General features: G+C 46.4%; 2 gene segments (V, D, J or C); both read left to right on the top strand.

The window, feature by feature from the left end:
- Positions 1-45,918: 45,918 nt before the first annotated feature.
- LOC132243484 (immunoglobulin lambda variable 3-25-like) lies at positions 45,919-48,530 on the top strand. The segment is given in 3 exon segments: positions 45,919-45,982; positions 46,088-46,414; positions 48,367-48,530. Coding segments are annotated over 3 exon segments (537 nt in total).
- Positions 48,531-60,933: 12,403 nt separating this feature from the next.
- On the top strand, positions 60,934-68,913 carry LOC132243483 (immunoglobulin lambda variable 3-1-like). The segment is given in 3 exon segments: positions 60,934-60,997; positions 61,103-61,429; positions 68,594-68,913. Coding segments are annotated over 3 exon segments (693 nt in total).
- The last annotated feature ends 3,176 nt before the right edge of the window (positions 68,914-72,089 follow it).

The raw sequence follows: 72,089 nt of genomic DNA, 5'->3' as shown, positions 1-72,089 counted from the left end.
CCAGACACCTAGCACATGTGTGCCACAGCTGGGAAATCTGGCCCCTTTCTGCTTGTGCCCCACAGACCAGGCTTCCTCTAAAACAGTGTTCACTGCAACTCCAGCTCCCTCCTCCCCTTCTCATTTATGATCTGCCTGTTCTCTTCCTTCCCTTGTTCCTGTTTGAGGAGGGAGAGATCTGTATATGAAGAAAGGAAGTGCAGCCAGGCGTAGATTAGCTGAAAGATGCAAACTCCAAAAGACTCTTCAAAGATTAATTCAATTAATTCATTTCCCTGGCTTTCATGGCACTGTCCTGAACCAGACAGAGGCCAAACAGAAGGGAGGGGAACTTGTATTTTGAAGGAAAACCGGTACAGTAGTCCAGCGGAGCTTCCCCTGAACTAGTCTTTCCCATCCACCTCCAGCCTGTGATCCCAGGAAGTGAGTCAGCGTATGTCATACAAACAGGCCTTTGCTTCTCTGTCTTCCAGTGCTGACCGTGTTTTCTATTCCTCTACCTAACCAGTGAGGTCAAAGGTACAGTGGTTCCTAGCAGCCTGTGTGGTCAGTGAGTTTAAGGCTATGGCATGCTCTTCTATAGCTGGAGGCACAGAAGGAAGCAATGTCGGTTGCATCATATCCAGCTGCCTTTGACTACCTGGAATGAATAACCAAGCAACAATTAGCAGCTCGGTCTACTGGGGGCAAATCCAGGCTAAGGCTCAAAATGATGACGGAGCTGTTGTGAGATGTCTGTGTCACCATCACTGCACTGCTGAATGATAACCAGTTAAAGAAACCTGAAATCAGATTGTTCACCATGGATTACAGGGCAGGGTTGCTCCATCACTCCCCACCTCTGCTAAATGCACAACCACTCTGACACCACCTCATGCATAAATGTAACCAAGTGTTATTCATCTGTGAGGCTTTAGAAAACCCATCATTGCAAGAACACCCTCCTAGGCTCATGTATTCAATTAGTACCAAAACCTAGACCCACAGGTCAGGTTGGCCAAGGGGAGACTACAACTCCTCCCAATTTCCCCTGTGCTCCATTGCATCCACTCTGGCTTGGCTCTGAAATGCCTGAATCATACCCAATATGTATTAACTGAGTCTGCGGGGTTCTGCTTGTCCCAGCAGAAAAGGGTCAAAGTCAGGTTGGGCAAAGCTGGAAAGCATCAGGTTGAGAAGACAGGGAGCTGAACTGAATGGAAAACACAGGAAAACACTTGCAACCATCACACAGCCTAAAGGCTTAGAAGTACCAGTGCTCTGGGGATCTTGCTCACTTCTCTGCCTCCAAAGAGCACCTTTGCTGGTGCAAGAAGGTGGAGAAATGAGATGCAAAGCTCTCTGGCCTAGCAAGTGATGATTCACTCTCTGAGGTCTGAGTTCTCAAAGCAAATGTTGCAGCTTATCTGTTCTGGGGACTGCTATGAGCTACAGTGGTCCCACCAGAGCCCCTCTCTGTCTGGGGCTGCTCAGCCATCACAGTCATACCCATCCTGGGTCCTCACTCCTGTTACTGATGAAAGGACCTCACAGAACTGTCCAAGGGCAGCACATACTTGCCAACTAGTGAAGCTGGAGGGATAAAGGGTTTTTTTGTCTCTTTATGGGAGGCAAAACCCTAGCTGGTCCCTGCGGGTGCTACATTGGCCATTTCAGGTGTCACAACCCAAGTTGTGAGTTTTTGTTTTGTGTGCTTCGGCACAGCTAAATTGCTCCCCGCTAAATTGTTCCCGCCAAATTGCAGCTTCTTTGCACGGTGGAGTTTTCTGCTGCAACAGAGAACCCCGGGTGCAAAAGAAGTTCCCGCCAATTTGTAGCTTTCTTTGCAGTGTGCATTTCTAAGTTGCAGCACAGTGATGCACGTTGCAAAGAGTTCCCGCCACTTGTATTCTAATTCGAGCCCCGTTATTGGTTTACGTTAAATTATTCACACGTGGCAGCTAGCGATTGGCCTGCTACCCGTATAAAAGGCTTGTGTGGTTTCTGCCCTAGTTGGAGGACTCCACGAACACCAGGAGAAGGAGACTTTGCGCTGTGTGAAGATCTCTAAGCGCTGCGGATCCTCATGGACCCAGCGCATTTTAAGCAGGCAACAGAGGTCTGATCAGCCTCTAGCCTCTCCCCGTCGCCGTACGATCCTAGACGTGTCCTTCCCTGCGCGCCAAAGAGACGGATCCACGGAGCCTAGCAAACTTCGTGTAAGTGAGTGTATTCAGAGCTCTTTACCGGACGGATTTTCTCCCATTAGTCCGACAGGCTCACGGTTTAGAGCCTCCAACCGGATGGGCTAGAAGAGTGTTCCCGGAGGAACTCTAGTCCGCCTCTCTTCTTTTCTATCTGCAACTGTAACTCAAGCAAGTTTTCTGCCTGCACTGCGACCATCTCGGTGTAAGTAAACAATCTTAAAATCTACCGCTACGTGTACCGTGCCTAATTCTAGCTCGTACGCCTGTTTTCTCGGACCCCACGTGCCCGGGCTGACGGCCACAGCCCGTGTGCACCGAAGATGGGTCTGGTTCGACCCCAGTTCACCCCCGGCTTGCCCATGGCGACGCTCCAGGGATCGCAATCGCCGCCGCACATGGCGAGGAGGGCGGGATTGGGGCCCGGCCCACACATCAGGTACCATATGTGCAGGATAAATAGTTGCATTTACTCCTGAGTGATCCTTAGTCAAATTCCTCAGGCTCCAGTAGGTTTTATTTGGGAGTCACAAGCCTTCAGAAGAGCGATATATATTCAGACATAACATTGGCGATATAATCTAGTTTGGGCCAAGCTTTTGGGCAACAAACTAAGCCCAGCATCCTCCCCAAGTACCGCTCTGATCCCTTTCCCCTGCATGATCTGCTGCTATACTTTCTGCTTCCTGCTATCCACTAGGCGTGTGTGAAATGGGCCCTATTCGATTCCGATTCGGCCCGAATCAGGGACAGCGATTCAACTCGTTGATTTGGCTCACTGTTCCCGATTCGATTTGGCCAGATCTGAATCTTAAGATTCGATACTGATTCAGAGAATCAGCAATTCAGACACAGCTTTACAAGTTTTTTTCTAGATACCTCCAGGCACCAAGCGCAGCTTGTGATCGCTGTGATGCTGGGAGTGATCATGGAGCATCCCACAGGAGTGGGGGGGGCCCTCTATGTGCAGGACCACAAGTGGACTGGAAATGTTTCTGGTCCACATCTGGGTCTGCTGTCGAGCACATTGTAGAGTCCCCTGCACTTCTGTGGGATACTCCATGTGTCCCAGCATCACAGCATTCACGAGCCGCCTGCTACCTAGAGGTATGTAGAAAAAACTTTTAAAGCAAGGTGTGTCTATGTCCGAATCACCAAATCTTTCCTCATCTCTCTGAATCGTTTCAGAGGCTTCCGATTTGGTTCAGAGAGATTACAGAGTCCTCCGATTTGATTTGGATTCTGAGATTCAGCCACCGAATCAGACCAAATCTCCACCGAATCGAATCAGGGACCTCAGCTTTGCACAGCCCTACTATCCACCACTGTTCTTCCTGCTCCCTCCCTGATCTGCTGCATGCCCCACACACAGGCTGCTGTGCCATGGGTTAGTAATCTATGATAATAAGTAGTAGAAAGATGTGTTGCCATTTTAAACAAGCCACTAGGTGGATGTCTTTACCTAATAAAAGATGAGAGACTGGTGGTAACTCAGTGACCCCTCCTGGTCACCCCACAAAATGCAGGGATCCATAAGCATGTATCATAGAGGCTTTTTCCATGTGCTAAGAAATCTCCTGTCTGTAATTTTAAGCAGAAAAGGTGGAAATGCCATAAACACTTCTTGGGACTCTGGTATTCTATCAGTTTAGTGGGAAAGGCACTCAGAAATAGGGCTGATAGCTTCCCGTACTTCCAGCATAGTTTCCAGTACTGCCCAAGCCTCCATAACGAGCACCCTTTCTAGTGTTTTGTCCTATAAAGTCCTATGCAGACAGAGCAGGAGGCTTTTGCTGGAAGCACTGAAGCTGTTTTGGGTCAGTACAGTGCCTGCTTCCCAGGAAGACCACGGGCTCCCGGTACAGAGTCAGTGCTATTATGGTATGTTTAATCATAGGGTGTCAATGACGGTTTTATGAATGCAAGGCTCTGAATGGTTTGGTGACTCAGCTAGATATCCTTTGCTCTTGGGTAATTATACCATATTGAATAGTAGAGCACACACAGCCAGGGTCAGATTGTGCTCTCACTGACACCACCCCCTTCTCCCCAGGTAAAATATGTAAAGGGAGAATGTAGAACAAAACATATTGCCAGAATCATGGCCAACTGTGTGACAGAGTGATCCCTCCTGGAAAGCCAGAGTGTCCGAGACCTCTGGCATCCCGGAAGAAAGTCTGGATGAGGCAGCAGGAACTTCTTGGTACGGCAGAACACGAACAAGGCTAGACCCCAGAACCTTGTAAGGACAGTAGTGAGACCACTTCCTTACTGCAAATACTTCTTTATATAAGATCCTGTAAATAATAGTGTTGGTTCCATACCACACACTTCATCAAGATACTACAGACTGTCTGCAGCAGCTCACTTACTTGAACCCAGCTCGAAGTGCTCAGCTTGTGAAAGGGTTAACATTGGACTCTACTCCAGCTGTTGGCAGCCACGCATCACAGTGTCTGCTTCCTTTATTCCTCCCTGCTTCTTTCATAGATTCATAGATTCATAGATGTTAGGGTCGGAAGGGACCTCAATACATCATCGAGTACGACCCCCTGCATAAGCAGGAAAGAGTGCTGGGTCTAGATGACCCCAGCTAGATACTCATCTAACTTCCTCTTGAAGACCCCCAGGGTAGGGGAGAGCACCACCTCCCTTGGGAGCCCGTTCCAGACCTTGGCTACTCTAACTGTGAAGAAGTTCTTCCTAATGTCCAATCTTAATCTGCTCTCTGCTAGCTTGTGGCCATTATTTCTTGTAACCCCTGGGGGCGCCTTGGTGAATAAATACTCACCAATTCCCTTCTGTGCCCCCGTGATGAACTTACAGGCAGCCACAAGGTCGCCTCTCAACCTTCTCTTGCGGAGGCTGAAAAGGTCCAGGTTCTCTAGTCTCTCGTCGTAGGGCTTGGTCTGCAGGCCCTTAACCATACGAGTGGCCCTTCTCTGGACCCTCTCCAGGTTATCCGCATCCCTCTTGAAGTGCGGTGCCCAGAATTGCACGCAGTACTCAAACTGCGGTCTGACCAGCGCCCGATAGAGGGGAAGTATCACCTCCTTGGACCTATTCATCATGCATCTGCTGATGCACGATAAAGTACCGTTGGCTTTTCTGATGGCTTCGTCACACTGCTGACTCATGTTCATCTTGGAGTCCACGAGGACTCCAAGATCCCTTTCCACTTCCGTGCCACCCAGCAGGTCATTTCCTAGGCAGTAGGTATGCTGGACATTTTTCCTCCCTAGGTACAGCACTTTGCATTTCTCCTATTCTAGAAAATATTCTTGCATTTCTTCTATTCTAGCAAAGAAAAATCAGTTTCCCTGCTTAACACATGCACCCCTATTTTGAAGTGCTGATTTTGGGGAAAGTGAGGTATGTGAGTTGTAAGTAAAAACCTGCTGTCCCATTGCTTCCCCTGGTCTCTCCTACCTGGTCTGCCTTGGAAATCATATATATTATATTTATTCTCTTCTTGTTCCAGGCTGCTTTTCCCAGTATGTGTTAACCATTCATTAATAACTTGTATAATAGAAAAGGATGTAGACCCCATTACTGATTTAGATGGAACGAGTAGTGGGAGCTCTGAGTCTTTACCCACAGTGCGGCAAAGATGACAGGCTGTCCCTGCTCTGTTTCACTGAAACTTCCTGTCACAAGCTGCAGAGACCCAGGAGCACGTCTGCATCAGGCACGTATCACATACTTCATTGGATCTCCCATCTGTAACTTCGACCCCCAAGGGAAAACCTCCTGACAGTAGTAATGATCTGCATTGGATGACACTTTCCTTCAAAGAACACCGAGCTCTTTACAAGCTTGAACTCTTTAAGCCCCGCTCCATCCAGGAGAAACATTTCCAAAGGACTTGCCATGAGCAGTCAAGCACACAGAACAACCATAGCACTTTGTATTGCACATACACAAGATGCAATGCAAGCGCATAACCAACCAGGCAGGCAAATATGAAATCACCACTGAAACAAGTGAATCTATATTGAAAACATAACATAACCAACAGACAAATAAACTATAATCAAACCTCATATTTAACCAAGTGAAATTCTAACCGCAAAAAAAGGAAAAAGGCAAAAAATACCAACATTGTATCAGTTTGATACACAAGGGGCTCAAATATGACATTGATGAACGGCAGTAGAAAACCACAAGATGAAAAGAGGGCTCATGTTAGAGTGGATATCTTTTATTAGACTGACAGGATTTTTGCACCCCAAAAATATTTTTGCGAACTTTCTGGCACATTGGAGAAAAAATTGTAAAAATTCTCTTGGGTGCCCAAAAGGTTGTAATTAAAGACTTTTTTTTGCAAAAATGTTGTTGGTCTAATAAAAGATGTCACCTCTACCATGAACCCTGGTTGCTTTTTCCTCTAGACCAATATGGCTACAACCTGGATACCTGACACATGGAAGATACCAAATTTTAGCCAATTTTTAAAATAAAATTGTCATATTTTCCCAAGGAGGAGCAACTTTCATCACCTAACACCTGATACTGCTCCTGTTCCAATTTTCCTCTAGACCAATACGGCTACAACATGACACCAGATCAAATTTCATTTTCTACATGAAGATATTGGGGCTCAACTCCACCGAACGTCTGTGCCACAATGAGGAAATCCAACTTTGGCTCCTCATCTCCTTGTTTAACACACAGATCAAGCAGTCTCTTAGGACAGCCGGTGTGCCAGCTCACAACTCTTCTTCCTCAATTATGATCTGAACTTATCCCTGGCCTGTCCCACTCCTGTTTCTGTGCCAGCACATGAAAATGAGAAAAGAGGGTTGTAAATAGGGGAAAAGTAAGCACTGTGAGACATGGATCAGCTCAAGACCCCTGTGAAAAATGTATACTCCAACAGACTCTTCACAGACTGGTTCAATTCATGGGTCACTCAGGACGGTACTTCCTTGCTGGTGCCCTGAATTATTTTCCTATCTGATGATAAATGCTGCATGGCAGGGACCTAAATTTGAGCTCTTAGTGAAACCCTGCCCAGTACAAAGTCCTAACAAATTTACTTCTCATCTACTCCAATTTAGGAGTCCACAGAGCAAGTCACAATCCAGCACCCAGGTCTGCCACTACCAGAGCAAGCCTTTAGTATTTTAGCTTCTAGTACTGCTCAAGTGTATATAGCCAGCACCCATAATGATCCATCTTTTCAAGTCCCATATTGTCAGAGCAGGAAACTCCTGAAGGAAATACTGAAGATGTCTTTGGCAAGTGGCTTGGTTCCCACAAAGACAAAGTTCCCCAATGCAATGCCAGGGTTCATGGGATATTTCTAATCCTATAGCATTAAGAAACCTTGCAGGAACGCAGTGGGTTTGGGTAATTCATTCACCCAGCTGTGACCAGCAGGATTTGCCAATGGGCAATTACACTGTATAAAATAGTCAAATGTACACAACTACGGGCTGGTTGTGCTCTCACTTACACCATCTGTACCTGACCTGGACCTCATTCATGTCAATGAAGGGGCTGCTTCCCCAAGCAGCACCGTTGCAGATTGGATATTTCTAATCAAACCTTGTTAATGAGTCTTTGATGCCTGCAGGGGCTCTGCATGTTCCGGTGACTCGCAGAGCAGTTGTTGCTCTTTGATAATGACACCTGATTAAATAGCAGACCAGGCACAGTCAGGGCGTAATTGTGCTCTCATTTATAATATTCTGGCTGCGTACCGTCAGTCAGGCCCCTGCTCAGTGTCTGTGCCCTTTCCTGGTGAATGAGGGAAGTGTCTTTAGCAGCAGGAAGACGATTTGCATGAAGGGGCAGCTCTCTGCTCTGCAGCAGTTTAAGGGTGCCAGCCTGAGCCCAGTTTGCCTCAGGGAACACAACTGGTCTGGAGTCAACACCATGGCGTGGGCCCCGCTCCTCCTCACTCTGTTCACATGCTGCACAGGTGCTACAGGGCTTTGGTTTCTCACCTGGCTGTCTGCAGACAAAGTTATCTAGGGTACATTTTTAATACTGTCATTTCATCCCTACATATTCCTTCCTGTTTCAGGTTCTCTTGCCCAGGATGTGCCGAGACAACCGCCTTCAGTGTCTGTGTCTCCAGGACAAACTGCTAAACTCACCTGCACGGGAGACAACTTTGATAGCAATGCAGTGAGCTGGTACCAACAGAAACCTGGCAGTGCCCCTCTGCTCCTCATATATGCTGATGATAGGAGAGCTGATGAAATCCCAGAGCGATTCTCTGGTGCCAAGTCTGGGAACACGGCCACACTGACCATCACTGGAGTCCAAGCCCAGGACGAGGCTGACTATTACTGTGCAGCTTATGATATGGGCAGTGATGCACCTCACAGTGACACATTGCAATGGGGAAGTGAGACACAAACCTCTCATTGTGAGAGGGAATGAAGTGGGCACCTGGTCTGAAATGAGATTGCTTTAAACCAAAGGAGCCAGCTGGGGGGTTATTGGTCTCCTCATCCACTCTCAAAGACCAGCCCGCACAGGAGAATTGGAGGTGAGGAGTGGAACTGCAACAGGGCGAATTTAGAAACAGGCTCAGGCTTTCCAAACAGTGATAGGAATAGTTGTGCCTGCCCCGCTGCTTGGTTCACCCTGCATCACACCTCACCAGCTGGCAGTAGTCTTAAGCAGTGTGCTGGAGACTGGCCTCAGTGGGCAGGCAGCACCTCAACACTCCCAGTCACCTCCCCACTAAACTATTGGTGTTGTGTCATGGACTCCAGTCCTATCCTTTATCCAGATGTCTGTCTCACAGTACGCTGGTAACTCAGCCACGCTGTAGGCAGGTGCCCCACAGGGGCATTAGGGCCCAGGTGGCATCCAGTGAATTGTTTAGCAAGCCCTGAGGATTGCACCGTCTTCATGAAGAAACTTCTGTGAGGGGAGCCAACCTCAATGCTTGGATCTGGAGAAGCACATTTATTATTAGATATGATGGTACTAGCATGGGTGACTGGTGCCTCCCGAATTGGGGGCTCAGCCGCAGAAGCTGCTGGTGTCATTGGCATTGGGGGCACAGTTGGTGAGCTCCCAAAATTCACAGTCCTCCGACTAGAAATGACTGCAAACAAGAACAACCAGCACAGCCAAGATTGCCAACACAAGAATTATTTTCTGTTTTACTGACAATCTGCAATTTTATGGACAAGAAACATTTTAACTTGAATATGTCTTAGACAACATAAGTGTAACCCTTCCGCTAGGTCCTGGAAAACTGTGACATGGCTGGGTTCAAATGTAGGGGTTTAACACCAGCTTTCTAAACGTGATGCAAGTCCCCGTGCAAAAAGTGTGTGTTGTCAAGTGAACAAGCTTCCCCACTCACAACCAATGTTCAGCTACAACTGAGTTTTATTACGGGGAAAAGGGGATAAAAGGACAACCTTAGAGGAAGCCATAACCATTAAACTTTAAGTAAAACCCAAACTGTTCATTGCCACAGTCACTAGCAATTCAACCCAAGGGGGCTACTACCTAGCCCAGTCCTTTGAGAAGGAAGACTCACCCAGGGCTGCATCTTGGGGGCTCTGCTACATATGCCGGGCAGAAGTAACCTGTAAACATTAAGACCCCAGCCCATAAACAGTAAAACAGTCATGAGAAGTTCCCAAACTCCCAAACTTTGAATACTAATGCGGGTATGCAAAGAAAGCATTCACACTTGTGAAAGTAGAACATAATAATAGCTGAGCCTGCATAATACGCAGGGTTACAACAAGAAAGTACAAAGTACAAAAAACACACAACTAAGAATTGTAAATACGAATTATTTTAACCATCCTCAGAATCCTGTTTTTTGTCACTGTACATTAAATGGCAGCACTGTCAACCACTGCAGTAGTTATTTGCCCACATCCACTTCTGACAGTCAGCAAACTCTCCAGGATACAGGTAGATAATTTGTTTCTGATATATATTTTCATCCGATTAACTCTCTCTGAAAAAACTCTCCTCACTTCTGCCTTTCTATGTGTAGTGCGAACAGTATATGTGCAAACTTCACAAGCCATAGAAATGTATACTCCCTGTCAAGTCTTGTGGGATTTTGTACAATGCAATGCCAATAGTCATTATAGTGACTGTCAGCAACCATGCTGCTTAAATTGGCAACTAGGTAATCCATGAACTCAGTCTCATAACATTCAAGATATGCTGGCAATGCTAGCTGTGGAAAAGCCTTAGCTAACTGAACAGCGCTGGTTGATTCTGATGATATTTGGGCAATGATGATACATCGCGTTCTCGGCCATCCATGTGCTACAGTAAACACCGTACACCAGCTGCATTTAGCCTTGTTGTGCTTTTTTTCCTTATCTTCACAAATCCATTGTCTGAATTCGCTATCTGTAGAGCAAGCATGCTGAAATGTAGGCATCCTGCCTAGCATTGCTTTCTTAGCAATAGACTCGGCTGCACTTTTAAGATAATCACGTACTCTTTTGTCAGCTGCCATTTTTGTACATGATGCTAGCATGAGTGATGATAAGCTGGTGAATAAAGTCTTATGTGAGTGTAGCTATGGTTTTACATCATGCTGCCCACACCCCAGCCCACCCTTCAACCTCACTCCCACCAGCCTGTCTTCCCCTGTCCTGGTATGGACCCTGCCACTCACTGCCACTCCCCCATCCTGGCCTAGCAGCTCTATCCCAGCTGAACCTCTCACTCCCTGCCTCAGACTGCCTGGTGCTATGCAACATTGCCTATTTTTGAGGTGAGCACCTGCTACATATAGGCAATGGCTGATGGGATGCAGCAGCAGCACATGGCTGAGTGGGATAGGGGGCTACAGAGGCTCTTGTGGCCCACAAAGCCCTGATGGAGAGTTCCCTGAAGGGCACTGAGCTGCTATCCCACTGAGATAAAAGGTGGCACTGCTCTGCTCTGTCCACCAACACTTGCATCCATCCTCATTCCAACAAAGGATTTTCAATCAAGCTCACGGTCCTCAGTTTTTATACACTTCCATTTTTAAGGACTTTTAAGAACAAGAATTTTTAGCTAACTGGGGACCATGATCACACAGTACAACTTAGCTCTTTGTTTTTTGTTCTTCTTTGTGTTCCTGCATCAGTGAGAGGCCAGGAAGAGGCAGAAAAGAAGAGCAGCTGTGCCTCAATATTGCCTGGTCCCCCACATTCCTCAAGTCTATATTGGCAGGTGTTTACCTAATCTTATCGACACCAATGAGAGTGGGAGCAGTTTAGACCAAAGTCTTCCATTCTTTATTGTTTCTTGGGTTCTCAAACATGAAGGAGCAAAGTGGCAGGAGAAGCCAGTAAAGAGGGAGCAGACTACCATAATGGAGTCAATTTAGCTCTGGGATTTAAAAGGATCAGGAAGCTGATCTGACCTGGATTCTCATCCTGGCTTGGTTCCCTCCCACCACGTGGTGCTCACATATTGCTTAGGTGCCATGAAAGTTTTAATCTCTGTGTTGGCTAATTAAAGGACACTTCACATATAGGACATATTATCCCATTAGTTTTTGCGCATGTTCCATCCTGTGCTCAATTGGACATTAAATATGTTTTTTTCTTGTTCCAGTCTCTTATGTTAGGATGTGTTGACTATATGGGAATAGCATGCAAAATAAAGACCGTTGTAGAATTGGTTATGTACCTGTCTTTGGAGGCCTTTCAGTGGGAACTTTAAAACTTAACCCCAAGGACGGTTCTCTTGCCAATACCAGTGGTATACACTGGATAACACAGGTTGTTCACATACACGTGAAGTTTTCAGTTTCACAACACCCGTGAAAACTAGTTCCAAAGGCATATCCATGTGATGGGTGACGTGCAGAACAATCATCCCACATGGTACTTCATAAGTACCAACCAACTACATGTGGAATAGGGACATCCATCCTTGTTCCTGCAAAAAGTGAACTTTAAAAAAGTGACAAAAAGAGTAGATAAATAAAATCCAGGCAAAATCATATTTACAACAGCATGATTTTAAGCTCAAAAAGAGGGAAAACTCATGACATGTCTCAGGACTCTGGTATTAAATCAATTTGATGGAGAAAAGGCTCATCAGAAACAGTGCTGATGGAAGGTTGTAGGAAAGAATAAGATCAGATTTCTATTTTATACCTGAGGAAAATGAGGCTTAGAGACCTGGCCATGGTGTGACGTGGCAAATATGTACTATAGTGCACAGATCAGCCCTTTGCTTCATGGCTCTTCATTTACTATATGGACCAGGTTTCCTCTAAAACTCTTGGTTTTCCCGATCCCATCTCTTCCTTCTCTTCTACAATCTGCCCATATTCCTGCCACCCTCCCATTCCCATATTTCTGTGTGGGTGCACAGTGTTGAGAGAGAGCGTTGTGAACATGGGGAAAGTAAGCACTGTCATACATAGATCAGCTCAAGGCTTCTGATTCATACAGAGTACAATGAATTCTTGCAACTCACAGGTTTCTTTGGTTGCTGACTTCTTGGTGATGTGTTACATCGTTTTACTTCATGCTAACAGGCTACATAACAGGGGCATGAATATGAGTGCTGAGTGAAAACCTGCCATGTATGACGTGCAACAGAACTTCCCCTGAACTCATCCTTCCCATCCCTCTCCATCAAAGTTCTTTGAATAAGTGCAGGGCCTGCTTTCCAGGAAGACAAAGAGTCGCCAATATGGTGCGGTGCGTTTCATTATAAAGAATGAACAATGTGTTTATGCCTGCAGGGGCACTGAATGGTTTGCTGACTCAACAGGACATCCTTTGCTCTTGGATAATTAAATCCTAATGAAGAGTAGAGCACACACGGCCAGGGTCTGACTGCTTTCACTGACACCATTCAGTGACACCACTGCATTTATCCAACCCCCTTCAGTGTCTGTGTCTCTGAGACAAACTACTGAACTCATCTGCACAGGAGAAAATCTCGAGAGCACATTTGTGAGCTGGTACCAACAGAAACCTGGTGGTGCCCCACTGCTGCTTATATACTTCAGTATTATGAAAGCTGATGGGATCCCAGAACGATTCTCTGATGCCAGCTCTGGGAGCATGGCCACGTTGACCATCACTGGAGTCCAAGCCCAGGATGAGTTGTAGATATTTCATTGATTCCCCATTATACCCTGTGGCCAGATCTCTAAAGCAGCTCCAAAGCTTTTCTGAAGCACTTCGGAAGCTCTGAACCTCTTCAGAAAGCCTAATGAAGCCAGCACTTCAATCTGGACATGCTGCTTCGGACGCTGAAGTGTCCAAAGCTTCTCCGGATCTGAAGCATGGTCCGAAGCCTCGCACAGCCCTAATGGAAACCTCAATGGTGGCAGCCATCATCTGAACATTTCATTTTCACACCCCTTCTGACCTATTGGTGCACCATCATGGTCCCCATTTCCCTTGCCCTAAGACTACATCTGTCACATGGTATTCTGGTTGTTTAGCAACCCTGTAGACAGAAGATGCAGATGGGCAGATGGGCCTTAATACCCAGGTAGGATCCGCTCAGTAGTGTGTTGCAACCCGTGAGGGTTTTAATAACATCTGTGAAGGGAGCTGGGTGCAAAATAAGGATGTGGAGAACTACAATGATTATTAGACATGATGCTGCTAATTAAGGTAAAAGATGGTTGCACATGAAGCTCTTAACCCAGCATGTACCCATGCCCATTACCTTGGTGCCTTTTGTGTTTAAAATCAAGGTGTTTGGTGTCTGTTTATACATTAAGAAATCTCACAAACATCTGACTACAGGCAACCCAAATAATGACCATCATCACCACCTCCGGCCCCCACGTCTTTAGTATCACTCTGTTCCTTGTTCTCTCCTCATTTCTCTGGGCCCGTGAGAAAAGATCAGGAAATGGAAGAAAAGATGTTCAGTCATGTGCACATACCAGCTGGCCCCTACCTACCAACAGCTACTCTTCACCAGTGCTTCCCTGATTTGCTCTGTGCCCGTGAGACTGCAAAAAGGTTTGGACCAAATGTCTCTGTGCCCATGTTGGGCTTTTCTAATTTGAGGCAGTGATGCCAGAGAGGAGGGAGTGGATTTTCATGAAGGGGCTGTTCTCAGCTTTGTGGGCTTAACTGAAAATCAGAGGGTCCCAGCCAGACCTATTTTCCTCAGGAAGATGCGTTGGTCTGAATCCCCAATGGAGCTTGGGCCTCTGCCCTACTTATAGGGCTCACATACTGCTGAGGTGTCATGGTGGGATATGATTTCTCTATTCTTTAACTGAGTCTTCGGGGCAAGCTGTTCAGCTCATCTGGTCTGGGGACAATGCTGTTTGCTGTCATCTACAGCTGTACCAGCAGTGCCCCAGGGCCATTCGGGGCCTACTCATGGTTAGCAAACTATGATAATAAGTAGTAGAAAGATGTTTTGCCATTTTAAACAAGCCACTAGGTGGATGTCTTTACCTAATAAAAGATGAGAGACTGGTGCTAAATCAGTGACCCCTCCTGGTCACCCCACAAAATGCAGGGATCCAAATGCATGTATCATAGAGGCTTTTTCCATGTGCTATGAAATCTCCTGTCTGTAATCTTAAGCAGAAAAGGTGGAAATGCCATAAACACTTCTTGGGACTCGGATATTCTATCAATTTAGTGGGAAAGGCACTCAGATATAGGGCTGATAGCTTCCCGTACTTCCAGCATAGTTTCCAGTACTGCCCAAGCCTCCATAACGAGCACCCTTTCTAGTGTTTTGTCCTATAAAGTCCTATGCAGACAGAGCAGGAGGCTTTTGCTGGAAGCACTGAAGCTGTTTTGGGTCAGTACAGTGCCTGCTTCTCAGGAAGACCACGGGCTCCCGGTACAGAGTCAGTGCTATTATGGTATGTTTAATCATAGGGTGTCAATGACGGTTTTATGAATGCAAGGCTCTGAATGGTTTGGTGACTCAGCTAGATATCCTTTGCTCTTGGGTAATTATACCATATTGAATAGTAGAGCACACACAGCCAGGGTCAGATTGTGCTCTCGCCGACACCACCCCCCTCTCCCCAGTTAAAATATGTAAAGGGAGAATGTAGAACAAAACATATTGCCAGAATCATGGCCAACTGTGTGACATAGAGTGATCCCACCAGGAAACCCAGAGTGTCCAAGACCTCTGGCATCCCAGGAGACAGTCTGGATGAGGCAGCAGGAACTTCTTGGTACGGCAGAACACGAACAAGGCTAGACCCCAGAACCTTGTAAGGGCAGAAGTAAGACCACTTCCTTACTGCAAATACTTCTTTATATAAGATCCTGTAAATAATAGTGTTGGTTCCATACCACACACTTCATCAAGATACTACAGACTGTCTGCAGCAGCTCACTTACTTGAACCCAGCTCAAAGTGCTCTGCTTGTGAAAGGGTTAACACTGGACTCTACTCCTGCTGTTGGTAGCCATGCATCACAGTGTCTGCTTCCTTTATTCCTCCCTGCTTCTATTCTAGCAAAGAAAAATCAGCTTCCCTGCTTAACACATGCACCCCTATTTTGAAGTGCTGATTTTGGGGAAAGTGAGGTATGTGAGTTGTAAGTAAAAACCTGCTGTCCCATTGCTTCCCCTGGCCTCTCCTACCTGGTCTGCCTTGGAAATTATATATATTATATTTATTCTCCTCTTGTTCCAGGCTGCTTTTCCCAGTATGTGCTGACCATTCATTAATCACTTGCATAATAGAAAACAATGTAGACCCCATTACTGATTTAGATGGAACAAGTAGTGGGAGCTCTGAGTCTTTACCCACAGTGCGGCAAAAATGACAGCCTGTCCCTGCTCTGTTTCACTGAAACTTCCTGTCACAAGCTGCAGAGACCCAGGAGCACGTCTACATCAGGCACGTTTCACATACTTCATTGGATCTCCCATCTGTAACTTCGACCCCCAAGGGAAAACCTCCTGACAGTAGTAATGATCTGCATTGGATGACACTTTCCTTCAAAGAACACCGAGCTCTTTACAAGCTTGAACTCTTTAAGCCCCGCTCCATCCAAGAGAAACACTTCCAAAGGACTTGCCGTGAGCAGTCAAGCACACAGAACAACCATAGCATTTTGTATTGCACATACACAAGATGCAATGCAAGCGCATAACCAACCAGGCAGGCAAATATGAAATCACCACTGAAACAAGTGAATCTATATTGAAAACATAACATAACCAACAGACAAATAAACTATAATCAAACCTCATATTTAACCAAGTGAAATTTTAACCTCAAAAAAGGAAAAAGGCAAAAAATACCAACATTGTATCAGTTTGATAAAGAAGGGGCTCAAATATGACATTGATGAATGGCAGTAGAAAACCACAAGATGAAATCAGGGCTCGTGGTAGAGGGGATATCTTTTATTAGACCGACAGGATTTTTGCCCCCAAAAAATCTTTTTGCGAACCCTTCATCAGGCATTGGAGGAAAAATTGTAAAAGTTTTCCCGAAAGGTTGCAATTAAAGACTTTCTTTGCAAAAATGTTGTTGGTCTAATAAAAGATATAACCTCGGCCACAAACCCTGGTTGCTTTTTCCTCTAGACCAATATGGCTACAGCCTGGATACCTGACACATGGAAGATACCAAATTTTAGCCAATTTTTAAAATAAAATTGTCATATTTTCCCAAGGAGGGTGCAACTTTCATCACCTAACACCTGATACTGCTCCTGTTCCAATTTTCCTCTAGACCAATATGGCTACAACCTGACACCAGATCAAATTTCATTTTCTACATGATGGTATTGGGGCTCAACTCCACCGAACGTCTGTGCCACAATGAGGAAATCCAACTTTGGCTCCTCATCTCCTTGTTTAACACACAGATCAAGCAGTCTCTTAGGACAGCCGGTGTGCCAGCTCACAACTCTTCTTCCTCAATTATGATCTGAACTTATCCCTGGCCTGTCCCACTCCTGTTTCTGTGCCAGCACATGAAAATGAGAAAAGAGGGTTGTAAATAGGGGAAAAGTAAGCACTATGAGACATGGATCAACTCAAGGCCCCTGTGAAAAATGTATACTCCAACAGACTCTTCACAGACTGGTTCAATTCATGGGTCACTCAGGACGGTACTTCCTTGCTGGTGCCCTGAATTATTTTCCTATCTGATGATAAATGCTGCATGGCAGGGACCTAAATTTGAGCTCTTAGTGAAACCCTGCCCAGTACAAAGTCCTAACAAATTTACTTCTCATCTACTCCAATTTAGGAGTCCACAGAGCAAGTCACAATCCAGCACCCAGGTCTGCCACTACCAGAGCAAGCCTTTAGTATTTTAGCTTCTAGTACTGCTCAAGTGTATATAGCCAGCACCCATAATGATCCATCTTTTCAAGTCCCATATTGTCAGAGCAGGAAACTCCTGAAGGAAATACTGAAGATGTCTTTGGCAAGTGGCTTGGTTCCCACAAAGACAAAGTTCCCCAATGCAATGCCAGGGTTCATGGGATATTTCTAATCCTATAGCATTAAGAAACCTTGCAGGAACGCAGTGGGTTTGGGTAATTCATTCACCCAGCTGTGACCAGCAGGATTTGCCAATGGGCAATTACACTGTATAAAATAGTCAAATGTACACAACTACGGGCTGGTTGTGCTCTCACTTACACCATCTGTACCTGACCTGGACCTCATTCATGTCAATGAAGGAGCTGCTTCCCCAAGCAGCACCGTTGCAGATTGGATATTTCTAATCAAACCTTGTTAATGAGTCTTTGATGCCTGCAGGGGCTCTGCATGTTCCGGTGACTCGCAGAGCAGTTGTTGCTCTTTGATAATGACACCTGATTAAATAGCAGACCAGGCACAGTCAGGGCGTAATTGTGCTCTCATTTATAATATTCTGGCTGCGTACCGTCAGTCAGGCCCCTGCTCAGTGTCTGTGCCCTTTCCTGGTGAATGAGGGAAGTGTCTTTAGCAGCAGGAAGACGATTTGCATGAAGGGGCAGCTCTCTGCTCTGCAGCAGTTTAAGGGTGCCAGCCTGAGCCCAGTTTGCCTCAGGGAACACAACTGGTCTGGAGTCAACACCATGGCGTGGGCCCCGCTCCTCCTCACTCTGTTCACATGCTGCACAGGTGCTACAGGGCTTTGGTTTCTCACCTGGCTGTCTGCAGACAAAGTTATCTAGGGTACATTTTTAATACTGTCATTTCATCCCTACATATTCCTTCCTGTTTCAGGTTCTCTTGCCCAGGATGTGCCGAGACAACCGCCTTCAGTGTCTGTGTCTCCAGGACAAACTGCTAAACTCACCTGCACGGGAGAGAACTTTGATAGCAATGCAGTGAGCTGGTACCAACAGAAACCTGGCAGTGCCCCTCTGCTCCTCATATATGCTGATGATAGCAGAGCTGATGAAATCCCAGAGCGATTCTCTGGTGCCAAGTCTGGGAACACGGCCACACTGACCATCACTGGAGTCCAAGCCCAGGATGAGTCTGACTATTACTGTGCAGCTTTTGATATGGACAGTGATGCACCTCACAGTGACACATTGCAATGGGGAAGTGAGACACAAACCTCTCATTGTTAGAGGGAATGAAGTGGGCACCTGGTCTGAAATGAGATTGCTTTTAACCAAAGGAGCCAGCTGGGGGGTTATTGGTCTCCTCATCCACCCTCAAAGACCAGCCCGCACAGGAGAATTGGAGGTGAGGAGTGGACCTGCAATAGGGCGAATTTAGAAACAGGCTCAGGCTTTCCAAACAGTGATAGGAATAGTTGTGCCTACCCTGCTGCTTGGTTCACCCTGCATCACACCTCACCAGCTGGCAGTAGTCTTAAGCAGTGTGCTGGAGACTGGCCTCAGTGGGCAGGCAGCACCTCAACACTCCCAGTCACCTCCCCACTAAACTATTGGTGTCGTGTCATGGACTCCAGTCCTATCCTTTATCCAGATGTCTGTCTCACAGTACGCTGGTAACTCAGCCACGCTGTAGGCAGGTACCCCACAGGGGCATTAGGGCCCAGGTGGCATCCAGTGAATTGTGTAGCAAGCCCTGAGAATTGCACCGTCTTCATGAAGAAACTTCTGTGAGGGGAGCCAACCTCAATGCTTGGATCTGGAGAAGCACATTGATTATTAGATATGATGGTACTAGCATGGGTGACTGGTGCCTCCCGAATCAGGGGCATATCCGCAGAAGCTGCCGGTGTCATTGGCAGTGGGGGCAGAACTGGCGAGCTCCCAAAATTCACAGTCCTCCGACTAGAAATGACTGCAAACAAGAACGACCAGCACAGCCAAGGTTGCCAACAAAAGAATTATTTTCTTTTTTACTGACAATCTACAATTTTATGGACAAGAAACATTTTTACTGGAATATGTCTTATATAACGTAAATGTAACCCTTCTGCTAGGTCCTGGAAAACTGTGACAAGGGCTGGGTTCAAATGTAAGGGTTTAACACCAGCTTTCTAAATGTGATGCAAGTCCCTGTGCATAAAGTGTGTGTTGTCAAGTGAACAAGCTTCCCCACTCAAATATGTACTATAGTGCACAGATCAGCCCTTTGCTTCATGGCTCTTCATTTACTATATGGACCATGTTTCCTCTAAAACTCTTGGTTTTCCCGATCCCATCTCTTCCTTCTCTTCTACAATCTGCCCATATTCCTGCCACCTTCCCATTCCCATGTTTCTGTGTGGGTGCACAGTGTTGAGAGATAGGGTTGTGAACATGGGGAAAGTAAGCACTGTCATACATACATCAGCTCAAGGCTTCTGATTCATACAGAGTACAATGAATTCTTGCAACTCATGGGTTTCTTTGGGTGCTGTCTTCTTGGTGATGGGTTACATCGTTTTACTTCATGCTAACAGGCTACATAACAGGGGCATGAATATGAGTGCTGAGTGAAAACCTGCCATGTATGACGTGCAACAGAACTTCCCCTGAACTCATCCTTCCCATCCCTCTCCATCAAAGATCTTTGAATAAGTGCAGGGCCTGCTTTCCAGGAAGACAAAGAGTCGCCAATATGGTGCGGTGCGTTTCATTATAAAGAACGAACAATGTGTTTATGCCTGCAGGGGCACTGAATGGTTTGCTGACTCATCAGGACATCCTTTGCTCTTGGATAATTAAACCCTAATGAAGAGTAGAGCACACACGGCCAGGGTCTGACTGCTTTCACTGACACCATTCAGTGACACCACTGCACTTATCCAACCCCCTTCAGTGTCTGTGTCTCTGAGACAAACTACTGAACTCATCTGCACAGGAGAAAATCTGGAGAGCACATTTGTGAGCTGGTACCAACAGAAACCTGGTGGTGCCCCACTGCTGCTTATATACTTCAGTAGTATGAAAGCTGATGGGATCCCAGATCAATTCTCTGATGCCAGCTCTAGAAACATGGCCACGTTGACCATCACTGGAGTCTAAGCCCAGGATGAGTTGTAGATATTTCATTGATTCCCTATTATACCCTATGGCTGGATCTCCAAAGCAGCCCCAAAGCTTTTCCGAAGTACTTCGGAAGCTCTGAACCGCTTCAGAAAGCCTAATGAAGCCAGCACTTCAATCTGGACATGCTTCTTTGGACGCTGAAGTGTCCAAAGCTTCTCTGGATCTGAAGCATGGTCCGAAGCCTCACACAGCCCTAATGGAAATCTTAATGGTGGCAGCCATCATCTGAACATTTCTTCGTCACACCCCTTCTGAGCTGTTGGTGCACCATCATGGTCCCCATTTCCCTTGCCCTAAGACTACATCTGTCACGTGGTATTCTGGTCGTTTAGCAACCCTGTAGACAGAAGATGCAGATGGGCAGACGGGCCTTAAGACCCAGGTAGGATCCACTCAGTAGTGTGTTGCAACCCCTGAGGGGTTTAATAACATCTGTGAAGGGAGCTGGGTGCAAAATAAGGATGTGGAGAACTACAACGATCATTAGACACGATGGTGTTAATTAGGGTAAAAGATGGTTGCACATGAAGCTCTTATCCCAGCATGTACCCATGCCCATTACCTTGGTGCCTTTTGTATTTAAAATCAAGGTGTTTGGTGTCTGTTTATACATTAAGAAATCTCACAAACATCTGACTACAGTCAACCCAAATAATGACCATCATCACCACCTCCGGCCCCCACGTCTTTAGTATCACTCTGTTCCTTGTTCTCTCCTCATTTCTCTGGGCCCATGAGAAAAGATGAGGAAATGGGAGAAAAGATGTTCAGTCATGTGCACATACCAGCTGGCCCTTACCTACCAACAGCTACTCTTCACCAGTGCTTCCCTGATTTGCTCTGTGCCCGTGAGACTGCAAAAAGGTTTGGACCAAATGTCTCTGTGCCCATGTTGGGCTTTTCTAATTTGAGGCAGTGACGCCAGAGAGGAGGGGGTGGATTTTCATGAAGGGGCTGTTCTCAGCTTTGTGGGCTTAACTCAAAATCAGAGGGTCCCAGCCAGACCTATTTTCCTCAGGAAGATGCATTGGTCTGAATCCCCGCTGAAGCTTGGGCCTCTGCCCTCCTTATAGGGCTCACATACTGCTGAGGTGTCATGGTGGGATATGATTTTGCTATTCTATGCTGGGAGCGATCATGGAGCCTCCCACGGTGGGGGGGGGGCGGGGCGCGGCGCTCTATTTGCAGACCCAGAAGTGGACCGAAAATGTTTCTGGTCCACATCTGGGTCTGCTGTCGAGCACATTGTGGAGTCCCCTGCACTTCTGTGGGATACTCCATGTGTCCCATCATCACAGCTTTCACGAGCCGCCTGCTAACTAGAGGTATGTAGAAAAAACTTTTAAAGCAAGGTGTGTCTATGTCCAAATCACCAAATCTTTCCTCATCTCTCTGAATCGTTTCAGAGGCTTCCGATTTGGTTCAGAGAGATTACAGAGTCCTCCGATTTGATTTGGATTCTGAGATTCAGCCACCGAATCAGACCAAATCTCCACCGAATTGAATCAGGGACCTCAGCTTTGCACAGCCCTACTATCCACCACTGTTCTTCCTGCTCCCTCCCTGATCTGCTGCATGCCCCACACACAGGCTGCTGTGCCATGGGTTAGTAATCTATGATAATAAGTAGTAGAAAGATGTGTTGCCATTTTAAACAAGCCACTAGGTGGATGTCTTTACCTAATAAAAGATGAGAGACTGGTGGTAACTCAGTGACCCCTCCTGGTCACCCCACAAAATGCAGGGATCCATATGCATGTATCATGGAGGCTTTTTCCATGTGCTATGAAATCTCCTGTCTGTAATTTTAAGCAGAAAAGGTGGAAATGCCATAAACACTTCTTGGGACTCTGGTATTCTATCAGTTTAGTGGGAAAGGCACTCAGATATAGGGCTGATAGCTTCCCGTACTTCCAGCATAGTTTCCAGTACTGCCCAAGCCTCCATAATGAGCACCCTTTGTAGTGTTTTGTCCTATAAAGTCCTATGCAGACAGAGCAGGAGGCTTTTGCTGGAAGCACTGAAGGTGTTTTGGGTCAGTACAGTGCCTGCTTCCCAGGAAGACCACAGGCTCCCGGTACAGAGTCAGTGCTATTATGGTATGTTTAATCATAGGGTGTCAATGACAGTTTTATGAATGCAAGGCTCTGAATGGTTTGGTGACTCAGCTAGATATCCTTTGCTCTTGGGTAATTATACCATATTGAATAGTAGAGCACACACAGCCAGGGTCAGATTGTGCTCTCACTGACACCACCCCCCTCTCCCCAAGTAAAATATGTAAAGGGAGAATGTAGAACAAAACATATTGCCAGAATGTCTGCTTCCTTTATTCCTCCCTGCTTCTATTCTAGCAAAGAAAAATCAGCTTCCCTGCTTAACACATGCACCCCTATTTTGAAGTGCTGATTTTGGGGAAAGTGAGGTATGTGAGTTGTAAGTAAAAACCTGCTATCCCATTGCTTCCCCTGGCCTCTCCTACCTGGTCTGCCTTGGAAATTATATATATTATATTTATTCTCTTCTTGTCCCAGCCTGCTTTTCCCAGTATGTGCTGACCATTCATTAATAACTTGTATAATAGAAAAGGATGTAGAAGCCATTACCGATTTAGATGGAACGAGTAGTGGGAGCTCTGAGTCTTTACCCACAGTGCGGCAAAGATGACAGGCTGTCCCTGCTCTGTTTCTCTGAAACTTCCTGTCACAAGCTGCAGAGACCCAGGAGCACGTCTGCATCAGGCACATTTCACATACTTCATTGGATCTCCCATCTGTAACTTCGACCCCCAAGGGAAAACCTCCTGACAGTAGTAATGATCTGCATTGGATGACACTTTCCTTCAAAGAACACCGAGCTCTTTACAAGCTTGAACTCTTTAAGCCCCGCTCCATCCAGGAGAAACATTTCCAAAGGACTTGCCATGAGCAGTCAAGCACACAGAACAACCATAGCACTTTGTATTGCACATACACAAGATGCAATGCAAGCGCATAACCAACCAGGCAGGCAAATATGAAATCACCACTGAAACAAGTGAATCTATATTGAAAACATAACATAACCAACAGACAAATCAACTATAATCAAACCTCATATTTAACCAAGTGAAATTTTAACCTCAAAAAAGGAAAAAGGCAAAAAATACCAACATTGTATCAGTTTGATAAAGAAGGGGCTCAAATATGACATTGATGAATGGCAGTAGAAAACCACAAGACGAAATCAGGGCTCGTGGTAGAGGGGATATCTTTTACTAGACCATCAAGATTTTTGCCCCCCAAAAATATTTTTGCGAACTTTCTGGCACATTGGAGAAAAAATTGTAAAAGTTCTCTTGGGTGCCCAAAAGGTTGTAATTAAAGACTTTTTTTTGCAAAAATATTGTTGGTCTAATAAAAGATGTCACCTCTACCATGAACCCTGGTTGCTTTTTCCTCTAGACTAATATGGCTACAACCTGGATACCTGACACATGGAAGATACCAAATTTAAGTCAATTTTTAAAACAAAATTGTCATATTTTCCCAAGGAGGGAGCAACTTTCATCACCTAACACCTGATACTGCTCCTGTTCCAATTTTCCTCTAGACCAATATGGTTACAACCTGACACCAGATCAAATTTCATTTTATACATGAAGGTATTGGGGCTCAACTCCACCGAACGTCTGTGCCACAATGAGGAAATCCAACTTTGGCTCCTCGTCTCCTTGTTTAACACACAGATCAAGCAGTCTCTTAGGACAGCCGGTGTGCCAGCTCACAACTCTTCTTCCTCAATTATGATCTGAACTTATCCCTGGCCTGTCCCACTTCTGTTTCTGTGCCAGCACATGAAAATGAGAAAAGAGGGTTGTAAATAGGGGAAAAGTAAGCACTATGAGACATGGATCAGCTCAAGGCCCCTGTGAAAAATGTATACTCCAACAGACTCTTCACAGACTGGTTCAATTCATGGGTCACTCAGGACGGTACTTCCTTGCTGGTGCCCTGAATTATTTTCCTATCTGATGATAAATGCTGCATGGCAGGGACCTAAATTTGAGCTCTTAGTGAAACCCTGCCCAGTACAAAGTCCTAACAAATTTACTTCTCATCTACTCCAACTTAGGAGTCCACAGAGCAAGTCACAATCCAGTACCCAGGTCTGCCACTAGCAGAGCAAGCCTTTAGTATTTTAGCTTCTAGTACTGCTCAAGTGTATATAGCCAGCACCCAAAATGATCCATCTTTTCAAGTCCCATATTGTCAGAGCAGGAAACTCCTGAAGGAAATACTGCAGATGTCTTTGGCAAGTGGCTTGGTTCCCACAAAGACAAAGATCCCCAGTGCAATGCCAGGGCTCATGGGATATTTCTAATCCTATAGCATTAAGAAACCTTGCAGGAATTCAGTGGATTTGGGTAATTCATTCACCCAGCTGTGACCAGCAGGATTTGCCAATGGGCAATTACACTGTATTAAATAGTCAAATGTACACAACTACGGGCTGGTTGTGCTCTCACTTACACCATCTGTACCTGACCTGGACCTCATTCATGTCAATGAAGGGGCTGCTTCCCCAAGCAGCACCGTTGCAGTTTGGATATTTCTAATCAAACCTTGTTAATGAGTCTTTGATGCCTGCAGGGGCTCTGCATGGTTTGGTGACTTAGCAGAGCGGTTGCTACTCTTTGATAATGACACCTGATTAAATAGCAGACCAGGTACAGTCAGGGCGTAATTGTGCTCTCATTTAAATATTCTGGCTGGGTACCATCAGTCAGGCCCCTCCTCAGTGTCTGTGCCCTTTTCTGGTGAATGAGGGAAGTGTCTTTAGCAGCAGGAAGGCGATTTGCATGAAGGGGCAGCTCTCTGCTCTGCAGCAGTTTAAGGGTGCCAGCCTGAGCCCAGTTTGCCTCGGGGAACACAACTGGTCTGGAGTCAACACCATGGCGTGGGCCCCGCTCCTCCTCACTCTGTTCACATGCTGCACAGGTGCTACAGGGCTTTGGTTTCTCACCTGGCTGTCTGCAGACAAAGTTATCTAGGGTACATTTTTAATTCTGTCATTTCATCCCTACATATTTCTTCCTGTTTCAGGTTCTCTTGCCCAGGATGTGCCGAGACAACCGCCTTCAGTGTCTGTGTCTCCAGGACAAACTGCTAAGCTAACCTGCACGGGAGAGAATTTTGATAGCAAGTTAATGAGCTGGTACCAACAGAAACCTGGCAGTGCCCCGCTGCTCCTCATATATGAGGATGATAGCAGAGCTGATGAAATCCCAGAGCGATTCTCTGGTGCCAAGTCTGGGAACACGGCCACACTGACCATCACTGGAGTCCAAGCCCAGGACAAGGCTGATTATTACTGTGCAGCTTATGATATGGACAGCAACACTTCTCACAGTGACACAGTGTGATGTGGAAGTGAGAGATAAACCTCTCATTGTAAGAGGGAATGACTCGTGTTCTCTTGCCAGAAGTGGGCACCTGATCTGAAATGAAATTGCTTTCAACAAAAAGAACCAGCTGGAACTGGGTTCAAGTATAGGGGTTTAACACCAGCTTTCTACATCTACTGCATATTCCCACCCAGAAATTGTGTGTTCTCAAGTGAACGAGCTTTCCCAACTCATAAGCAATGTTCAGCTACAACTCAATTTTAGTGTAAGGGAAAATGGGATAAACACACAAGCTTAGAGGAAGCCTTAACCATTAAACATTAAGTAAAACCCAAACAGTTCATTGTCTCAGTCCCCAGCAATTCAACCAAAGGCAGCCACTTCCTAACCCAGTCCTTTGGGAAGGAAGACTCACCCACGGCTACTTTTGGGGGGCTCTGCCACATGTGCCAGCCAGAAGTAATGCCTAAACATTATGACCTAGGCCCATAAACAGTAAAGCAGGTATGAGAAGTCCCCAAACTCTCAAACTTTGAATACTAATGAGGGTATGTAAAGAAAGAAATCACAGTTATGATAGTAGAACATAACAATAGCTGAGCCTACATAATATACGCAGGGTTGTAACAAAAAAGTACAAAGTAAAAAAATCACAGAACTAAGAATCGCAACTAAAAATTATTGTAACCATCCTCAGAATCCTTCTTTTTGTCATTGTACATTGAAATATCAGCACTGTCAACCACTGAAGTAGTAATTTGCCCAGATCCACTTCTGACAGTCAGCAAATTCTCCAGGATAGGAGTAAATAATTTATTTCTAATATTTGTTTTCATCAGATTAACTCTCTCTGAAAAACCTCTCTCCACTTCTGCAGTTCTATGAGTAGTGCTAGCAGTGTATGTGTGAACTTCACAAGCCATGGAAATGTCTCCTCCTTGTCAAGTCTTGTGATTTGTCTGATGTGATGCCAGTAGTCATTATACTGGCTGGCAGCAACAGTGATGCTTACATTTGCAACTAGGTAATCCATGAACTCACTCTCATAACAATCAAGATATACTGGCAGTTCTAGCTGTGGAAAACATTAATTCAATGACATAAATTCATTTTGATATATTCTCTCTTCTGTTCCAGGTTCTCTTGCCCAGTATGTGATGACTCAGCTGCCTTCAGTGTCTGTCTCTCCAGGACAGACTGCCATGATCACCTGCATGGGAAGAAATGTGGATAGCAACAGCATGCAGCGGTTCCAACAGAAACCTGGGAGTGCCAATCTGCTGCTTATATACTACGATGACAGAAAAGCTGATGGATCCCTGACCAATTTTCTGGTTCCAAGTCTGGAAGCACGGCCACGTTGACCATCACTGGACTGCAAGCCCAGGATGAAGCTGACTATTATTGCCAGGCTCATGATGATGAAAGCAGCTCTTTCCACAGTGATGCAATGCGACGGGGAAGTGAGAAACAAACTTTCTTGGTTGGAGGGAATGGCATTACTCAGAGCCGGACCCACTCCCACATCAACAACCTGTCACACAATGTGTTGAGCCCCTTCCCAGGCACAAGGGCTCCACCCTTCTTTTGTTCCAGGATCTCATTAATTTCTTGGTCCTGTTTCTGGGCCTCTCGCCATTGAGGAACACTCATCTGGAGTAGGGCAGATTGACTCCAAGTGATATAACCCACCAGGGCTGCCCAAACGCACTCCGGGGGCCCTCCCAGGACCTCTGCTGCACAATCGCCTATTCTGTCCTCTAGAGATCTTCCCACTCCTCCCAAGTTGCAGATGCTCTTAACTTCCTCTTCCTTAACCACCTCCACCCCAGGACTGCATGGGCATTGAGAAATGGCACCTGTATCCACACTTTGTCGTCCAGCTCTGTCATGCAGACTAAATTGCTATTCTGACAGAGCAGCCACCCACCGATGCCCAGTGGCATCCATCTTACCGCTGGTCAGAATGTATGTCAGGGGACAGGTTCCAGTGGACGATGCAGCATGGCCTGAGTAGGTGCCGCCACCCTGGTGTGGGGGGCCTTGCCAGGATGTTTGTGTCTCCCCATCTGACAGCCCCGTGTTAACTCATTTAACGATTTAGCTATCACAGCGTAGTCTTGGACAGAACACCTATAATATCCTGTAATCAAAGGAACCTCTTCAGGTCCTGATAGACTTGCAGCGGTGGCCACATAGTCACGGCTTCTATTTTCTCAGGATCAGTACTGATTGCATCCCAGGAAACTACATGTCCAACATACTTAATGGAAGTTTAACAAAATTTACATCTGTCCAGTGCCAGCTCGAGCCGCACAGCTTCTAGCCCATCTCAGACTTTCCTCAATCTCCCCTCATGTTCCTCAAGGCTTCTGCCAAACACTGTAAGATCATCGAGGTAAACACCTTTGTTCTGTCAGGCACTGTCAAACTCCAACTGCGGAGTGCTTTTTTGTGCTGAACTTCCGAAAACACTGACCAGGGCCTTTAAGCATTGCTCAGCAGTGGCATCGGCATTCTCATCTCTAATCATATGAGCTACCCCAGCTGCAGGCTCCCGCAGGCTCTCGAGTAGACGCCAGTGCTTTTCAAGACTAGATACCTTCCAGGGCTCAAGGGTCTCTGAGACATGGGCAGGCCAAGAGTCAAAAGCCTCTTCACCTGGTGGAGAAGGATCAGCCCCCGAGAGCAGCCGGCAGCCCTGGTGGGTTATATCACTTGGAGTCAATCTGCCCTACTCCAGATGAGTGTTCCTCAATGGCGAGAGGCCCAGAAACAGGACCCAGAGATTAATGAGATCCTGGAACAAAAGGAGGGTGGAGCCCTTGTGCCTGGGAAGGGGCTCAACACATTGTGCGACAAGTTGTTGATGTGGGAGTGGGTCCGGCTCCGAGTAATGCCATCTCTGGTATTAAAAGTGCCCCTTTTCAGCTGTACTTTATGGAGCTCTGCTGGAGCTCCGACAAAGCCACGATTCCCTGCTGCTTTCTCTAGCGCTCGCAGAAAACCTCCTCTAGCAGCCCCTGTCCCTGAGTCCTTCCCAGTGACTCCCTGCACCCAGGGATCTTAAAAGTGGGGAGGGGAACCCATTTGCACACCCCTGCTCTTTTACTAAAGGATACCAGGCAAGCCGTGGTACTCAGTAGCTGGAGACTCCTTGGTAGCAGGTCACTCAGTCACAGTTCTTCTGCCAGACGCCCTCTCAGAAGCGCTTGTCCTGGGAGCAGCCCCCGCAGAAGCTGCCCTTCTCCCTTGCCAGGGTGTGCCAACCATGCAGAAATAACATGTATGATGGACACTCTGGTAGAAGGGATTACCATTCCTGGTGAGGCCAGCTGAGAGAGCTTGTTACCAAGAAGGCATCAAAGACAAGAGCTGTCAATAGTGGCTACCAGTGACCTTACTGGGAACAAGCTGCAGGGACCCAGAGATGCATCTACCTCAGGGCGGTTTTCACACCCCCTCGCTACTTCTCAGTGTGACCCCAAGGAAAGGTGAAACACAGTACAACGACAGTCCCTTCTCAATCCTCATTTTACACATGAAGAGACTGAGGCTCACATAGCCCTGGTCACAGTGCCATATAGGGAATCTCTTCTCCAGCCAGGAAGTCAAAGCTTTGCCTCTTGGCTCCCAGATCATGTACAGACCAGACATCCACAGGACCAGCCTGCGTTGCAGCTCCCACATCTTTGTTCTCTTCCATAATCTCTCTGTATTCCTGGTACTTCCCTGTTCCTCTGATTTTACGTGGGTGAGCATGGACAATGGCCCCCTCTGAACCCAACAATACCTCCTTGCACCATCCCTCGAACAGTGGATGCTTGTGAATAGGGAGAAAGAGACCCTTGTCTTTATCTGGATCATCTCAAGGCCCCTATAAAATAGACCTACTCCTATATGTCCTTCAAAGATCAGTTCAACTCACTGACTGTCAGAGCGGTACCTTCTTGCCAATGCCCTCAATTATTTTCCTACCTAATGCTAAAGCCTATATAGCAGGGACAAGACCTTGAGCTCTGAGTGAAAACCTGCCCACAACAGAGTCTGACAAAACTTCCCCTTTCCTGTCCTTCAGTCTGCAGCCTGTGATCCCACAGAGCAGGTTGCCTCTTGGGGCACAGGGCTGTCACCAGCAGAGCGAAGCCATTGCCTGCCAGCTTCCAGCACTGCCCAAGTGGAGACAGGCAGCACCCAGTGCAGCAGTTCACCCCCTAGAGTCTCCTACTGTTAGGGCAGGAGATGCTAACCAGACCGTGGTCTTGGCAGGGGCAGCACCATTGTGGACTGGATATTTCTAATCAAACCTTGTTAATGAGTCTTTGATGCCTGCAGGGGCTCTGCATGGTTTGGTGACTCGCAGAGCAGTTGTTGCTCTTTGATAATGACACCTGATTAAATAGTGAACCGGGAACAGTAAGGGCATAATTGTGCTCTCATTTATAATATTCTGGCTGCGTACCGTCAGTCAGGCCCCTCCTCAGTGTCTGTGCCCTTTTCTGGTGAATGAGGGAAGTGTCTTTAGCAGCAGGAAGGCGATTTGCATGAAGGGGCAGCTCTCTGCTCTGCAGCAGTTTAAGGGTGCCAGCCTGAGCCCAGTTTGCCTCGGGGAACACAACTGGTCTGGAGTCAACACCATGGCGTGGGCCCCGCTCCTCCTCACTCTGTTCACATGCTGCACAGGTGCTACAGGGCTTTGGTTTCTCACCTGGCTGTCTGCAGACAAAGTTATCTAGGGTACATTTTTAATACTGTCATTTCATCCCTACATATTCCTTCCTGTTTCAGGTTCTCTTGCCCAGGATGTGCCGAGACAACCGCCTTCAGTGTCTGTGTCTCCAGGACAAACTGCTAAACTCACCTGCACGGGAGACAACTTTGATAGCAATGCAGTGAGCTGGTACCAACAGAAACCTGGCAGTGCCCCTCTGCTCCTCATATATGCTGGTGATAGGAGAGCTGATGGAATCCCAGAGCGATTCTCTGGTGCCAAGTCTGGGAACACGGCCACACTGACCATCACTGGAGTCCAAGCCCAGGACGAGGCTGATTATTACTGTGCAGCTTATGCTATTGGCAGTGATGCACCTCACAGTGACACATTGCAATGGGGAAGTGAGACACAAACCTCTCATTGTGAGAGGGAATGAAGTGGGCACCTGGTCTGAAATGAGATTGCTTTAAACCAAAGGAGCCAGCTGGGGGGTTATTGGTCTCCTCATCCACTCTCAAAGACCAGCCCGCACAGGAGAATTGGAGGTGAGGAGTGGACCTGCAATAGGGCGAATTTAGAAACAGGCTCAGGCTTTCCAAACAGTGATAGGAATAGTTGTGCCTGCCCCGCTGCTTGGTTCACCCTGCATCACACCTCACCAGCTGGCAGTAGTCTTAAGCAGTGTGCTGGAGACTGGCCTCAGTGGGCAGGCAGCACCTCAACACTCCCAGTCACCTCCCCACTAAACTATTGGTGTCGTGTCATGGACTCCAGTCCTATCCTTTATCCAGATGTCTGTCTCACAGTACGCTGGTAACTCAGCCACGCTGTAGGCAGGTGCCCCACAGGGGCATTAGGGCCCAGGTGGCATCCAGTGAATTGTGTCGCAAGCCCTGAGAATTGCACCGTCTTCATGAAGAAACTTCTGTGAGGGGAGCCAACCTCAATGCTTGGATCTGGAGAAGCACATTGATTATTAGATATGATGGTACTAGCATGGGTGACTGGTGCCTCCCGAATCGGGGGCGAATCCGCAGAAGCTGCCAGTGTCATTGGCAGTGGGGGCAGAGTTGGCGAGCTCCCAAAATTCACAGTTCTCCGACTAGAAATGACTGCAAACAAGAACGACCAGCACAGCCAAGATTGCCAACAAAAGAATTATTTTCTTTTTTACTGACAATCTACAATTTTATGGACAAGAAACATTTTTACTGGAATATGTCTTATATAACGTAAATGTAACCCTTCTGCTAGGTCCTGGAAAACTGTGACTAGGGCTGGGTTCAAATGTAGGGGTTTAACACCAGCTTTCTAAATGTGATGCAAGTCCCGATGCAAAAAGTGTGTGTTGTCAAGTGAACAAGCTTCCCCACTCACAAGCAATGTTCAGCTACAACTGAGTTTTATTACGGGGAAAAGGGGATAAAAGGACAACCTTAGAGGAAGCCGTAACCATTAAACATTAAGTAAAACCCAAACTGTTCATTGTCACAGTCACTAGCAATTCAACCCAAGGGGGCTGCTACCTAGCCCAGTCCTTTGAGAAGGAAGACTCACCCAGGGCTGCATCTTGGGGGCTCTGCTACATATGCTGGGCAGAAGTAACCCATAAACATTAAGACCCCAGCCCATAATCAGCCCTTTGCTTCATGGATCTTCATTTACTATATGGACCGGGTTTCCTCTAAAACTATTGGTTTTCCACATCCCATCTCTTCCTTCTCTTCTACAATCTGCCCATATTCCTGCCACCTTCCCATTCCCATGTTTCTGTGTGGGTGCACAGTGTTGAGAGAGAGCGTTGTGAACATGGGGAAAGTAGCACTGTCATACATAGATCAGCTCAAGGCTTCTGATTCATACAGAGTACAATGAATTCTTGCAACTCATGGGTTTCTTTGGGTGCTGACTTCTTGGTGATGTGTTACATCGTTTTACTTCATGCTAACAGGCTACATAACAGGGGCATGAATATGAGTGCTGAGTGAAAACCTGCCATGTATGACGTGCAACAGAACTTCCCCTGAACTCATCCTTCCCATCCCTCTCCATCAAAGATCTTTGAATAAGTGCAGGGCCTGCTTTCCAGGAAGACAAAGAGTCGCCAATATGGTGCTGTGCGTTTCATTATAAAGAACGAACAATGTGTTTATGCCTGCAGGGGCACTGAATGGTTTGCTGACTCATCAGGACATCCTTTGCTCTTGGATAATTAAATCCTATTGAAGAGTAGAGCACACACGGTCAGGGTCTGACTGCTTTCACTGACACCATTCAGTGACACCACTGCATTTATCCAACCCCCTTCAGTGTCTGTGTCTCTGAGACAAACTACTGAACTCATCTGCACAGGAGAAAATCTAGAGAGCACATTTGTGAGCTGGTACCAACAGAAACCTGGTGGTGCCCCACTGCTGCTTATATACTTCAGTAGTATGAAAGCTGATGGGATCCCAGAACGATTCTCTGATGCCAGCTCTGGGAGCATGGCCACGTTGACCATCACTGGAGTCCAAGCCCAGGATGAGTTGTAGATATTTCATTGATTCCCTATTATACCCTATGGCTGGATCTCCAAAGCAGCCCCAAAGCTTTTCCGAAGTACTTCGGAAGCTCTGAACCTCTTCAGAAAGCCTAATGAAGCCAGCACTTCAATCTGGACATGCTGCTTCGGACGCTGAAGTGTCCAAAGCTTCTCTGGATCTGAAGCATGGTCTGAAGCCTCACACAGCCCTAATGGAAATCTTAATGGTGGCAGCCATCATCTGAACATTTCTTCGTCACACCCCTTCTGAGCTATTGGTACACCATCATGGTCCCCATTTCCCTTGCCCTAAGACTACATCTGCCACATGGTATTCTGGACGTTTAGCAACCCTGTAGACAGAAGATGCAGATCGGCAGACGGGCCTTAAGACCCAGGTAGGATCCACTCAGTAGTGTGTTGCAACCCCTGAGGGGTTTAATAACATCTGTGAAGGGAGCTGGGTGCAAAATAAGGATGTGGAGAACTACAATGATTATTAGACGTACCCATGCCCATTACCTTGGTGCCTTTTCTATTTAAAATCAAGGTGTTTGGTGTCTGTTTATACATTAAGAAATCTCACAAACATCTGACTACAGGCAACCCAAATAATGACCATCATCACCACCTCCAGCCCCCACGTCTTTAGTATCACTCTGTTCCTTGTTCTCTCCTCATTTCTCTGGGCCCATGAGAAAAGATGAGGAAATGGGAGAAAAGATGTTCAGTCATGTGCACATACCAGCTGGCCCCTACCTACCAACAGCTACTCTTCACCAGTGCTTCCCTGATTTGCTCTGTGCCCGTGAGACTGCAAAAAGGTTTGGACCAAATGTCTCTGTTCCCATGTTGGGCTTTTCTAATTTGAGGCAGTGACGCCAGAGAGGAGGGGGTGGATTTTCATGAAGGGGCTGTTCTCAGCTTTGTGGGCTTAACTCAAAATCAGAGGGTCCCAGCCAGACCTATTTTCCTCAGGAAGATGCGTTGGTCTGAATCCCCACTGGGGCTTGGGCCTCTGCCCTCCTTATAGGACTCACATACTGCTGAGGTGTCAGGTTGGGTTATGATTTTGCTATTCTATGCATTCAGTGATCATGGAGCCTCCCACAGGCTTAGGGTGGGGGGAGGCCCTCTATTTGCAGACCCAGAAGTGGACCGAAAATGTTTCTGGTCCACATCTGGGTCTGCTGTCGAGCACATTGTGGAGTCCCCTGCACTTCTGTGGGATACTCCATGTGTCCCAGCATCACAGCGTTCACGAGCCGCCTGCTACCTAGAGGTATGTAGAAAAAACTTTTAAAGCAAGGTGTGTCTATGTCCGAATCACCAAATCTTTCCTCATCTCTCTGAATCGTTTCAGAGGCTTCCGATTTGGTTCAGAGAGATTACAGAGTCCTCCGATTTGATTTGGATTCCGAGATTCAGCCACCAAATCAGACCAAATCTCCACCGAATTGAATCAGGGACCTCAGCTTTGCACAGCCCTACTATCCACCGCTGTTCTTCCTGCTCCCTCCCTGATCTGCTGCATGCCCCACACACAGGCTGCTGTGCCATGGGCTAGTAATCTATGATAATAAGTAGTAGAAAGATGTGTTGCCATTTTAAACAAGCCACTAGGTGGATGTCTTTACCTAATAAAAGATGAGAGACTGGTGGTAACTCAGTGACCCCTCCTGGTCACCCCACAAAATGCAGGGATCCATATGCATGTATCATGGAGGCTTTTTCCATGTGCTATGAAATCTCCTGTCTGTATTTTTAAGCAGAAAAGGTGGAAATGCCATAAACACTTCTTGGGACTCTGGTATTCTATCAGTTTAGTGGGAAAGGCACTCAGATATAGGGCTGATAGCTTCCCATACTTCCAGCATAGTTTCCAGTACTGCCCAAGCCTCCATAACGAGTACCCTTTCTAGTGTTTTGTCCTATAAAGTCCTATGCAGACAGAGCAGGAGGCTTTTGCTGGAAGCACTGAAGGTGTTTTGGGTCAGTACAGTGCCTGCTTCCCAGGAAGACCCCGGGCTCCCGGTACAGAGTCAGTGCTTTTATGGTATGTTTAATCATAGGGTGTCAATGACGGTTTTATGAATGCAAGGCTCTGAATGGTTTGGTGACTCAGCTAGATGTCCTTTGCTCTTGGGTAATTATACCATATTGAATATTAGAGCACACACAGCCAGGGTCAGATAGTGCTCTCGCTGACACCACCCCCTTCTCCCCAGGTAAAATATGTAAAGGGAGAATGTAGAACAAAACATATTGCCAGAATCATGGCCAACTGTGTGACAGAGTGATCCCTCCTGGAAAGCCAGAGTGTCCAAGACCTCTGGCATCCCGGAAGACAGTCTGGATGAGGCAGCAGGAACTTCTTGGTACAGAAGAACACGAACAAGGCTAGACCCCAGAACCTTGTAAGGGCAGTAGTAAGACTATTACTTCCTTACTGCAAATACTTCTTTATATAAGATCCTGTAAATAATAGTGTTGGTTCCATACCACACACTTCATCAAGATACTACAGACTGTCTGCAGCAGCTCACTTACTTGAACCCAGCTCAAAGTGCTCAAGTTGTGAAAGGGTTAACACTGGACTCTACTCCTGCTGTTGGTAGCCATGCATCACAGTGTCTGCTTCCTTTATTCCTCCCTGCTTCTATTCTAGCAAAGAAAAATCAGCTTCCCTGCTTAACACATGCACCCCTATTTTGAAGTGCTGATTTTGGGGAAAGTGAGGTATGTGAGTTGTAAGTAAAAACCTGCTGTCCCATTGCTTCCCCTGGTCTCTCCTACCTGGTCTGCCTTGGAAATCATATATATTATATTTATTCTCTTCTTGTTCCAGGCTGCTTTTCCCAGTATGTGCTGACCATTCATTAATAACTTGTATAATAGAAAAGGATGTAGAAGCCATTACCGATTTAGATGGAACGAGTAGGGGGAGCTCTGAGTCTTTACCCACAGTGCGGCAAAGATGACAGGCTGTCCCTGCTCTGTTTCACTGAAACTTCCTGTCACAAGCTGCAGAGACCCAGGAGCACGTCTGCATCAGGCACATTTCACATACTTCATTGGATCTCCCATCTGTAACTTCGACCCCCAAGGGAAAACCTCCTGACAGTAGTAATGATCTGCATTGGATGACACTTTCCTTCAAAGAACACCGAGCTCTTTACAAGCTTGAACTCTTTAAGCCCCGCTCCATCCAGGAGAAACATTTCCAAAGGACTTGCCATGAGCAGTCAAGCACACAGAACAACCATAGCACTTTGTATTGCACATACACAAGATGCAATGCAAGCGCATAACCAACCAGGCAGGCAAATATGAAATTACCACTGAAACAAGTGAATCAAAATTGAAAACATAACATAACCAACATACAAATAAACTATAATCAAACCTCATATTTAACCAAGTGAAATTCTAACCGCAAAAAAAGGAAAAAGGCAAAAAATACCAACATTGTATCAGTTTGATACAGAAGGGGCTCAAATATGACATTGATGAACGGCAGTAGAAAACCACAAGATGAAAAGAGGGCTCATGTTAGAGTGGATATCTTTTATTAGACTGACAGGATTTTTGCACCCCAAAAATATTTTTGCGAACTTTCTGGCACATTGGAGAAAAAATTGTAAAAATTCTCTTGGGTGCCCAAAAGGTTGCAATTAAAGACTATTTTTTGCAAAAATATTGTTGCTCTAATAAAAGATGTCACCTCTACCATGAACCCTGGTTGCTTTTTCCTCTAGACCAATATGGCTACAACCTGGATACCTGACACATGGAAGATACCAAATTTTAGCCAATTTTTAAAATAAAATTGTCATATTTTCCCAAGGAGGGAGCAACTTTCATCACCTAACACCTGATACTACTGCTGTTTCAATTTTCCTCTAGACCAATATGCCTACAACATGACACCAGATCAAATTTCATTTTCTACATGAAGATATTGGGGCTCAACTCCACCGAACGTCTGTGCCACAATGAGGAAATCCAACTTTGGCTCCTGGTCTCCTTGTTTAACACACAGATCAAGCAGTCTCTTAGGACAGCCGGTGTGCCAGCTCACAACTCTTCTTCCTCAATTATGATCTGAACTTATCCCTGGCCTGTCCCACTCCTGTTTCTGTGCCAGCACATGAAAATGAGAAAAGAGGGTTGTCAATAGGGGAAAAGTAAGCACTGTGAGACATGGATCAGCTCAAGACCCCTGTGAAAAATGTATACTCCAACAGACTCTTCACAGACTGGTTCAATTCATGGGTCACTCAGGACGGTACTTCCTTGCTGGTGCCCTGAATTATTTTCCTATCTGATGATAAATGCTGCATGGCAGGGACCTAAATTTGAGCTCTTAGTGAAACCCTGCCCAGTACAAAGTCCTAACAAATTTACTTCTCATCTACTCCAACTTAGGAGTCCACAGAACAAGTCACAATCCACTTGCAGAGCAAGCCTTTAGTATTTTAGCTTCTAGTACTGCTCAAGTGTATATAGCCAGCACCCAAAATGATCCATCTTTTCAAGTCCCATATTGTCAGAGCAGGAAACTCCTGAAGGAAATACTGAAGATGTCTTTGGCAAGTGGCTTGGTTCCCACAAAGACAAAGATCCCCAGTGCAATGCCAGGGTTCATGGGATATTTCTAATCCTATAGCATTAAGAAACCTTGCAGGAACACAGTGGATTTGGGTAATTCATTCACCCAGCTGTGACCAGCAGGATTTGCCAATGGGCAATTACACTGTATTAAATAGTCAAATGTACACAACTACGGGCTGGTTGTGCTCTCACTTACACCATCTCTACCTGACCTGGACCTCATTCATGTCAATGAAGGGGCTGCTTCCCCAAGCAGCACCGTTGCAGATTGGATATTTCTAATCAAACCTTGTTAATGAGTCTTTGATGCCTGCAGGGGCTCTGCATGGTTTGGTGACTCGCAGAGCAGTTGTTGCTCTTTGATAATGACACCTGATTAAATAGCAGACCAGGCACAGTCAGGGCGTAATTGTGCTCTCATTTATAATATTCTGGCTGCGTACCGTCAGTCAGGCCCCTCCTCAGTGTCTGTGCCCTTTCCTGGTGAATGAGGGAAGTGTCTTTAGCAGCAGGAAGGCGATTTGCATGAAGGGGCAGCTCTCTGCTCTGCAGCAGTTTAAGGGTGCCAGCCTGAGCCCAGTTTGCCTCGGGGAACACAGCTGGTCTGGAGTCAACACCATGGCATGGGCCCCGCTCCTCCTCACTCTGTTCACATGCTGCACAGGTGCTACAGGGCTTTGGTTTCTCACCTGGCTGCCTGCAGACAAAGTTATCTAGGGTACATTTTTAATACTGTCATTTCATCCCTACATATTCCTTCCTGTTTCAGGTTCTCTTGCCCAGGATGTGCTGAGACAACCGCCTTCAGTGTCTGTGTCTCCAGGACAAACGGCTAAACTCACCTGCACGGGAGAGAATTTTGATAGCAAGTTAATGAGCTGGTACCAACAGAAACCTGGCAGTGCCCCTCTGCTCCTCATATATGAGGATGATAGCAGAGCTGATGAAATCCCAGAGCGATTCTCTGGTGCCAAGTCTGGGAACACGGCCACACTGACCATCACTGGAGTCCAAGCCCAGGACGAGGCTGATTATTACTGTGCAGCTTATGCTATTGGCAGTGATGCACCTCACAGTGACACATTGCAATGGGGAAGTGAGACACAAACCTCTAATTGTGAGAGGGAATGAAGTGGGCACCTGGTCTGAAATGAGATTGCTTTAAACCAAAGGAGCCAGCTGGGGGGTTATTGGTCTCCTCATCCACTCTCAAAGACCAGCCCGCACAGGAGAATTGGAGGTGAGGAGTGGAACTGCAATAGGGCGAATTTTGAAACAGGCTCAGCCTTTCCAAACAGTGATAGGAATAGTTGTGCCTACCCTGCTGCTTGGTTCACCCTGCATCACACCTCACCAGCTGGCCGTAGTCTTAAGCAGTGTGCTGGAGACTGGCCTCAGTGGGCAGGCAGCACCTCAACACTCCCAGTCACCTCCCCAGTAAACTATTGGTGTCGTGTCATGGACTCCAGTCCTATCCTTTATCCAGATGTCTGTCTCACAGTACGCTGGTAACTCAGCCACGCTGTAGGCAGGTGCCCCACAGGGGCATTAGGGCCCAGGTGGCATCCAGTGAATTGTGTAGCAAGCCCTGAGAATTGCACCGTCTTCATGAAGAAACTTCTGTGAGGGGAGCCAACCTCAATGCTTGGATCTGGAGAAGCACATTGATTATTAGATATGATGGTACTAGCATGGGTGACTGGTGCCTCCCGAATTAGGGGCGAATCCGCAGAAGCTGCCAGTGTCATTGGCAGTGGGGGCAGAGTTGGCGAGCTCCCAAAATTCACAGTCCTCCGACTGGAAATGACTGCAAACAAGAACGACCAGCACAGCCAAAATTGCCAACAAAAGAATTATTTTCTTTTTTACTGACAATCTGCAATTTTATGGACAAGAAACATTTTTACTGGAATATGTCTTATATAACGTAAGTGTAAGCCTTCTGCTAGGTCCTGGAAAACTGTGACAAGGGCTGGGTTCAAATGTAGGGGTTTAACACCAGCTTTCTAAACGTGATGCAAGTCCCGATGCAAAAAGTGTGTGTTGTCAAGTGAACAAGCTTCCCCACTCACAAGCAATGTTCAGCTACAACTGAGTTTTATTACGGGGAAAAGGGGATAAAAGGACAACCTTAGAGGAAGCCGTAACCATTAAACATTAAGTAAAACCCAAACTGTTCATAGCCACAGTCACTAGCAATTCAACCCAAGGGGGCTGCTACCTAGCCCAGTCCTTTGAGAAGGAAGACTCACCCAGGGCTGCATCTTGGGGGCTCTGCTACATATGCTGGGCAGAAGTAATGCGTAAACATTAAGACCCCAGCCCATAATCAGCCCTTTGCTTCATGTCTCTTCATGTACTATACGGACCAGGTTTCCTCTAAAACTCTTGGTTTTCCACATCCCATCTCTTCCTTCTATTCTACAATCTGCCCATATTCCTGCCACCCTCCCATTCCCATATTTCTGTGTGGGTGCACAGTGTTGAGTGATAGGGTTGTGAACATGGGGAAAGTAAGCACTGTCATACATAGATCAGCTCAAGGCTTCTGATTCATACAGAGTACAATGAATTCTTGCAACTCATGGGTTTCTTTGGGTGCTGTCTTCTTGGTGATGTGTTACATCATTTTACTTCATGCTAACAGGCTACATAACAGGGGCATGAATATGAGTGCTGAGTGAAAACCTGCCATGTATGACGTGCAACAGAACTTCCCCTGAACTCATCCTTCCCATCCCTCTCCATCAAAGATCTTTGAATAAGTGCAGGGCCTGCTTTCCAGGAAGACAAAGAGTCGCCAATATGGTGCGGTGCGTTTCATTATAAAGAACGAACAATGTGTTTATGCCTGCAGGGGCACCGAATGGTTTGCTGACTCATCAGGACATCATTTGCTCTTGGATAATTAAATCCTAATGAAGAGTAGAGCACACACGGCCAGGGTCTGACTGCTTTCACTGACACCATTCAGTGACACCACTGCATTTATCCAACCCCCTTCAGTGTCTGTGTCTCTGAGACAAACTACTGAACTCATCTGCACAGGAGAAAATCTGGAGAGCACATTTGTGAGCTGGTACCAACAGAAACCTGGTGGTGCCCCACTGCTGCTTATATACTTCAGTAGTATGAAAGCTGATGGAATCCCAGACCAATTCTCTGATGCCAGCTCTGGGGACATGGCCACGTTGACCATCACTGGAGTCCAAGCCCAGGATGAGTTGTAGATATTTCATTGATTCCCCATTATACCCTGTGGCCAGATCTCTAAAGCAGCTCCAAAGCTTTTCTGAAGCACTTCGGAAGCTCTGAACCGCTTCAGAAAGCCTAATGAAGCCAGCACTTCAATCTGGACATGCTGCTTCGGACGCTGAAGTGTCCAAAGCTTCTCCGGATCTGAAGCATGGTCCGAAGCCTCGCACAGCCCTAATGGAAACCTCGGTGGCAGCCATCATCTGAACATTTCATTTTCACACCCCTTCTGACCTATTGGTGCACCATCATGGTCCCCATTTCCCTTGCCCTAAGACTACATCTGTCACGTGGTATTCTGGTTGTTTAGCAACCCTTTAGACAGAAGATGCAGATGGGCAGATGGGCCTTAATACCCAGGTAGGATCTGCTCAGTAGTGTGTTGCAACCCGTGAGGGTTTTAATAACATCTGTGAAGGGAGCTGGGTGCAAAATAAGGATGTGGAGAACTACAATGATTATTAGACATGATGGTGCTAATTAAGGTAAAAGATGGTTGCACATGAAGCTCTTAACCCAGCATGTACCCATGCCCATTACCTTGGTGCCTTTTGTGTTTAAAATCAAGGTGTTTGGTGTCTGTTTATACATTAAGAAATCTCACAAACATCTGACTACAGGCAACCCAAATAATGACCATCATCACCACCTCCGGCCCCCACGTCTTTAGTATCACTCTGTTCCTTGTTCTCTCCTCATTTCTCTGGGCCCATGAGAAAAGATGAGGAAATGGGAGAAAAGATGTTCAGTCATGTGCACATACCAGCTGGCCCTTACCTACCAACAGCTACTCTTCACCAGTGCTTCCCTGATTTGCTCTGTGCCCGTGAGACTGCAAAAAGGTTTGGACCAAATGTCTCTGTGCCCATGTTGGGCTTTTCTAATTTGAGGCAGTGATGCCAGAGAGGAGGGGGTGGATTTTCATGAAGGGGCTGTTCTCAGCTTTGTGGGCTTAACCCAAAATCAGAGGGTCCCAGCCAGACCTATTTTCCTCAGGAAGATGCGTTGGTCTGAATCCCCAATGGAGCTTGGGCCTCTGCCCTACTTATAGGGCTCACATACTGCTGAGGTGTCATGGTGGGATATGATTTCTCTATTCTTTAACTGAGTCTTCGGGGCAAGCTGTTCAGCTCATCTGGTCTGGGGACAATGCTGTTTGCTGTCATCTACAGCTGTACCAGCAGTGCCCCAGGGCCATTCGGGGCCTACTCATGGTTAGCAAACTATGATAATAAGTAGTAGAAAGATGTTTTGCCATTTTAAACAAGCCACTAGGTGGATGTCTTTACCTAATAAAAGATGAGAGACTGGTGGTAAATCAGTGACCCCTCCTGGTCACCCCACAAAATGCAGGGATCCATATGCATGTATCATGGAGGCTTTTTCCATGTGCTATGAAATCTCCTGTCTGTAATCTTAAGCAGAAAAGGTGGAAATGCCATAAACACTTCTTGGGACTCGGATATTCTATCAATTTAGTGGGAAAGGCACTCAGATATAGGGCTGATAGCTTCCCGTACTTCCAGCATAGTTTCCAGTACTGCCCAAGCCTCCATAACGAGCACCCTTTCTAGTGTTTTGTCCTATAAAGTCCTATGCAGACAGAGCAGGAGGCTTTTGCTGGAAGCACTGAAGCTGTTTTGGGTCAGTACAGTGCCTGCTTCCCAGGAAGACCACGGGCTCCCGGTACAGAGTCAGTGCTATTATGGTATGTTTAATCATAGGGTGTCAATGACGGCTTTATGAATGCAAGGCTCTGAATGGTTTGGTGACTCAGCTAGATGTCCTTTGCTCTTGGGTAATTATACCATATTGAATAGTAGAGCACACACAGCCAGGGTCAGATTGTGCTCTCGCCGACACCACCCCCCTCTCCCCAGTTAAAATATGTAAAGGGAGAAAGTAGAACAAAACATATTGCCAGAATCATGGCCAACTGTGTGACATAGAGTGATCCCACCAGGAAACCCAGAGTGTCCAAGACCTCTGGCATCCCAGGAGACAGTCTGGATGAGGCAGCAGGAACTTCTTGGTACGGCAGAACACGAACAAGGCTAGACCCCAGAACCTTGTAAGGACAGTAGTGAGACCACTTCCTTACTGCAAATACTTCTTTATATAAGATCCTGTAAATAATAGTGTTGGTTCCATACCACACACTTCATCAAGATACTACAGACTGTCTGCAGCAGCTCACTTACTTGAACCCAGCTCAAAGTGCTCTGCTTGTGAAAGGGTTAACACTGGACTCTACTCCTGCTGTTGGCAGCCATGCATCACAGTGTCTGCTTCCTTTATTCCTCCCTGCTTCTATTCTAGCAAAGAAAAATCAGCTTCCCTGCTTAACACATGCACCCCTATTTTGAAGTGCTGATTTTGGGGAAAGTGAAGTATGTGAGTTGTAAGTAAAAACCTGCTGTCCCATTGCTTCCCCTGGCCTCTCCTACCTGGTCTGCCTTGGATATTATATATATTATATTTATTCTCTTCTTGTCCCAGCCTGCTTTTCCCAGTATGTGCTGACCATTCATTAATCACTTGCATAATAGAAAAGGATGTAGACCCCATTACTGATTTAGATGGAACAAGTAGTGGGAGCTCTGAGTCTTTACCCACAGTGCGGCAAAGATGACAGGCTGTCCCTGCTCTGTTTCACTGAAACTTCCTGTCACAAGCTGCAGAGACCCAGGAGCACGTCTGCATCAGGCACGTTTCACATACTTCAATGGATCTCCCATTTGTAACTTCGACCCCCAAGGGAAAACCTCCTGACAGTAGTAATGATCTGCATTGGATGACACTTTCCTTCAAAGAACACCGAGCTCTTTACAAGCTTGAACTCTTTAAGCCCCACTCCATCCAAGAGAAACACTTCCAAAGGACTTGCCGTGAGCAGTCAACCACACAGAACAACCATAGCACTTTGTATTGCACATAAGATGCAATGCAAGCGCATAACCAACCAGGCAGGCATATATGAAATCACCACTGAAACAAGTGAATCTATATTGAAAACATAACATAACCAACAGACAAATAAACTATAATCAAACCTCATATTTAACCAAGTGAAATTTTAACCTCAAAAAAGGAAAAAGGCAAAAAATACCAACATTGTATCAGTTTGATAAAGAAGGGGCTCAAATATGACATTGATGAATGGCAGTAGAAAACCACAAGATGAAATCAGGGCTCGTGGTAGAGGGGATATCTTTTATTAGACCGACAGGATTTTTGCCCCCAAAAAATCTTTTTGCGAACCCTTCATCAGGCATTGGAGGAAAAATTGTAAAAGTTCTCCCGAAAGGTTGCAATTAAAGACTTTCTTTGCAAAAATGTTGTTGGTCTAATAAAAGATATAACCTCGACCACAAACCCTGGTTGCTCTTTCCTCTAGACCAATATGGCTACAGCCTGGATACCTGACACATGGAAGATACCAAATTTTAGCCAATTTTTAAAATAAAATTGTCATATTTTCCCAAGGAGGGTGCAACTTTCATCACCTAACACCTGATACTGCTCCTGTTCCAATTTTCCTCTAGACCAATATGGCTACAACCTGACACCAGATCAAATTTCATTTTATACATGAAGGTATTGGGGCTCAACTCCACCGAACGTCTGTGCCACAATGAGGAAATCCAACTTTGGCTCCTGGTCTCCTTGTTTAACACACAGATCAAGCAGTCTCTTAGGACAGCCGGTGTGCCAGCTCACAACTCTTCTTCCTCAATTATGATCTGAACTTATCCCTGGCCTGTCCCACTCCTGTTTCTGTGCCAGCACATGAAAATGAGAAAAGAGGGTTGTCAATAGGGGAAAAGTAAGCACTGTGAGACATGGATCAACTCAAGGCCCCTGTGAAAAATGTATACTCCAACAGACTCTTCACAGACTGGTTCAATTCATGGGTCACTCAGGACGGTACTTCCTTGCTGGTGCCCTGAATTATTTTCCTATCTGATGATAAATGCTGCATGGCAGGGACCTAAATTTGAGCTCTTAGTGAAACCCTGCCCAGTACAAAGTCCTAACAAATTTACTTCTCATCTACTCCAACTTAGGAGTCCACAGAGCAAGTCACAATCCAGCACCCAGGTCTGCCACTAGCAGAGCAAGCCTTTAGTATTTTAGCTTCTAGTACTGCTCAAGTGTATATAGCCAGCACCCAAAATGATCCATCTTTTCAAGTCCCATATTGTCAGAGCAGGAAACTCCTGAAGGAAATACTGCAGATGTCTTTGGCAAGTGGCTTGGTTCCCACAAAGACAAAGTTCCCCAGTGCAATGCCAGGGTTCATGGGATATTTCTAATCCTATAGCATTAAGAAACCTTGCAGGAACGCAGTGGATTTGGGTAATTCATTCACCCAGCTGTGACCAGCAGGATTTGCCAATGGGCAATTACACTGTATTAAATAGTCAAATGTACACAACTACGGGCTGGTTGTGCTCTCACTTACACCATCTCTACCTGACCTGGACCTCATTCATGTCAATGAAGGGGCTGGTTCCCCAAGCAGCACCGTTGCAGATTGGATATTTCTAATCAAACCTTGTTAATGAGTCTTTGATGCCTGCAGGGGCTCTGCATGGTTTGGTGACTCGCAGAGCAGTTGTTGCTCTTTGATAATGACACCTGATTAAATAGTAGACCAGGCACAGTCAGGGCGTAATTGTGCTCTCATTTATAATATTCTGGCTGCGTACCGTCAGTCAGGCCCCTCCTCAGTGTCTGTGCCCTTTTCTGGTGAATGAGGGAGGTGTCTTTAGCAGCAGGAAGGCGATTTGCATGAAGGGGCAGCTCTCTGCTCTGCAGCAGTTTAAGGGTGCCAGCCTGAGCCCAGTTTGCCTCGGGGAACACAGCTGGTCTGGAGTCAACACCATGGCGTGGGCCCCGCTCCTCCTCACTCTGTTCACATGCTGCACAGGTGCTACAGGGCTTTGGTTTCTCACCTGGCTGTCTGCAGACAAAGTTATCTAGGGTACATTTTTAATTCTGTCATTTCATCCCTACATATTCCTTCCTGTTTCAGGTTCTCTTGCCCAGGATGTGCCGAAACAACCGCCTTCAGTGTCTGTGTCTCCAGGACAAACTGCTAAACTCACCTGCACGGGAGAGAACTTTGATAGCAATGCAGTGAGCTGGTACCAACAGAAACCTGGCAGTGCCCCTCTGCTCCTCATATATGCTGATGATATCACAGCTGATGGAATCCCAGAGCGATTCTCTGGTGCCAAGTCTGGGAACACGGCCACACTGACCATCACTGGAGTCCAAGCCCAGGACGAGGCTGACTATTACTGTGCAGCTTATGCTATTGGCAGTGATGCACCTCACAGTGACACATTGCAATGGGGAAGTGAGACACAAACCTCTCATTGTGAGAGGGAATGAAGTGGGCACCTGGTCTGAAATGAGATTGCTTTAAACCAAAGGAGCCAGCTGGGGGGTTATTGGTCTCCTCATCCACTCTCAAAGACCAGCCCGCACAGGAGAATTGGAGGTGAGGAGTGGACCTGCAATATGGCGAATTTTGAAACAGGCTCAGGCTTTCCAAACAGTGATAGGAATAGTTGTGCCTGCCCCGCTGCTTGGTTCACCCTGCATCACACCTCACCAGCTGGCCGTAGTCTTAAGCAGTGTGCTGGAGACTGGCCTCAGTGGGCAGGCAGCACCTCAACACTCCCAGTCACCTCCCCACTAAACTATTGGTGTCGTGTCATGGACTCCAGTCCTATCCTTTATCCAGATGTCTGTCTCACAGTACGCTGGTAACTCAGCCACGCTGTAGGCAGGTGCCCCACAGGGGCATTAGGGCCCAGGTGGCATCCAGTGAATTGTGTAGCAAGCCCTGAGAATTGCACCGTCTTCATGAAGAAACTTCTGTGAGGGGAGCCAACCTCAATGCTTGGATCTGGAGAAGCACATTGATTATTAGATATGATGGTACTAGCATGGGTGACTGGTGCCTCCCGAATCGGGGGCGAATCCGCAGAAGCTGCCGGTGTCATTGGCAGTGGGGGCAGAGTTGGCGAGCTCCCAAAATTCACAGTCCTCCGACTGGAAATGACTGCAAACAAGAACGACCAGCACAGCCAAAATTGCCAACAAACGAATTATTTTCTTTTTTACTGACAATCTGCAATTTTATGGACAAGAAACATTTTTACTGGAATATGTCTTATATAACGTAAGTGTAAGCCTTCTGCTAGGTCCTGGAAAACTGTGACAAGGGCTGGGTTCAAATGTAGGGGTTTAACACCAGCTTTCTAAACGTGATGCAAGTCCCAATGCAAAAAGTGTGTGTTGTCAAGTGAACAAGCTTCCCCACTCACAAGCAATGTTCAGCTACAACTGAGTTTTATTACGGGGAAAAGGGGATAAAAGGACAACCTTAGAGGAAGCCGTAACCATTAAACATTAAGTAAAACCCAAACTGTTCATTGTCACAGTCACTAGCAATTCAACCCAAGGGGGCTGCTACCTAGCCCAGTCCTTTGAGAAGGAAGACTCACCCAGGGCTGCATCTTGGGGGCTCTGCTACATATGCTGGGCAGAAGTAATGCGTAAACATTAAGACCCCAGCCCATAATCAGCCCTTTGCTTCATGGCTCTTCATTTACTATACGGACCAGGTTTCCTCTAAAACTCTTGGTTTTCCACATCCCATCTCTTCCTTCTATTCTACAATCTGCCCATATTCCTGCCACCCTCCCATTCCCATGTTTCTGTGTGGGTGCACAGTGTTGAGAGATAGGGTTGTGAACATGGGGAAAGTAAGCACTGTCATACATACATCAGCTCAAGGCTTCTGATTCATACAGAGTACAATGAATTCTTGCAACTCATGGGTTTCTTTGGGTGCTGACTTCTTGGTGATGTGTTACATCATTTTACTTCATGCTAACAGGCTACATAACAGGGGCATGAATATGAGTGCTGAGTGAAAACCTGCCATGTATGACGTGCAACAGAACTTCCCCTGAACTCATCCTTCCCATCCCTCTCCATCAAAGATCTTTGAATAAGTGCAGGGCCTGCTTTCCAGGAAGACAAAGAGTCGCCAATATGGTGCGGTGCGTTTCATTATAAAGAACGAACAATGTGTTTATACCTGCAGGGGCACCGAATGGTTTGCTGACTCATCAGGACATCCTTTGCTCTTGGATAATTAAACCCTAAAGAAGAGTAGAGCACACACAGCCAGGGTCTGCCTTCTTTCATTGACACCATTCAGTGACACCACTGCACTTATCCAACCCCCTTCAGTGTCTGTGTCTCTGAGACAAACTACTGAACTCATCTGCACAGGAGAAAATCTGGAGAGCACATTTGTGAGCTGGTACCAACAGAAACCTGGTGGTGCCCCACTGCTGCTTATATACTTCAGTAATATGAAAGCTGATGGGATCCCAGATCAATTCTCTGATGCCAGCTCTGGGAACATGGCCACGCTGACCATCACTGGAGTCTAAGCCCAGGATGAGTTGTAGATATTTCATTGATTCCCTATTATACCCTATGGCTGGATCTCCAAAGCAGCCCCAAAGCTTTTCCGAAGTACTTCGGAAGCTCTGAACCTCTTCAGAAAGCCTAATGAAGCCAGCACTTCAATCTGGACATGCTTCTTTGGACGCTGAAGTGTCCAAAGCTTCTCTGGATCTGAAGCATGGTCCGAAGCCTCACACAGCCCTAATGGAAATCTTAATGGTGGCAGCCATCATCTGAACATTTCTTCGTCACACCCCTTCTGAGCTGTTGGTGCACCATCATGGTCCCCATTTCCCTTGCCCTAAGACTACATCTGCCACATGGTATTCTGGTCATTTAGCAACCCTGTAGACAGAAGATGCAGATGGGCAGACGGGCCTTAAGACCCAGGTAGGATCCACTCAGTAGTGTGTTGCAACCCCTGAGGGGTTTAATAACATCTGTGAAGGGAGCTGGGTGCAAAATAAGGATGTGGAGAACTACAATGATTATTAGACGTACCCATGCCCATAACCTTGGTGCCTTTTCTATTTAAAATCAAGGTGTTTGGTGTCTGTTTATACATTAAGAAATCTCACAAACATCTGACTACAGTCAACCCAAATAATGACCATCATCACCACCTCCGGCCCCCGCGTCTTTAGTATCACTCTGTTCCTTGTTCTCTCCTCATTTCTCTGGGCCCATGAGAAAAGATGAGTAAATGGGAGAAAAGATGTTCAGTCATGTGCACATACCAGCTGGCCCCTACCTACCAACAGCTACTCTTCACCAGTGCTTCCCTGATTTGCTCTGTGCCCGTGAGACTGCAAAAAGGTTTGGACCAAATGTCTCTGTGCCCATGTTGGGCTTTTCTAATTTGAGGCAGTGACGCCAGAGAGGAGGGGGTGGATTTTCATGAAGGGGCTGTTCTCAGCTTTGTGGGCTTAACTCAAAATCAGAGGGTCCCAACCAGACCTATTTTCCTCAGGAAGATGCATTGGTCTGAATCCCCGCTGAAGCTTGGGCCTCTGCCCTCCTTATAGGGCTCACATACTGCTGAGGTGTCATGGTGGGATATGATTTCGCTATTCTATGCATTGAGTGATCATGGAGCCTCCCACGGTGGAGGGGGGGGCGCAGCGCTCTATTTGCAGACCCAGAAGTGGACCGAAAATGTTTCTGGTCCACATCTGGGTCTGCTGTCGAGCACATTGTGGAGTCCCCTGCACTTCTGTGGGATACTCCATGTGTCCCATCATCACAGCTTTCACGAGCCGCCTGCTACCTAGAGGTATGTAGAAAAAACTTTTAAAGCAAGGTGTGTCTATGTCCGAATCACCAAATCTTTCCTCATCTCTCTGAATCGTTTCAGAGGCTTCCGATTTGGTTCAGAGAGATTACAGAGTCCTCCGATTTGATTTGGATTCTGAGATTCAGCCACCGAATCAGACCAAATCTCCACCGAATTGAATCAGGGACCTCAGCTTTGCACAGCCCTACTATCCACCACTGTTCTTCCTGCTCCCTCCCTGATCTGCTGCATGCCCCACACACAGGCTGCTGTGCCATGGGTTAGTAATCTATGATAATAAGTAGTAGAAAGATGTGTTGCCATTTTAAACAAGCCACTAGGTGGATGTCTTTACCTAATAAAAGATGAGAGACTGGTGGTAACTCAGTGACCCCTCCTGGTCACCCCACAAAATGCAGAGATCCATATGCATGTATCATGGAGGCTTTTTCCATGTGCTATGAAATCTCCTGTCTGTAATTTTAAGCAGAAAAGGTGGAAATGCCATAAACACTTCTTGGGACTCTGGTATTCTATCAGTTTAGTGGGAAAGGTACTCAGATATAGGACTGATAGCTTCCCATACTTCCAGCATAGTTTCCAGTACTGCCCAAGCCTCCATAACGAGCACCCTTTCTAGTGTTTTGTCCTATAAAGTCCTATGCAGACAGAGCAGGAGGCTTTTGCTGGAAGCACTGAAGCTGTTTTGGGTCAGTACAGTGCCTGCTTCCCAGGAAGACCACGGGCTCCCGGTACAGAGTCAGTGCTATTATGGTATGTTTAATCATAGGGTGTCAATGACGGTTTTATGAATGCAAGGCTCTGAATGGTTTGGTGACTCAGCTAGATGTCCTTTGCTCTTGGGTAATTATACCATATTGAATATTAGAGCACACACAGCCAGGGTCAGATAGTGCTCTCGCTGACACCACCCCCTTCTCCCCAGGTAAAATATGTAAAGGGAGAATGTAGAACAAATCATATTGCCAGAATGTCTGCTTCCTTTATTCCTCCCTGCTTCTATTCTAGCAAAGAAAAATCAGCTTCCCTGCTTAACACATGCACCCCTATTTTGAAGTGCTGATTTTGAGGAAAGTGAGGTATGTGAGTTGTAAGTAAAAACCTGCTGTCCCATTGCTTCCCCTGGCCTCTCCTACCTGGTCTGCCTTGGAAATTATATATATTATATTTATTCTCTTCTTGTCCCAGCCTGCTTTTCCCGGTATGTGCTGACCATTTATTTATAACTTGCATAATAGAAAAGGATATAGACCCCATTACCGATTTAGATGGAACGAGTAGGGGGAGCTCTGAGTCTTTACCCACAGTGCGGCAAAGATGACAGGCTGTCCCTGCTCTGTTTCACTGAAACTTCCTGTCACAAGCTGCAGAGACCCAGGAGCACGTCTGCATCAGGCACATTTCACATACTTCATTGGATCTCCCATCTGTAACTTCGACCCCCAAGGGAAAACCTCCTGACAGTAGTAATGATCTGCATTGGATGACACTTTCCTTCAAAGAACACCGAGCTCTTTACAAGCTTGAACTCTTTAAGCCCCGCTCCATCCAGGAGAAACATTTCCAAAGGACTTGCCGTGAGCAGTCAAGCACACAGAACAACCATAGCATTTTGTATTGCACATACAAAAGATGCAATGCAAGCGCATAACCAACCAGGCAGGCAAATATGAAATCACCACTGAAACAAGTGAATCTATATTGAAAACATAACATAACCAACAGACAAATAAACTATAATCAAACCTCATATTTAACCAAGTGAAATTCTAACCTCAAAAAAGGAAAAAGGCAAAAAATACCAACATTGTATCAGTTTGATAAAGAAGGGGCTCAAATATGACATTGATGAATGGCAGTAGAAAACCACAAGACGAAATCAGGGCTCGTGGTAGAGGGGATATCTTTTACTAGACCATCAAGATTTTTGCCCCCCAAAAATATTTTTGCGAACTTTCTGGCACATTGGAGAAAAAATTGTAAAAGTTCTCTTGGGTGCCCAAAAGGTTGCAATTAAAGACTTTTTTTTGCAAAAATATTGTTGGTCTAATAAAAGATGTCACCTCTACCATGAACCCTGGTTGCTTTTTCCTCTAGACCAATATGGCTACAATCTGGATACCTGACACATGGAAGATACCAAATTTAAGTCAATTTTTAAAACAAAATTGTCATATTTTCCCAAGGAGGGAGCAACTTTCATCACCTAACACCTGATACTGCTCCTGTTCCAATTTTCCTCTAGACCAATATGGCTACAACCTGACACCAGATCAAATTTCATTTTATACATGAAGGTATTGGGGCTCAACTCCACCGAACGTCTGTGCCACAATGAGGAAATCCAACTTTGGCTCCTGGTCTCCTTGTTTAACACACAGATCAAGCAGTCTCTTAGGACAGCCGGTGTGCCAGCTCACAACTCTTCTTCCTCAATTATGATCTGAACTTATCCCTGGCCTGTCCCACTCCTGTTTCTGTGCCAGCACATGAAAATGAGAAAAGAGGGTTGTAAATAGGGGAAAAGTAAGCACTATGAGACATGGATCAGCTCAAGGCCTCTGTGAAAAATGTATACTCCAACAGACTCTTCACAGACTGGTTCAATTCATGGGTCACTCAGGACGGTACTTCCTTGCTGGTGCCCTGAATTATTTTCCTATCTGATGATAAATGCTGCATGGCAGGGACCTAAATTTGAGCTCTTAGTGAAACCCTGCCCAGTACAAAGTCCTAACAAATTTACTTCTCATCTACTCCAACTTAGGAGTCCACAGAGCAAGTCACAATCCAGCACCCAGGTCTGCCACTAGCAGAGCAAGCCTTTAGTATTTTAGCTTCTAGTACTGCTCAAGTGTATATAGCCAGCACCCAAAATGATCCATCTTTTCAAGTCCCATATTGTCAGAGCAGGAAACTCCTGAAGGAAATACTGCAGATGTCTTTGGCAAGTGGCTTGGTTCCCACAAAGACAAAGATCCCCAGTGCAATGCCAGGGCTCATGGGATATTTCTAATCCTATAGCATTAAGAAACCTTGCAGGAATTCAGTGGATTTGGGTAATTCATTCACCCAGCTGTGACCAGCAGGATTTGCCAATGGGCAATTACACTGTATTAAATAGTCAAATGTACACAACTACGGGCTGGTTGTGCTCTCACTTACACCATCTGTACCTGACCTGGACCTCATTCATGTCAATGAAGGGGCTGCTTCCCCAAGCAGCACCGTTGCAGTTTGGATATTTCTAATCAAACCTTGTTAATGAGTCTTTGATGCCTGCAGGGGCTCTGCATGGTTTGGTGACTTAGCAGAGCGGTTGCTACTCTTTGATAATGACACCTGATTAAATAGCAGACCAGGTACAGTCAGGGCGTAATTGTGCTCTCATTTATATATTCTGGCTGGGTACCATCAGTCAGGCCCCTGCTCAGTGTCTGTGCCCTTTTCTGGTGAATGAGGGAAGTGTCTTTAGCAGCAGGAAGGCGATTTGCATGAAGGGGCAGCTCTCTGCTCTGCAGCAGTTTAAGGGTGCCAGCCTGAGCCCAGTTTGCCTCGGGGAACACAACTGGTCTGGAGTCAACACCATGGCGTGGGCCCCGCTCCTCCTCACTCTGTTCACATGCTGCACAGGTGCTACAGGGCTTTGGTTTCTCACCTGGCTGTCTGCAGACAAAGTTATCTAGGGTACATTTTTAATTCTGTCATTTCATCCCTACATATTCCTTCCTGTTTCAGGTTCTCTTGCCCAGGATGTGCCGAGACAATCGCCTTCAGTGTCTGTGTCTCCAGGACAAACTGCTAAGCTAACCTGCACGGGAGAGAATTTTGATAGCAAGTTAATGAGCTGGTACCAACAGAAACCTGGCAGTGCCCCGCTGCTCCTCATATATGAGGATGATAGCAGAGCTGATGAAATCCCAGAGCGATTCTCTGGTGCCAAGTCTGGGAACACGGCCACACTGACCATCACTGGAGTCCAAGCCCAGGACGAGGCTGATTATTACTGTGCAGCTTATGCTATTGGCAGTGATGCACCTCACAGTGACACATTGCAATGGGGAAGTGAGACACAAACCTCTAATTGTGAGAGGGAATGAAGTGGGCACCTGGTCTGAAATGAGATTGCTTTAAACCAAAGGAGCCAGCTGGGGGGTTATTGGTCTCCTCATCCACTCTCAAAGACCAGCCCGCACAGGAGAATTGGAGGTGAGGAGTGGAACTGCAATAGGGCGAATTTTGAAACAGGCTCAGCCTTTCCAAACAGTGATAGGAATAGTTGTGCCTACCCTGCTGCTTGGTTCACCCTGCATCACACCTCACCAGCTGGCCGTAGTCTTAAGCAGTGTGCTGGAGACTGGCCTCAGTGGGCAGGCAGCACCTCAACACTCCCAGTCACCTCCCCAGTAAACTATTGGTGTCGTGTCATGGACTCCAGTCCTATCCTTTATCCAGATGTCTGTCTCACAGTACGCTGGTAACTCAGCCACGCTGTAGGCAGGTGCCCCACAGGGGCATTAGGGCCCAGGTGGCATCCAGTGAATTGTGTAGCAAGCCCTGAGAATTGCACCGTCTTCATGAAGAAACTTCTGTGAGGGGAGCCAACCTCAATGCTTGGATCTGGAGAAGCACATTGATTATTAGATATGATGGTACTAGCATGGGTGACTGGTGCCTCCCGAATTAGGGGCGAATCCGCAGAAGCTGCCAGTGTCATTGGCAGTGGGGGCAGAGTTGGCGAGCTCCCAAAATTCACAGTCCTCCGACTGGAAATGACTGCAAACAAGAACGACCAGCACAGCCAAAATTGCCAACAAAAGAATTATTTTCTTTTTTACTGACAATCTGCAATTTTATGGACAAGAAACATTTTTACTGGAATATGTCTTATATAACGTAAGTGTAAGCCTTCTGCTAGGTCCTGGAAAACTGTGACAAGGGCTGGGTTCAAATGTAGGGGTTTAACACCAGCTTTCTAAACGTGATGCAAGTCCCGATGCAAAAAGTGTGTGTTGTCAAGTGAACAAGCTTCCCCACTCACAAGCAATGTTCAGCTACAACTGAGTTTTATTACGGGGAAAAGGGGATAAAAGGACAACCTTAGAGGAAGCCGTAACCATTAAACATTAAGTAAAACCCAAACTGTTCATAGCCACAGTCACTAGCAATTCAACCCAAGGGGGCTGCTACCTAGCCCAGTCCTTTGAGAAGGAAGACTCACCCAGGGCTGCATCTTGGGGGCTCTGCTACATATGCTGGGCAGAAGTAATGCGTAAACATTAAGACCCCAGCCCATAATCAGCCCTTTGCTTCATGTCTCTTCATGTACTATACGGACCAGGTTTCCTCTAAAACTCTTGGTTTTCCACATCCCATCTCTTCCTTCTATTCTACAATCTGCCCATATTCCTGCCACCCTCCCATTCCCATATTTCTGTGTGGGTGCACAGTGTTGAGTGATAGGGTTGTGAACATGGGGAAAGTAAGCACTGTCATACATAGATCAGCTCAAGGCTTCTGATTCATACAGAGTACAATGAATTCTTGCAACTCATGGGTTTCTTTGGGTGCTGTCTTCTTGGTGATGTGTTACATCATTTTACTTCATGCTAACAGGCTACATAACAGGGGCATGAATATGAGTGCTGAGTGAAAACCTGCCATGTATGACGTGCAACAGAACTTCCCCTGAACTCATCCTTCCCATCCCTCTCCATCAAAGATCTTTGAATAAGTGCAGGGCCTGCTTTCCAGGAAGACAAAGAGTCGCCAATATGGTGCGGTGCGTTTCATTATAAAGAACGAACAATGTGTTTATGCCTGCAGGGGCACCGAATGGTTTGCTGACTCATCAGGACATCATTTGCTCTTGGATAATTAAATCCTAATGAAGAGTAGAGCACACACGGCCAGGGTCTGACTGCTTTCACTGACACCATTCAGTGACACCACTGCATTTATCCAACCCCCTTCAGTGTCTGTGTCTCTGAGACAAACTACTGAACTCATCTGCACAGGAGAAAATCTGGAGAGCACATTTGTGAGCTGGTACCAACAGAAACCTGGTGGTGCCCCACTGCTGCTTATATACTTCAGTAGTATGAAAGCTGATGGGATCCCAGACCAATTCTCTGATGCCAGCTCTGGGGACATGGCCACGTTGACCATCACTGGAGTCCAAGCCCAGGATGAGTTGTAGATATTTCATTGATTCCCCATTATACCCTGTGGCCAGATCTCTAAAGCAGCTCCAAAGCTTTTCTGAAGCACTTCGGAAGCTCTGAACCGCTTCAGAAAGCCTAATGAAGCCAGCACTTCAATCTGGACATGCTGCTTCGGACGCTGAAGTGTCCAAAGCTTCTCCGGATCTGAAGCATGGTCCGAAGCCTCGCACAGCCCTAATGGAAACCTCGGTGGCAGCCATCATCTGAACATTTCATTTTCACACCCCTTCTGACCTATTGGTGCACCATCATGGTCCCCATTTCCCTTGCCCTAAGACTACATCTGTCACGTGGTATTCTGGTTGTTTAGCAACCCTTTAGACAGAAGATGCAGATGGGCAGATGGGCCTTAATACCCAGGTAGGATCTGCTCAGTAGTGTGTTGCAACCCGTGAGGGTTTTAATAACATCTGTGAAGGGAGCTGGGTGCAAAATAAGGATGTGGAGAACTACAATGATTATTAGACATGATGGTGCTAATTAAGGTAAAAGATGGTTGCACATGAAGCTCTTAACCCAGCATGTACCCATGCCCATTACCTTGGTGCCTTTTGTGTTTAAAATCAAGGTGTTTGGTGTCTGTTTATACATTAAGAAATCTCACAAACATCTGACTACAGGCAACCCAAATAATGACCATCATCACCACCTCCGGCCCCCACGTCTTTAGTATCACTCTGTTCCTTGTTCTCTCCTCATTTCTCTGGGCCCATGAGAAAAGATGAGGAAATGGGAGAAAAGATGTTCAGTCATGTGCACATACCAGCTGGCCCTTACCTACCAACAGCTACTCTTCACCAGTGCTTCCCTGATTTGCTCTGTGCCCGTGAGACTGCAAAAAGGTTTGGACCAAATGTCTCTGTGCCCATGTTGGGCTTTTCTAATTTGAGGCAGTGATGCCAGAGAGGAGGGGGTGGATTTTCATGAAGGGGCTGTTCTCAGCTTTGTGGGCTTAACCCAAAATCAGAGGGTCCCAGCCAGACCTATTTTCCTCAGGAAGATGCGTTGGTCTGAATCCCCAATGGAGCTTGGGCCTCTGCCCTACTTATAGGGCTCACATACTGCTGAGGTGTCATGGTGGGATATGATTTCTCTATTCTTTAACTGAGTCTTCGGGGCAAGCTGTTCAGCTCATCTGGTCTGGGGACAATGCTGTTTGCTGTCATCTACAGCTGTACCAGCAGTGCCCCAGGGCCATTCGGGGCCTACTCATGGTTAGCAAACTATGATAATAAGTAGTAGAAAGATGTTTTGCCATTTTAAACAAGCCACTAGGTGGATGTCTTTACCTAATAAAAGATGAGAGACTGGTGGTAAATCAGTGACCCCTCCTGGTCACCCCACAAAATGCAGGGATCCATATGCATGTATCATGGAGGCTTTTTCCATGTGCTATGAAATCTCCTGTCTGTAATCTTAAGCAGAAAAGGTGGAAATGCCATAAACACTTCTTGGGACTCGGATATTCTATCAATTTAGTGGGAAAGGCACTCAGATATAGGGCTGATAGCTTCCCGTACTTCCAGCATAGTTTCCAGTACTGCCCAAGCCTCCATAACGAGCACCCTTTCTAGTGTTTTGTCCTATAAAGTCCTATGCAGACAGAGCAGGAGGCTTTTGCTGGAAGCACTGAAGCTGTTTTGGGTCAGTACAGTGCCTGCTTCCCAGGAAGACCACGGGCTCCCGGTACAGAGTCAGTGCTATTATGGTATGTTTAATCATAGGGTGTCAATGACGGCTTTATGAATGCAAGGCTCTGAATGGTTTGGTGACTCAGCTAGATGTCCTTTGCTCTTGGGTAATTATACCATATTGAATAGTAGAGCACACACAGCCAGGGTCAGATTGTGCTCTCGCCGACACCACCCCCCTCTCCCCAGTTAAAATATGTAAAGGGAGAAAGTAGAACAAAACATATTGCCAGAATCATGGCCAACTGTGTGACATAGAGTGATCCCACCAGGAAACCCAGAGTGTCCAAGACCTCTGGCATCCCAGGAGACAGTCTGGATGAGGCAGCAGGAACTTCTTGGTACGGCAGAACACGAACAAGGCTAGACCCCAGAACCTTGTAAGGACAGTAGTGAGACCACTTCCTTACTGCAAATACTTCTTTATATAAGATCCTGTAAATAATAGTGTTGGTTCCATACCACACACTTCATCAAGATACTACAGACTGTCTGCAGCAGCTCACTTACTTGAACCCAGCTCAAAGTGCTCTGCTTGTGAAAGGGTTAACACTGGACTCTACTCCTGCTGTTGGCAGCCATGCATCACAGTGTCTGCTTCCTTTATTCCTCCCTGCTTCTATTCTAGCAAAGAAAAATCAGCTTCCCTGCTTAACACATGCACCCCTATTTTGAAGTGCTGATTTTGGGGAAAGTGAAGTATGTGAGTTGTAAGTAAAAACCTGCTGTCCCATTGCTTCCCCTGGCCTCTCCTACCTGGTCTGCCTTGGATATTATATATATTATATTTATTCTCTTCTTGTCCCAGCCTGCTTTTCCCAGTATGTGCTGACCATTCATTAATAACTTGTATAATAGAAAAGGATGTAGACCCCATTACTGATTTAGATGGAACAAGTAGTGGGAGCTCTGAGTCTTTACCCACAGTGCGGCAAAGATGACAGGCTGTCCCTGCTCTGTTTCACTGAAACTTCCTGTCACAAGCTGCAGAGACCCAGGAGCACGTCTGCATCAGGCACGTTTCACATACTTCAATGGATCTCCCATTTGTAACTTCGACCCCCAAGGGAAAACCTCCTGACAGTAGTAATGATCTGCATTGGATGACACTTTCCTTCAAAGAACACCGAGCTCTTTACAAGCTTGAACTCTTTAAGCCCCACTCCATCCAAGAGAAACACTTCCAAAGGACTTGCCGTGAGCAGTCAACCACACAGAACAACCATAGCACTTTGTATTGCACATAAGATGCAATGCAAGCGCATAACCAACCAGGCAGGCATATATGAAATCACCACTGAAACAAGTGAATCTATATTGAAAACATAACATAACCAACAGACAAATAAACTATAATCAAACCTCATATTTAACCAAGTGAAATTTTAACCTCAAAAAAGGAAAAAGGCAAAAAATACCAACATTGTATCAGTTTGATAAAGAAGGGGCTCAAATATGACATTGATGAATGGCAGTAGAAAACCACAAGATGAAATCAGGGCTCGTGGTAGAGGGGATATCTTTTATTAGACCGACAGGATTTTTGCCCCCAAAAAATCTTTTTGCGAACCCTTCATCAGGCATTGGAGGAAAAATTGTAAAAGTTCTCCCGAAAGGTTGCAATTAAAGACTTTCTTTGCAAAAATGTTGTTGGTCTAATAAAAGATATAACCTCGACCACAAACCCTGGTTGCTCTTTCCTCTAGACCAATATGGCTACAGCCTGGATACCTGACACATGGAAGATACCAAATTTTAGCCAATTTTTAAAATAAAATTGTCATATTTTCCCAAGGAGGGTGCAACTTTCATCACCTAACACCTGATACTGCTCCTGTTCCAATTTTCCTCTAGACCAATATGGCTACAACCTGACACCAGATCAAATTTCATTTTATACATGAAGGTATTGGGGCTCAACTCCACCGAACGTCTGTGCCACAATGAGGAAATCCAACTTTGGCTCCTGGTCTCCTTGTTTAACACACAGATCAAGCAGTCTCTTAGGACAGCCGGTGTGCCAGCTCACAACTCTTCTTCCTCAATTATGATCTGAACTTATCCCTGGCCTGTCCCACTCCTGTTTCTGTGCCAGCACATGAAAATGAGAAAAGAGGGTTGTCAATAGGGGAAAAGTAAGCACTGTGAGACATGGATCAACTCAAGGCCCCTGTGAAAAATGTATACTCCAACAGACTCTTCACAGACTGGTTCAATTCATGGGTCACTCAGGACGGTACTTCCTTGCTGGTGCCCTGAATTATTTTCCTATCTGATGATAAATGCTGCATGGCAGGGACCTAAATTTGAGCTCTTAGTGAAACCCTGCCCAGTACAAAGTCCTAACAAATTTACTTCTCATCTACTCCAACTTAGGAGTCCACAGAGCAAGTCACAATCCAGCACCCAGGTCTGCCACTAGCAGAGCAAGCCTTTAGTATTTTAGCTTCTAGTACTGCTCAAGTGTATATAGCCAGCACCCAAAATGATCCATCTTTTCAAGTCCCATATTGTCAGAGCAGGAAACTCCTGAAGGAAATACTGCAGATGTCTTTGGCAAGTGGCTTGGTTCCCACAAAGACAAAGTTCCCCAGTGCAATGCCAGGGTTCATGGGATATTTCTAATCCTATAGCATTAAGAAACCTTGCAGGAACGCAGTGGATTTGGGTAATTCATTCACCCAGCTGTGACCAGCAGGATTTGCCAATGGGCAATTACACTGTATTAAATAGTCAAATGTACACAACTACGGGCTGGTTGTGCTCTCACTTACACCATCTCTACCTGACCTGGACCTCATTCATGTCAATGAAGGGGCTGGTTCCCCAAGCAGCACCGTTGCAGATTGGATATTTCTAATCAAACCTTGTTAATGAGTCTTTGATGCCTGCAGGGGCTCTGCATGGTTTGGTGACTCGCAGAGCAGTTGTTGCTCTTTGATAATGACACCTGATTAAATAGTAGACCAGGCACAGTCAGGGCGTAATTGTGCTCTCATTTATAATATTCTGGCTGCGTACCGTCAGTCAGGCCCCTCCTCAGTGTCTGTGCCCTTTTCTGGTGAATGAGGGAGGTGTCTTTAGCAGCAGGAAGGCGATTTGCATGAAGGGGCAGCTCTCTGCTCTGCAGCAGTTTAAGGGTGCCAGCCTGAGCCCAGTTTGCCTCGGGGAACACAGCTGGTCTGGAGTCAACACCATGGCGTGGGCCCCGCTCCTCCTCACTCTGTTCACATGCTGCACAGGTGCTACAGGGCTTTGGTTTCTCACCTGGCTGTCTGCAGACAAAGTTATCTAGGGTACATTTTTAATTCTGTCATTTCATCCCTACATATTCCTTCCTGTTTCAGGTTCTCTTGCCCAGGATGTGCCGAAACAACCGCCTTCAGTGTCTGTGTCTCCAGGACAAACTGCTAAACTCACCTGCACGGGAGAGAACTTTGATAGCAATGCAGTGAGCTGGTACCAACAGAAACCTGGCAGTGCCCCTCTGCTCCTCATATATGCTGATGATATCACAGCTGATGGAATCCCAGAGCGATTCTCTGGTGCCAAGTCTGGGAACACGGCCACACTGACCATCACTGGAGTCCAAGCCCAGGACGAGGCTGACTATTACTGTGCAGCTTATGCTATTGGCAGTGATGCACCTCACAGTGACACATTGCAATGGGGAAGTGAGACACAAACCTCTCATTGTGAGAGGGAATGAAGTGGGCACCTGGTCTGAAATGAGATTGCTTTAAACCAAAGGAGCCAGCTGGGGGGTTATTGGTCTCCTCATCCACTCTCAAAGACCAGCCCGCACAGGAGAATTGGAGGTGAGGAGTGGACCTGCAATATGGCGAATTTTGAAACAGGCTCAGGCTTTCCAAACAGTGATAGGAATAGTTGTGCCTGCCCCGCTGCTTGGTTCACCCTGCATCACACCTCACCAGCTGGCCGTAGTCTTAAGCAGTGTGCTGGAGACTGGCCTCAGTGGGCAGGCAGCACCTCAACACTCCCAGTCACCTCCCCACTAAACTATTGGTGTCGTGTCATGGACTCCAGTCCTATCCTTTATCCAGATGTCTGTCTCACAGTACGCTGGTAACTCAGCCACGCTGTAGGCAGGTGCCCCACAGGGGCATTAGGGCCCAGGTGGCATCCAGTGAATTGTGTAGCAAGCCCTGAGAATTGCACCGTCTTCATGAAGAAACTTCTGTGAGGGGAGCCAACCTCAATGCTTGGATCTGGAGAAGCACATTGATTATTAGATATGATGGTACTAGCATGGGTGACTGGTGCCTCCCGAATCGGGGGCGAATCCGCAGAAGCTGCCGGTGTCATTGGCAGTGGGGGCAGAGTTGGCGAGCTCCCAAAATTCACAGTCCTCCGACTGGAAATGACTGCAAACAAGAACGACCAGCACAGCCAAAATTGCCAACAAACGAATTATTTTCTTTTTTACTGACAATCTGCAATTTTATGGACAAGAAACATTTTTACTGGAATATGTCTTATATAACGTAAGTGTAAGCCTTCTGCTAGGTCCTGGAAAACTGTGACAAGGGCTGGGTTCAAATGTAGGGGTTTAACACCAGCTTTCTAAACGTGATGCAAGTCCCAATGCAAAAAGTGTGTGTTGTCAAGTGAACAAGCTTCCCCACTCACAAGCAATGTTCAGCTACAACTGAGTTTTATTACGGGGAAAAGGGGATAAAAGGACAACCTTAGAGGAAGCCGTAACCATTAAACATTAAGTAAAACCCAAACTGTTCATTGTCACAGTCACTAGCAATTCAACCCAAGGGGGCTGCTACCTAGCCCAGTCCTTTGAGAAGGAAGACTCACCCAGGGCTGCATCTTGGGGGCTCTGCTACATATGCTGGGCAGAAGTAATGCGTAAACATTAAGACCCCAGCCCATAATCAGCCCTTTGCTTCATGGCTCTTCATTTACTATACGGACCAGGTTTCCTCTAAAACTCTTGGTTTTCCACATCCCATCTCTTCCTTCTATTCTACAATCTGCCCATATTCCTGCCACCCTCCCATTCCCATGTTTCTGTGTGGGTGCACAGTGTTGAGAGATAGGGTTGTGAACATGGGGAAAGTAAGCACTGTCATACATACATCAGCTCAAGGCTTCTGATTCATACAGAGTACAATGAATTCTTGCAACTCATGGGTTTCTTTGGGTGCTGACTTCTTGGTGATGTGTTACATCATTTTACTTCATGCTAACAGGCTACATAACAGGGGCATGAATATGAGTGCTGAGTGAAAACCTGCCATGTATGACGTGCAACAGAACTTCCCCTGAACTCATCCTTCCCATCCCTCTCCATCAAAGATCTTTGAATAAGTGCAGGGCCTGCTTTCCAGGAAGACAAAGAGTCGCCAATATGGTGCGGTGCGTTTCATTATAAAGAACGAACAATGTGTTTATACCTGCAGGGGCACCGAATGGTTTGCTGACTCATCAGGACATCCTTTGCTCTTGGATAATTAAACCCTAAAGAAGAGTAGAGCACACACAGCCAGGGTCTGCCTTCTTTCATTGACACCATTCAGTGACACCACTGCACTTATCCAACCCCCTTCAGTGTCTGTGTCTCTGAGACAAACTACTGAACTCATCTGCACAGGAGAAAATCTGGAGAGCACATTTGTGAGCTGGTACCAACAGAAACCTGGTGGTGCCCCACTGCTGCTTATATACTTCAGTAATATGAAAGCTGATGGGATCCCAGATCAATTCTCTGATGCCAGCTCTGGGAACATGGCCACGCTGACCATCACTGGAGTCTAAGCCCAGGATGAGTTGTAGATATTTCATTGATTCCCTATTATACCCTATGGCTGGATCTCCAAAGCAGCCCCAAAGCTTTTCCGAAGTACTTCGGAAGCTCTGAACCTCTTCAGAAAGCCTAATGAAGCCAGCACTTCAATCTGGACATGCTTCTTTGGACGCTGAAGTGTCCAAAGCTTCTCTGGATCTGAAGCATGGTCCGAAGCCTCACACAGCCCTAATGGAAATCTTAATGGTGGCAGCCATCATCTGAACATTTCTTCGTCACACCCCTTCTGAGCTGTTGGTGCACCATCATGGTCCCCATTTCCCTTGCCCTAAGACTACATCTGCCACATGGTATTCTGGTCATTTAGCAACCCTGTAGACAGAAGATGCAGATGGGCAGACGGGCCTTAAGACCCAGGTAGGATCCACTCAGTAGTGTGTTGCAACCCCTGAGGGGTTTAATAACATCTGTGAAGGGAGCTGGGTGCAAAATAAGGATGTGGAGAACTACAATGATTATTAGACGTACCCATGCCCATAACCTTGGTGCCTTTTCTATTTAAAATCAAGGTGTTTGGTGTCTGTTTATACATTAAGAAATCTCACAAACATCTGACTACAGTCAACCCAAATAATGACCATCATCACCACCTCCGGCCCCCGCGTCTTTAGTATCACTCTGTTCCTTGTTCTCTCCTCATTTCTCTGGGCCCATGAGAAAAGATGAGTAAATGGGAGAAAAGATGTTCAGTCATGTGCACATACCAGCTGGCCCCTACCTACCAACAGCTACTCTTCACCAGTGCTTCCCTGATTTGCTCTGTGCCCGTGAGACTGCAAAAAGGTTTGGACCAAATGTCTCTGTGCCCATGTTGGGCTTTTCTAATTTGAGGCAGTGACGCCAGAGAGGAGGGGGTGGATTTTCATGAAGGGGCTGTTCTCAGCTTTGTGGGCTTAACTCAAAATCAGAGGGTCCCAACCAGACCTATTTTCCTCAGGAAGATGCATTGGTCTGAATCCCCGCTGAAGCTTGGGCCTCTGCCCTCCTTATAGGGCTCACATACTGCTGAGGTGTCATGGTGGGATATGATTTCGCTATTCTATGCATTGAGTGATCATGGAGCCTCCCACGGTGGAGGGGGGGGCGCAGCGCTCTATTTGCAGACCCAGAAGTGGACCGAAAATGTTTCTGGTCCACATCTGGGTCTGCTGTCGAGCACATTGTGGAGTCCCCTGCACTTCTGTGGGATACTCCATGTGTCCCATCATCACAGCTTTCACGAGCCGCCTGCTACCTAGAGGTATGTAGAAAAAACTTTTAAAGCAAGGTGTGTCTATGTCCGAATCACCAAATCTTTCCTCATCTCTCTGAATCGTTTCAGAGGCTTCCGATTTGGTTCAGAGAGATTACAGAGTCCTCCGATTTGATTTGGATTCTGAGATTCAGCCACCGAATCAGACCAAATCTCCACCGAATTGAATCAGGGACCTCAGCTTTGCACAGCCCTACTATCCACCACTGTTCTTCCTGCTCCCTCCCTGATCTGCTGCATGCCCCACACACAGGCTGCTGTGCCATGGGTTAGTAATCTATGATAATAAGTAGTAGAAAGATGTGTTGCCATTTTAAACAAGCCACTAGGTGGATGTCTTTACCTAATAAAAGATGAGAGACTGGTGGTAACTCAGTGACCCCTCCTGGTCACCCCACAAAATGCAGAGATCCATATGCATGTATCATGGAGGCTTTTTCCATGTGCTATGAAATCTCCTGTCTGTAATTTTAAGCAGAAAAGGTGGAAATGCCATAAACACTTCTTGGGACTCTGGTATTCTATCAGTTTAGTGGGAAAGGTACTCAGATATAGGACTGATAGCTTCCCATACTTCCAGCATAGTTTCCAGTACTGCCCAAGCCTCCATAACGAGCACCCTTTCTAGTGTTTTGTCCTATAAAGTCCTATGCAGACAGAGCAGGAGGCTTTTGCTGGAAGCACTGAAGCTGTTTTGGGTCAGTACAGTGCCTGCTTCCCAGGAAGACCACGGGCTCCCGGTACAGAGTCAGTGCTATTATGGTATGTTTAATCATAGGGTGTCAATGACGGTTTTATGAATGCAAGGCTCTGAATGGTTTGGTGACTCAGCTAGATGTCCTTTGCTCTTGGGTAATTATACCATATTGAATATTAGAGCACACACAGCCAGGGTCAGATAGTGCTCTCGCTGACACCACCCCCTTCTCCCCAGGTAAAATATGTAAAGGGAGAATGTAGAACAAATCATATTGCCAGAATGTCTGCTTCCTTTATTCCTCCCTGCTTCTATTCTAGCAAAGAAAAATCAGCTTCCCTGCTTAACACATGCACCCCTATTTTGAAGTGCTGATTTTGAGGAAAGTGAGGTATGTGAGTTGTAAGTAAAAACCTGCTGTCCCATTGCTTCCCCTGGCCTCTCCTACCTGGTCTGCCTTGGAAATTATATATATTATATTTATTCTCTTCTTGTCCCAGCCTGCTTTTCCCGGTATGTGCTGACCATTTATTTATAACTTGCATAATAGAAAAGGATATAGACCCCATTACCGATTTAGATGGAACGAGTAGGGGGAGCTCTGAGTCTTTACCCACAGTGCGGCAAAGATGACAGGCTGTCCCTGCTCTGTTTCACTGAAACTTCCTGTCACAAGCTGCAGAGACCCAGGAGCACGTCTGCATCAGGCACATTTCACATACTTCATTGGATCTCCCATCTGTAACTTCGACCCCCAAGGGAAAACCTCCTGACAGTAGTAATGATCTGCATTGGATGACACTTTCCTTCAAAGAACACCGAGCTCTTTACAAGCTTGAACTCTTTAAGCCCCGCTCCATCCAGGAGAAACATTTCCAAAGGACTTGCCGTGAGCAGTCAAGCACACAGAACAACCATAGCATTTTGTATTGCACATACAAAAGATGCAATGCAAGCGCATAACCAACCAGGCAGGCAAATATGAAATCACCACTGAAACAAGTGAATCTATATTGAAAACATAACATAACCAACAGACAAATAAACTATAATCAAACCTCATATTTAACCAAGTGAAATTCTAACCTCAAAAAAGGAAAAAGGCAAAAAATACCAACATTGTATCAGTTTGATAAAGAAGGGGCTCAAATATGACATTGATGAATGGCAGTAGAAAACCACAAGACGAAATCAGGGCTCGTGGTAGAGGGGATATCTTTTACTAGACCATCAAGATTTTTGCCCCCCAAAAATATTTTTGCGAACTTTCTGGCACATTGGAGAAAAAATTGTAAAAGTTCTCTTGGGTGCCCAAAAGGTTGCAATTAAAGACTTTTTTTTGCAAAAATATTGTTGGTCTAATAAAAGATGTCACCTCTACCATGAACCCTGGTTGCTTTTTCCTCTAGACCAATATGGCTACAATCTGGATACCTGACACATGGAAGATACCAAATTTAAGTCAATTTTTAAAACAAAATTGTCATATTTTCCCAAGGAGGGAGCAACTTTCATCACCTAACACCTGATACTGCTCCTGTTCCAATTTTCCTCTAGACCAATATGGCTACAACCTGACACCAGATCAAATTTCATTTTATACATGAAGGTATTGGGGCTCAACTCCACCGAACGTCTGTGCCACAATGAGGAAATCCAACTTTGGCTCCTGGTCTCCTTGTTTAACACACAGATCAAGCAGTCTCTTAGGACAGCCGGTGTGCCAGCTCACAACTCTTCTTCCTCAATTATGATCTGAACTTATCCCTGGCCTGTCCCACTCCTGTTTCTGTGCCAGCACATGAAAATGAGAAAAGAGGGTTGTAAATAGGGGAAAAGTAAGCACTATGAGACATGGATCAGCTCAAGGCCTCTGTGAAAAATGTATACTCCAACAGACTCTTCACAGACTGGTTCAATTCATGGGTCACTCAGGACGGTACTTCCTTGCTGGTGCCCTGAATTATTTTCCTATCTGATGATAAATGCTGCATGGCAGGGACCTAAATTTGAGCTCTTAGTGAAACCCTGCCCAGTACAAAGTCCTAACAAATTTACTTCTCATCTACTCCAACTTAGGAGTCCACAGAGCAAGTCACAATCCAGCACCCAGGTCTGCCACTAGCAGAGCAAGCCTTTAGTATTTTAGCTTCTAGTACTGCTCAAGTGTATATAGCCAGCACCCAAAATGATCCATCTTTTCAAGTCCCATATTGTCAGAGCAGGAAACTCCTGAAGGAAATACTGCAGATGTCTTTGGCAAGTGGCTTGGTTCCCACAAAGACAAAGATCCCCAGTGCAATGCCAGGGCTCATGGGATATTTCTAATCCTATAGCATTAAGAAACCTTGCAGGAATTCAGTGGATTTGGGTAATTCATTCACCCAGCTGTGACCAGCAGGATTTGCCAATGGGCAATTACACTGTATTAAATAGTCAAATGTACACAACTACGGGCTGGTTGTGCTCTCACTTACACCATCTGTACCTGACCTGGACCTCATTCATGTCAATGAAGGGGCTGCTTCCCCAAGCAGCACCGTTGCAGTTTGGATATTTCTAATCAAACCTTGTTAATGAGTCTTTGATGCCTGCAGGGGCTCTGCATGGTTTGGTGACTTAGCAGAGCGGTTGCTACTCTTTGATAATGACACCTGATTAAATAGCAGACCAGGTACAGTCAGGGCGTAATTGTGCTCTCATTTATATATTCTGGCTGGGTACCATCAGTCAGGCCCCTGCTCAGTGTCTGTGCCCTTTTCTGGTGAATGAGGGAAGTGTCTTTAGCAGCAGGAAGGCGATTTGCATGAAGGGGCAGCTCTCTGCTCTGCAGCAGTTTAAGGGTGCCAGCCTGAGCCCAGTTTGCCTCGGGGAACACAACTGGTCTGGAGTCAACACCATGGCGTGGGCCCCGCTCCTCCTCACTCTGTTCACATGCTGCACAGGTGCTACAGGGCTTTGGTTTCTCACCTGGCTGTCTGCAGACAAAGTTATCTAGGGTACATTTTTAATTCTGTCATTTCATCCCTACATATTCCTTCCTGTTTCAGGTTCTCTTGCCCAGGATGTGCCGAGACAATCGCCTTCAGTGTCTGTGTCTCCAGGACAAACTGCTAAGCTAACCTGCACGGGAGAGAATTTTGATAGCAAGTTAATGAGCTGGTACCAACAGAAACCTGGCAGTGCCCCGCTGCTCCTCATATATGAGGATGATAGCAGAGCTGATGAAATCCCAGAGCGATTCTCTGGTGCCAAGTCTGGGAACACGGCCACACTGACCATCACTGGAGTCCAAGCCCAGGACGAGGCTGATTATTACTGTGCAGCTTATGATATGGACAGCAACACTTCTCACAGTGACACAGTGTGATGTGGAAGTGAGAGATAAACCTCTCATTGTAAGAGGGAATGACTCGTGTTCTCTTGCCAGAAGTTGGCACCTGATCTGAAATGAAATTGCTTTCAACAAAAAGAACCAGCTGGAACTGGGTTCAAGTATAGGGGTTTAACACCAGCTTTCTACATCTGATGCATATTCCCACCCAGAAATTGTGTGTTCTCAAGTGAACGAGCTTTCCCAACTCATAAGCAATGTTCAGCTACAACTCAATTTTAGTGTAAGGGAAAATGGGATAAACACACAAGCTTAGAGGAAGCCTTAACCATTAAACATTAAGTAAAACCCAAACAGTTCATTGTCTCAGTCCCCAGCAATTCAACCAAAGGCAGCCACTTCCTAACCCAGTCCTTTGGGAAGGAAGACTCACCCACGGCTACTTTTGGGGGGCTCTGCCACATGTGCCAGCCAGAAGTAATGCCTAAACATTATGACCTAGGCCCATAAACAGTAAAGCAGGTATGAGAAGTCCCCAAACTCTCAAACTTTGAATACTAATGAGGGTATGTAAAGAAAGAAATCACAGTTATGATAGTAGAACATAACAATAGCTGAGCCTACATAATATACGCAGGGTTGTAACAAAAAAGTACAAAGTAAAAAAATCACAGAACTAAGAATCGCAACTAAAAATTATTGTAACCATCCTCAGAATCCTTCTTTTTGTCATTGTACATTGAAATATCAGCACTGTCAACCACTGAAGTAGTAATTTGCCCAGATCCACTTCTGACAGTCAGCAAATTCTCCAGGATAGGAGTAAATAATTTATTTCTAATATTTGTTTTCATCAGATTAACTCTCTCTGAAAAACCTCTCTCCACTTCTGCAGTTCTATGAGTAGTGCTAGCAGTGTATGTGTGAACTTCACAAGCCATGGAAATGTCTCCTCCTTGTCAAGTCTTGTGATTTGTCTGATGTGATGCCAGTAGTCATTATACTGGCTGGCAGCAACAGTGATGCTTACATTGGCAACTAGGTAATCCATGAACTCACTCTCATAACAATCAAGATATACTGGCAGTTCTAGCTGTGGAAAACACTAATTCAATGACATAAATTCATTTTGATATATTCTCTCTTCTGTTCCAGGTTCTCTTGCCCAGTATGTGATGACTCAGCTGCCTTCAGTGTCTGTCTCTCCAGGACAGACTGCCATGATCACCTGCATGGGAAGAAATGTGGATAACAACAGCATGCAGCGGTTCCAACAGAAACCTGGGAGTGCCAATCTGCTGCTTATATACTACGATGACAGAAAAGCTGATGGAATCCCTGACCAATTTTCTGGTTCCAAGTCTGGAAGCACGGCCACGTTGACCATCACTGGACTGCAAGCCCAGGATGAAGCTGACTATTATTGCCAGGCTCATGATGATGAAAGCAGCTCTTTCCACAGTGATGCAATGCGACGGGGAAGTGAGAAACAAACTTTCTTGGTTGGAGGGAATGGCATTACTCAGAGCCGGACCCACTCCCACATCAACAACCTGTCACACAATGTGTTGAGCCCCTTCCCAGGCACAAGGGCTCCACCCTTCTTTTGTTCCAGGATCTCATTAATCTCTGGGTCCTGTTTCTGGGCCTCTCGCCATTGAGGAACACTCATCTGGAGTAGGGCAGATTGACTCCAAGTGATATAACCCACCAGGGCTGCCCAAACGCACTCCGGGGGCCCTCCCAGGACCTCTGCTGCACAATCGCCTATTCTGTCCTCTAGAGATCTTCCCACTCCTCCCAAGTTGCAGATGCTCTTAACTTCCTCTTCCTTAACCACCACCACCCCAGGACTGCATGGGCATTGAGAAACGGCACCTGTATCCATACTTTGTCATCCAGCTCTGTCATGCAGACTAAATTGCTATTCTGACAGAGCAGCCACCCACCGATGCCCAGTGGCATCCATCTTACCGCTGGTCAGAATGTATGTCAGGGGACAGGTTCCAGTGGACGATGCAGCATGGCCTGAGTAGGTGCCGCCACCCTGGTGTGGCGGGCCTTGCCAGGATGTTTGTGTCTCCCCATCTGACAGCCCCGTGTTAACTCATTTAACGATTTAGCTATCACAGCGTAGTCTTGGACAGAACACCTATAATATCCTGTAATCAAAGGAACCTCTTCAGGTCCTGATAGACTTGCAGCGGTGGCCACATAGTCACGGCTTCTATTTTCTCAGGATCAGTACTGATTGCATCCCAGGAAACTACATGTCCAACATACTTAATGGAAGTTTAACAAAATTTACATTTGTCCAGTGCCAGCTTGAGCCGCACAGCTTCTAGCCCATCTCAGACTTTCCTCAATCTCCCCTCATGTTCCTCAAGGCTTCTGCCAAACACTGTAAGATCATCGAGGTAAACGCCTTTGTTCTGTCAGGCACTGTCAAACTCCAACTGCGGAGTGCTTTTTTGTGCTGAACTTCCAAAAACACTGACCAGGGCCTTTAAGCATTGCTCAGCAGTGGCATCGGCATTCTCATCTCTAATCATATGAGCTACCCCAGCTGCAGGCTCCCGCAGGCTCTCGAGTAGACGCCAGTGCTTTTCAAGACTAGATACCTTCCAGGGCTCAAGGGTCTCTGAGACATGGGCAGGCCAAGAGTCAAAAGCCTCTTCACCTGGTGGAGAAGGATCAGCCCCCGAGAGCAGCCGGCAGCCCTGGTGGGTTATATCACTTGGAGTCAATCTGCCCTACTCCAGATGAGTGTTCCTCAATGGCGAGAGGCCCAGAAACAGGACCCAGAGATTAATGAGATCCTGGAACAAAAGGAGGGTGGAGCCCTTGTGCCTGGGAAGGGGCTCAACACATTGTGCGACAGGTTGTTGATGTGGGAGTGGGTCCGGCTCCGAGTAATGCCATCTCTGGTATTAAAAGTGCCCCTTTTCAGCTGTACTTTATGGAGCTCTGCTGGAGCTCCGACAAAGCCACGATTCCCTGCTGCTTTCTCTAGCGCTCGCAGAAAACCTCCTCTAGCAGCCCCTGTCCCTGAGTCCTTCCCAGTGACTCCCTGCACCCAGGGATCTTAAAAGTGGGGAGGGGAACCCATTTGCACACCCCTGCTCTTTTACTAAAGGATACCAGGCAAGCCGTGGTACTCAGTAGCTGGAGACTCCTTGGTAGCAGGTCACTCAGTCACAGTTCTTCTGCCA

The sequence above is a fragment of the Alligator mississippiensis genome, chromosome 10 (genome assembly GCF_030867095.1).
Source record: "Alligator mississippiensis isolate rAllMis1 chromosome 10, rAllMis1, whole genome shotgun sequence".
Lineage (NCBI taxonomy): Eukaryota > Metazoa > Chordata > Crocodylia > Alligatoridae > Alligator > Alligator mississippiensis.
The sequence above is the reverse complement of the archived record's forward strand: the minus strand, read 5'-3'. Positions and strand labels throughout refer to the sequence as shown.